The sequence below is a fragment of the Gymnoscopelus braueri genome (assembly GCF_963280865.1).
Source record: "Gymnoscopelus braueri genome assembly, chromosome: 2".
Classification (NCBI taxonomy): Eukaryota; Metazoa; Chordata; class Actinopteri; order Myctophiformes; family Myctophidae; genus Gymnoscopelus; species Gymnoscopelus braueri.
The window spans coordinates 16,730,817-16,802,905 of record NC_137604.1 but is presented as its reverse complement, the minus strand read 5'-3'; the positions used below and the strand labels follow the sequence as shown (position 1 = coordinate 16,802,905).

The 72,089-nt window shown below is 42.7% G+C and overlaps 2 protein-coding genes across 3 annotated transcripts in view; one reads left to right on the top strand and one right to left on the bottom strand.

The window, feature by feature from the left end:
- Positions 1 to 10,075, bottom strand: part of LOC308075594 (ribosomal protein S6 kinase beta-2-like) — a 16,342-nt gene extending 6,267 nt beyond the window's left edge. The window contains exons 1-10 of the mRNA XM_080415540.1: positions 9,940 to 10,075; positions 7,858 to 7,912; positions 6,515 to 6,552; positions 6,239 to 6,353; positions 5,803 to 5,871; positions 4,806 to 4,953; positions 3,719 to 3,776; positions 2,184 to 2,284; positions 1,366 to 1,456; positions 1,029 to 1,119 (exon numbers count right to left, since the gene is read on the bottom strand). Coding sequence (XP_080271666.1) covers positions 1,029 to 1,119; positions 1,366 to 1,456; positions 2,184 to 2,284; positions 3,719 to 3,776; positions 4,806 to 4,953; positions 5,803 to 5,871; positions 6,239 to 6,353; positions 6,515 to 6,552; positions 7,858 to 7,912; positions 9,940 to 9,941 — 768 coding nt within the window. The 5' untranslated portion in view covers positions 9,942 to 10,075. The remainder of the gene's footprint in view (positions 1 to 1,028; positions 1,120 to 1,365; positions 1,457 to 2,183; positions 2,285 to 3,718; positions 3,777 to 4,805; positions 4,954 to 5,802; positions 5,872 to 6,238; positions 6,354 to 6,514; positions 6,553 to 7,857; positions 7,913 to 9,939) is intronic.
- A 12,677-nt stretch (positions 10,076 to 22,752) lies between these two features.
- On the top strand, positions 22,753 to 70,233 carry LOC308074192 (E3 ubiquitin-protein ligase DTX4-like). 2 transcript variants are annotated; one of them, XM_080413530.1, is made up of 12 exons: positions 22,753 to 23,079; positions 25,280 to 25,512; positions 45,613 to 45,827; positions 46,593 to 47,494; positions 64,284 to 64,345; positions 64,942 to 65,103; positions 65,677 to 65,738; positions 65,916 to 66,082; positions 66,211 to 66,364; positions 66,851 to 66,940; positions 67,355 to 67,453; positions 68,103 to 70,233. In XM_080413530.1, the coding sequence occupies exons 2-12, from the start codon at positions 25,299 to 25,301 to the stop codon at positions 68,232 to 68,234; spliced, it is 2,259 nt and encodes a 752-aa protein (XP_080269656.1). In that variant the 5' UTR covers positions 22,753 to 23,079; positions 25,280 to 25,298; the 3' UTR covers positions 68,235 to 70,233. The 2 variants fall into 2 exon arrangements, with proteins under 2 accessions (XP_080269656.1, XP_080269655.1); XM_080413529.1 differs by lacking the exon at positions 22,753 to 23,079 and adding an exon at positions 24,233 to 24,601.
- Positions 70,234 to 72,089: the final 1,856 nt, after the last annotated feature.

The window sequence follows — 72,089 nt, the reverse complement described above, 5'->3', positions numbered from 1 at the left end:
TGTATATCAGGCCCCATAGCTCAGGGGTTAGAGCACTGGTCTTGTAAACCAGGGGTCGTGAGTTCAAATCTCACTGGGGCCTAATCAAAATCTTTATTTGTAAGAGTCGCCATAGCTAACTGGGTCGAGAGGCTTTGTGAATGTGAATGTGAAATCCTTACTCTCCTTCAACACCACTGTAAAAGAGCACTTACAGGTGGCTGCATTTTGGAACTGGCCCTTGTAAAAAAGTCAAAGCCTGAACTCCTGAAAAAGAACACTTTCTGAAATGTTCCTAGGCCCAGCAGAGTCACATGTGGTACTAGCTCCGACGGAACCTCTCCCTCCGCTGTATAGCTCCGAGATGAGGTTCCTCGTTGTTTCCTGCCGTTTGCGGTCGACATTGTCGCACATTTTCCACTTTACATGTTTCTTACCCCTTTCTGCACATCGTATCCAAAAAGCAAAGCATTTGCGCCACTCTCTCAGATGTTTTAAGTTCTAGCGGAACATAACAGCTTCCAACGAGTTGAAGAAAGTATTTAATTTGCCTCGGTTTTCATCCGGTTACATGTTTTTAAGACATTGCGCAAGAGTTGCGCCCGTAGAGATAACATTACTGATTACCCTACTGGTCAAATGTTGAATTGCATCTTCTAATGCAAAATATTATGGAACCGGATGAAAATCGAGGCAAATGAAATACTTTCTTCAACTCGTTGGAAGCTGTTATGTTCCGCTAAAACTTAAAACATCTGAGAGAGTGGCGCAAATGCTTTGCTTTTTGGATACGATGTGCAGAAAGGGGTAAGAAACATGTAAAGTGGAAAATGTGCGACAATGTCGACCGCAAACGGCAGGAAACAACGAGGAACCTCATCTCGGAGCTACATAGCGGAGGGAGAGGTTCCGTAGGGGCTAATGTGGTACCTACATCAATGTCTAGTCTTTAGCCCTGCCTCCAGTCACTGGGGCCTTTCTCCCCCCTGTTCAGTCCACTGTTCTCTCTACCCACCCATGCACCCTCCCTCCCCCTCTATGTCTCTCACCGATCCGGTCATCATATCGTACATCAGGGCTCCCAGGCTCCACCAGTCCACCGATCGGTTATGTCCCGACCTAGTCAGGATCTCTGGAGCCCTGAGATGGGGGGGGAGAAAGGAGAGTGAGGATGAGAGGGTAAGAATGAGGATGAAGTGATGGAGAAGAAGCGCGCGCGCGTGTGTGTGTGTGTGTGTGTGTGTGTGTGTGTGTGTGTGTGTGTGTGTGTGTGTGTGTGTGTGTGTGTGTGTGTGTGTGTGTGTGTGTGTGTGTGTGTGTGTGTGTGTGTGTGTGTGTGTGTGTGTGTGTGTGTGTGTGTGTGTGTGTGTGCTTGTGATCACTTACATGTATTCTATGGTGCCACAGAAGGTGTGTGTGACTGCTCCATCATGGATGGATTCTTTACACAGACCAAAGTCTGTCAGCTTGATGTGCCCTTTCAATACAAACAAAACAAAATGGATACAAATCTGTCAAATATACACATGTTGAAGAGAAGGTTGTCATTTCTTTCTTTAGGAACATCCGTGTGAAAAAGTCAAGAAAATAGACGCTAGGGTAAGAGTCATTTTCAATCTAAAGCAGCAACTTGAAGCTACAAACTGAAGCCAGACGTGATGGGCTACAAAAGAAACTTTGAGCAACTTTTTTCAGCAGCCCAGTGATGCGGTAGCCTGAGGCTACGAGCTCAATCCATGGTCTTGAAGGGCGGACCCAAACACAGCCGCCTGGATTTGTGCGTGGCTTCCTATTGCTTCACCAATCTATGTCCCCGCCTCCCCTCCCCTCCCCCCTCGGCCTGTGCACGGAGCACGCTGACGTCACCAAATTTAGAGCGACGCCCCTCTGCACTCTGATTGGTTAGGAGATAACAAGGTCCAAGACCATCGTTCGTGCATCGCTCCCCCAGGCTTTTTTTCTTTTGTAACAAAAAAAAAAGCCTGGGTTTCCGAGGCTAGTGATGCGGTGACACACACACACACACACACACACACACACACACACACACACACACACACACACACACACACACACACACACACACACACACACACACACACACACACACACACACACACACACACACACACACACACACACACACACACACACACACACACACACACACACACACACACACACACACACACACACAGCCTTACCTGTGTGGTCGAGCATGATGTTTTCAGGTTTGAGGTCTCTGTAGATAATACCATTGAAATGGAGGTGACCCAGAGCTAACGTGAGCTCTCCTAAATAGAAACTAGACAAACACACACAAACATTAAAAACTGCGAATACAAACATAACAAAACTATCTGATCGGACCAAGTAGATCGAGATTGCTCACGAGAGGCATAAATGTTTGTCAGTGTCAACACTGACAAAGTTTCATGGCAACCCACACATTGTAATATCAAACTCTCCAAAGGCATTTTCATCCATTAAAAATGGAAAAGGGGGAAATATAAAACTATCAAATACATTTCATGGGCAAAGGTCAAATATGTGAAGATAGACTGGCATCAGGTGACATGGTTCTAAATTCTAAATGACACATTCTGCTGACCTTTAGCATCGGCAATCCTCTGACTTTCAGAATCAGAATGTGTTACTTGGCCAAATATATTTGCACATATATGTTACTACAACTCACACTGTATAAATCAGGCTCCCTAGCTCAGGGATTAGGAGATCTGAGGTGCATCAGGCAACACACTATTGATATGTATATCAGGCTCCATAGCTCAGGGGTTAGAGCACTGGTTTCGTAAACCAGGGGTCGTGAGTTCAAATCTCACTGGGGCCTAAACAAAATCTTTATTTGTAAGAGTCGCCATAGCTAACTGGGTTGAGAGGCTTTCTGAGAATCGTAATTTATCTGATTTGCTCAGTCTTGAAGTGTCCCTGAGCAAGACACCAATGTACTTAGTTAACTGGAATCCCCCAGGGGTCTATACATAGTCCCCTCCTTTTCCCCCTCTACACCATATCTCTTTGCATGAGCTAGGTGCATAAAAAGGCAGATTGGCAGCAACAAACATTTTAATATTTACACACTAATAACTAATAACTGTAATGTACCCAATACGAATATTTTCTACAGCAGTATTCTTCTTACTTTCCATTGTGTCTAGGGATGCCACAATCTGACCTTGAGCCAATTCGAATATTCGACAGCCCTGGCGAATATTATTCGATTATTCGAATTCGAATTCGGTCCTTCCGACGGCCAATCCGGCCCTGAGTGTGTGGCTGCAGCAGCACTCTGAGTCTGCACAGACAGTGACACAGACAGCGCAGCTGGCTTCCTCCACTTTACAGTAAAACAAACTGTGGCCATTTACAATTATTAAGACTATAATATTACTATTATTAGTATTAGCATATATTTTGATTGAAACTAAGGCATAAAGAACTTAAAAAAATAAAATAAAAAAAAAAGAATAAAAAAGAAATTAATTTTTTTTTTTTATTAAAATCGAATTTTTAAAATCATATTCGATTATGGAGACTGTAACGAATATTCGAAAATTCGAATAATCGGTGGCATCCCTAATTGTGTCAACAATCTAAGATATCAAAACTCGATAACATATAGTATACTGTAGATAAATAGTAGTAAATGTCCTGCTTTTACAGTATGTAATCAAACAGTGATTTGTTATCTCAAAGGGAGAGTCCGGGGCAGGCTTACCAGGCCGTGTCCTCCATGAAGATACCCTCCTTCTCCAACTGCATGAACAACTCCCCTCCTGACAAAAAAACATAACAAATGGATTAGTAGCAGAAATATTTTGGCACTTTTCTACCTACAAGGTATGCACTGTAGATTCAGAGGAGCAGAGAAATGTATGCACAATGAACAAAGTCTCTTCAAGAGACAATCTTGGATAATAACGTAACCACATAAACCCTAATCTCTCCCGACAGATTTAGAGAGCTCCGCGGCTGACCAAATTCAAAGGAAAAACTTTTTTCCACTTTTTTTTGGCGATCTGGTTCCCAGATTGCATGATCCCTAGTGTCCCTGTTGTGGGGTGAAGATTTGGCAAAAATAGCAAATTTATAAGCTCACAATGTGACACGTTGTGAGCTCGTAGATCGGCTACATTCTGCAAAGATTTTTGGACTAGAATGAAAAAAGAAGGGGGCTTACTATAGACCCCTGGGGGACTCCGGTCAACTAAGTATGTAGGGTTTAGGTGGTTATGTTCCACAACAAACAAGACAAGACTCCCATCTCTTTGAATGGGGAGACTTCTATATCTAAAGCTCTGACATTATTGGCATTGCATTTTATGACTTATTTAGATTATTTAGAGTGCATAGTGACAGGAAACCTAGGGCATAGAGAGGATATGCGAGACATGACAGGAGTCAGATTCAGACCCAGGTCCTCGTGACCCACAAGGACCATGTCGACAGTGCACTAACTTTACATTGCATCTTTAGGAATACTGGTGAATTGTATACAAAATGGAGTATTAAACTGCATGCAAACACAGATGCTTGTTCATAATGTACGTGTAATGTATGTGTTAACGACATTCAATATAAGGCTAGGATTAGCAGATTTACTTAATGACAAGTCATGTCAGTTGGCCAGTTTTGCTGACAGCTTTGTCTTATATCTGAATTTTTGCTATTCGTCATACGGCCAAATATATGTCACTGAAATCCCCCTGACGACCATTTAAAAGTTCAAAAAGCATCAATAAACAGCGTTTGTGCTGTTCCAGAGCCCGGCCTCCGTTTACAACCACCCTGCCTGTCTGTCTTACCTATCAGACACTCCAAAATGAGGTATAGTTTTCCGCCGGTCTGGAATGCGTACAGCAGGTCCACGATGAACGGATGCCTCACCGTCTCCAGAATCTCCCGCTCCGAGCGCGTATGGGCTGTATCCTTGGCGTTACGCACGATCATGGCCTGCAGGAGGCAGAGGGAAGAGATGAGGGAGGGAGGCAGGTGGGACAGAGATGAAGAGATTTAAGGGTGGTTAGATAACAAATAAATGGGGAGGGGTGAGTAGGTGGGGAGAGAAAAGTGTCAGATGAGGTGAGAGTGAGAAGATGAAGTGAAGGTAGGGAGGAAGGGAAATTTAGAAAGGAAGGGAAATGAGAAAACATGGGTTAAATGGAGGTGTTGGATGCACAGGGGTAAGGTGTAAGGTTAATATAGATAACTAAAAGTAATGACAATGAAAACTAGATTAAACATTTTAATTGAACAGACAAAAAGTGTCATTAAAATTACAAAACTGAAACTGTGTTGTGTGTTGTTTACAAAACAAACTGAGACAAACTAAAGAAAATGTCCTTCGTTTGTGTCTGTCAATATATATGTCATATACGGTACATAAGCCTAGTATTTTGGTGGATATGAAATCTGTCTTGTAATTGCTTTTTAGCGTTGCCTGTTTTAACAGTGAATACGTGTTTTTAATGGTATGATGTTTTGTTGGGTTTTTATAACGCAATACTTCTTCTGACCTTTTTGAATCTCACCCCTGAAAAATATCCCATGTTACAAAAATAACTAAAACTGACACAAAAACAAATTAAGACCAGATTGAATAAACAGTCAGATCCATAGTGTTAAATTAACCAGAGAGTGTACAAATGGGAACAAATGGACCCTTTGGTTCCATTTGCACATTCTCCGAGTTAAATTAACACTGAGGACGTTACTGTATATAGTGTGGGTAAGAGAACTAATAGTTTTGAAGCCATCTGTCGTGGTTCTGAAGGAGCAACCTGGAGGCTGTGTGTGTTGTACCTTCTTGAGGACTTTCATGGCAAATATTTTCCCCGTTTGGGCGCCCTGAACTTTCCGCACCTGGAACACCTGCAGGAACAAACCCAAACACGTCAACAGGTTTTATTTGAAATTGCCTTAACATTATTATAAACAATGGTAGTGGTGTCTAGTAAGAACATCATAGATCATACTATAAACCTTCCAAGTGAGCATAATAAAGTTGGATACGCTAAACATTTTAACCACTTGAACCCCAGCATGCCTATTCTGGGGGAACATTCGCCAAAAATAGCAGATATACTACAACAGCAGTACAGTTGTAATTCAAGTCTGTTTTATATGGGGTTTAAGTGGTTAAATATTCACATAATGAACTGGCAGCTTAAAATGTGTAAATACATGCAAACCCCCCACACACACACACACACGCACACACACACACACACACACCTACCTTTCCATATCCCCCTGTCCCCAGCACTGTGAGCAGCTCGAAGCAGTCAGGTCCCACTCTCTCACTGTCTCTGTTCACGATATCACTGGTTAACTCCACCTCCTCCACTGCAACACTGCAAGGAGGATGAGATGATAAGAGAAAACCATAACAACAAACCAAACGATACCATAACATGGTAAATCAGAGCTAAAAAATAAGTAAAGGCAAAGGTGTAAACATTTAGAATGTGTACACGTGTAAAGTAAATGTTCTAATCTTCTAAATGTCACTTACTTTTCTGTCTCTGTCTCAATGAAGTCACAGATGTCGTCCTACAGATTAGGGCAGGAGAAATGAACCAATGTTAGAATAGGTTTGCACCACACCTTTTCACTCAAAAGGTGTGGTTTTACACCTTTTTACTACAACTCACTCTGTATAAACCAGGCTCCCTAGGGATTAGGAGATCTGAGGTGATTGATGCAAATCACACTCTTGATATGTATATCAGGCTCCATAGCTCAGGGGTTAGAGCACTGGTCTTGTAAACCAGGGGTCGTGAGTTCAAATCTCACTGGGGCCTAGACAACATCTTTATTTGTAAGAGTAGCCATAACTAACTGGGTTGAGAGGCTTTCTGAGAATCGTAATGGCCTTGATGTGCTCAGTCCTGAAGTGTCCCGGAGCAAGCCACCCACTTAAACATGTTTAGTTGACCGGAAATCCCCCAGGGGTCTATACATGGTCCCCTCCTTTTCCCCCTCTACACCATATCTCTTTGCAAAAAAATAGCCGATCTACATGTCTTGTAGATCAGTTAAATGTTTTCCCCAGAATAGGGAAGCAAGGGTTCATGTGGTTAACCTATAACTGCTCCTCAGGTGATGTATTAAAGCTCCGCTATAACTTTCCTCTTCTACCGTGGATTTGAACCCGGTTTCCTGCGCGAGTCCTGACATTTTTACCATTGAGCTAATACAGCCAGCCTGCTTGGGGATGAATAGAATCTTGACCATCAGGTCAAAATTCATGTCAGATCCTGTGTCTAGGTGAGACATGACCTTTGACACGATCTAGTCTCAATAGAAGAGCAGGTTGACAGAAAACAACCACCCCAATTGTATAAGTTATATTGTATTAACATACTCTACCATACAGATTGGACAAAATTACATTCTATTCGTTAAATTAAACAATTAAGTTACATAGTGTAGCTTTAAGTTAACTGCTCCTAATAGTTTATTTGCAATTTTTGGGAAGCATACTGTAGAGATTGCTTAAATCTGCTTTAGTTCCCACAGCACACCACACACCAGTAAAAGAAAATGCTTCTCAAAACATGCATGCTTCAGCCCATACAGCCCATATATGCCAGGCAGGCCTATGAGCCTGCCTGGCGTAGATGGGCTGTAAACCTCTGTGTCAACAGGAACTAGGGAGTTCAGAAGTGGGCCATGGACACTGGCACAGGCCACTTTAGAGCTTTAAATGCACACATATGTTTAAGATATTAGATGTTAATAACCTAGGAGTAAAAACCTTAAGTAAGCTATAACAGGCTTGAATTTCTCCCTCCCTAATTTCTCTCATGTACAACTAGTACATAACATCTGTGCAGTGATGTGGGTGATACAAACCTCTGTATCACTGATATCTTCAGTCTCCAAGTCAATGTCGAACACTCCTGCCATCCTGAAACACAGTCAACTTGTCAGCTTTCATTTAACCAGAGACCCAAAGAAGCATTGTCGGCCCTGTCGGGCAGTAGCTTAACTACATTTCCCACTTCCCAGTAGCTTGTGGGTAGCTTCATTTTTAGGCCTACTTTCAGAATGATGTAGCTAAGCTATTATTTTTTCCTTCACCATGTAGCTGGATCCATCACTACATGTTCAGACAGAAGAACATCGATATAAAATAGCACAACAGATGAGTTTTGAGCGCAGTTTGTCCATCACATCAGAGACAATTCTCCATCCATGTGTAGCTTTTACACAGCCCACCTTGTGTTTTACATGAATCTAATAATATGCCCTTATAGCCACATTACCAACCACCACATTAGCTACAAAGTAGCTTCAGTGTAACAACTTTCACTAAGTAATTAAGTGCAGCTGGCTACTTATTTTTAAAGAGATTTTAGTGTAGCTCAATTAGTTTTTTTTAATGAAGAGCATCTATAGCTAGTTAGGTACATTTTATAGTAGCTTGAAGCTTAATGCACAACACTGCAAATGAGTAAAGCCTGAGACACATGCTGGTCTCATGGTGATAAATACATAATGCCATGACATCACATAAACATTACTGTACCTACTAGATCAGTGGTTTTCAACCTTTTTCATGCCAAGGACCCCTAAATTGATATACATTTGGCCGCGGACCCCCATCTGAAAATGTTTTGTGCCAGGGACCCCCAGAAGCAAAGATTTGAATGAAAAATGTGCTTTAGAAATATATATATACTCAAATATTTGCACACATTTTCACGATTTTTCTAAAATAGCAGATCTGCAGGCTCATAGCACGGCACTCGGTGCCGTGCTATGAGCTTGTAGATCTGCTATTTTTGAATGGCCAAAGCTAAGTGGTTCAAATGATTCTGACCCTATGTTAATTCATTTAGCTGGGGACCCCCTGGTACCACCCCAAGGACCACTGGTGGTCCCCAGACCACTGGTTGAGAACCACTGTACTAGATACCAGTGGTGTAAAGTAAGTTTAAAAGTACATTTACTCAAGTACTGTCCTTATAAGTACAATTGTGAGGTATTTTTTACTTTACTGGAGTATTTCCAATTTTCAGTACTTTTACTTCTACTCCACTACATCTCAGAGGCAAGTATTATAGGCCTACTTTGTTTTACTCCACTACAATTATTCGAAAACTTTAGTAAGTTACATTCTAGATTTTGATTATTATTACAAAAAAATACATTAACCACTTCAGCCCCTATATACATTTCAGCCATTTGAAAATAGCAGAAAATAGCAGAAATAGCAGATCTACAAGCTCACAATTGTGAGCTTGTAGATCTGCTATTTTCAAAAGATTTTTATACATTTGAAAACTTCAAAATTCTGCACGATGAGTAATTTTACTTTTGGTACATTTTGGTACCAATACTTTTGTACTTTTACTCAAGTACATTTTTAATTCTTGACTTTTACTTGTAACAGAGTATTTCTACATAGCAGTATTGATACTTGTACTTAAGTAAAAGATGCGAGTACTTTTGCTGTGTCAACTACACATGCTACACGTGTTAGCAATAGCATGATCCGGAGTCACGTGGTGTCCCAAACAACAACAACGTGGGGATTCATTTCACGTTTTTATATTGTACAACTAAAACTAATCACTCACTCACTGACTGTCAGTTATGTCACGTTCAATGTCTCATCTTTTCCGTATATAAACTTTTATGATCATAGATGTATTTGATCGAGTCTTGACTTTTACTATCGTATATCGTGGATATATAAATGTAAAAATCGATCAAATACATCTATGATCGTCTTGATCCAAGGCTAGAACTTTGTAAAAGCATCAGGCTAGTAAGGCTACCCATCAGCTCATTCAGTCTGACTGACAGCTGCTTTGACAGCTACTGTAGCAGGCTAATGCTAATGCTAAATGTTATGGTTGTAATTCATGTAGTATTCTGTCTGATCGATCACAGTCCGATCAGCGACGATCGATGATCATCAATACTTACATCTAAGGAAATGCCGTTGTTCTCCTTAACATTTTAGCTGAAATACTCCACAGCACAGGATTGAGTGTGTCAATGAATGCCAGTTATGCCCCACACACACACATACACACACAGCTTGTAGGAACTTTAACCTTTAACGTCATCACTTTAAGTTGCATGTGTTGTCTAAGTGAGGTCCGGGGACCCCCAGCGGTCCCTGAGGGGTTTCCAGGCGGTCCCCAGCAACAAGGGTGTTTGACATTTGACTATTCAAATTTTTTGTTTAATTAGCACCACCATTAATCTTTTATACAATTATGACATATATACAATTGAATTCAAATAGGGCAGAATCATTTGAAATGGGTCCATAGAAGTAATTATTTATTTAGGACTCTATTCTACACAATATTAAAACTGATTTAAATATTTAGATATGGAACTTCAGCCCACAACACCTCACTTATACCTATGATTCTAACAGCACATTCAATACTAGGATTAGTCAGACTAATGAGACTATAACCCCAATACTTTTTATATAGCAAGTGGGACACTAACCCAATCATGGGATTAAAGGAATAAAGTAGAGAAATAAAATACATTCTTAAAAGACACAACATTAAAGTATTTAAACATCTTTAAACATGTTTGGTAGTTAAAGTAAACTGAGGACAGGACACTGATTGGCCTTTCCTGTAATATCAGTCCACAATGATATGATAGTCATTTCATTAGCTATATTTTTCTAATTAACTATGAACATTTGAAATGTGATCCATCACATAATGCAACAAAGTGAAACCCTGCATGTCAAAACAGTGCACGCACCTGTCCACCACAACAGAATGTGTAAGGTAATGAAGGTATGACTTCACAGGAAACAGTGGTTTGACAGTAAAGAGAGAACAATACAATACAATACAACTACCAGACCAGGCTACTAGTACACACTACTCTGCAACATAGAGGGACAAAGAAGAGGAGTGAGAGGAGAGGACATGACACATGGCAGTGAAACAAAGCTAGACCCTGCCACACTAAAAGACCATATTTAAATTTGTGTTGTTGTTTTGTTTTGCTATCTTGTGGTATTTTGGTCATGTACATCATATCGGCAAACATATCTAAGCTACGTGTCATATCATGACTCCTGTGAACTCAGATTATCTGAAATGTTTACTTTGAGGTAACCTACATACTGTAGTCCTAATATGTCAGGAGTCCAGTCTGTTCCTATTTGTCCATTGGCACAGGTTAAATACACAGGCACTTCATACTCACACATTTTAACCAACCTTCAACATGCAATCATATAAGACAGAGTTGATAAGGCCAATGCAGGCTTGAACCAATAACTAATCAAACTTCCCCACATCCTCTTCTAGATATCGAAGTTGTTTTATGGAGTAGCACTGACTTCAGTTCAGTTGATTTGTACTCAAGTTGCATTCAATTGTAAATTGAAAAATGTCAGTGCCCCTAGAACAAAACTCTGTGTTTAACTTGTGTCCACCGGCATCACACAGTTCATACTTGAATTGTACTGTCAACATGTCATTGAGGACAAGTACATAACTTGGAGGCAACAGAACCAGCTGCATCTTATGTTGTCATTTCAGTTGGAATTTCCCACCTTATCAAACTGATGCCGTGTCTGGAAAAAGGGACATCTGTGAAAGCAACACAGACTTAAATGTCACTTTGTTTTGAGTCACTAGGATGGATCCTGTATATTTCAAATTGTGTTCTGAGTTTGATAACCCCTCAGGACCTGTGTCTTGTAATGTCCATCTGTAGTGTCCATCTCTGGTTGGGAGGGGTGCCCTGATCAGGGCAGATCAGCATAAATACTAGGTTGTACCACTAAGCAGTGCTAACAGACTAAGGGCCCGACGTAACAAAATTAATAGAGAATGAGAGCCTTTCTAATTGTACCAGTGTTTCTGTTTAGCTGTATCAGACACAGCAGTAGAAACATCCTAAATAACAGTGAGATGAGATAGAGAGAAGAGTTAAGAACAAGGCAGAGAAGAATGGAATGAGTGAAGTGAACACAGCAGAGACAGACAGGAACAGTCTCCAATGAAGATTGGAGCCATGGAAGCCAGGCTGAAGACTACAGAGCAGCAGGTGGCCATTCTACAGACAGAGAATGGAGGTTGATTGATTGATTGATTGATGTACTTTATTTAGTAAGACATGTGAACAGTACAGTACATAACAGTACATGGAAGTACAAATTCACAATACAAGGTCTACTAAACTGGAAATCTCATTAAGCACTAAGCTTGTTTAAGATGAGAACCCCATGCACACAAATCATGATGAAAGGTAAAGTCAAGTGGCCATGCTTTGTGAACATGCAACATATACTTCAGAAACCATTACAAAAAACTCTTCTGGTGGCAGTGGGGAACCAACTTTAGCCATGCAATGTGTTGTATATGTGGCTGTATGCATGACAATGTAACTAACACAGAAACAAACCTGCTTGAAGAAAGCTCTTAGAGGAGTGGTCTGAGACATTGACACAGAGGTAGCTGGTCTGTCCTTCCAAATGTCGTGAAACTTGTTAAGTGCATTCATGCTCTCTGGAGGATGAACCCTATCATCTTTCCTCTAGCTACAGTAGCACTACTCTCAGGCCAAAATGTCAACTTTAGCTTATTAGTCCGTGTCCATCCGTCCGTCTGCTAATCTCCTGCACCGTTCGCCCGAATGACGTGAAACTGTGCACAAATTTGGAGTTGGAGGAAGGAGATGAGGTCTATGTCAACTTAACGCCACATGCTTTATTATTTGACAATCATGATAATTTCATTAACTTTAATGGCATTCTGTTGTTCACACTGTGATAGTATATAGACTGTTTCAGAAACGCAGCTGGTCCTATATAAAGATGTTATTTAATAACTCTCAGGCAAGCTTTTGATCTGCATTTATTTACACATGGCATTCACATGCATCCCTGTGTCTAGTGTCTGAGTTTTAGTGCATGAGTGTATGTACCACAACATCCTGGGTTTTGGATCCCACTCAAGATGCTTTTGCTTACATCTCTGTCACCTTGTCCTGTATTACGTTTTACTTCCTGTCTGAACTGTATTGTGATGTTTACTGTGTCCTGTCCAATACATAAATGCAGAAAATTGTAATAATCTTTTAAAATGTGTTGTATGTTGTATACATGATTCAGTGGCCATGTGGTTTGGCATACATTGGTAAAACATCTGGTCAGCTCAAACAGAGAATAATGAACACAAGAGTTATATTCGTGGAAATGACCATAACTATCCTGTTGCTGTTCACTTCAATGGTTTAAAACATGACATCTCCACTTTCCGTTTTATTTGGTATAGAACAAGTCCGCCTACCCAGAAGAGGTGGTAACCACGGCCTCCTGTTAAATCAACGGGAAGCATACTGGATAGATACATTACAAACTCTTCACCCCAATGGGCTTAATGATGAATTACTACTGAATGAAATTCTTGAATTTTCAAAATACTCATTGTGTGTCAGTGAGGGTTTCGAGTTCTTAGACTAACAGAATACAGATAAAGTACCAAAATGTGGCACTAGCTTTTCAACATGCAATAATATAAGACAAGATTACAAGGCCAATGCAGTCTTGAACAAATAATTAAACACACTTCCCCACAACCTCTTCTAGATATCTAGCTGTTTTATTGAGATCTTTACTCTTTACAAAATGTCAGTGTTCCTGGAACAAAACCCTGCATCTAACCTATGTCCACAAACATATAGGCATCAGACTTATACCATCAGCATGTTGTTAAGGACAAGTACATAACTGGCCCATGATTGTTGTGTTCAGTGTAACTTCTCACCTTATCAAACTATTTCTGTGTCTGTGCCGGGAAAAAGTGACACCTGTTAGTGTGAAATGATAAGAATTAACACAAACTGTGTATCATCATCATCTGTTTTTACTTCTGGAGACTGCCGTCCAGGACAGGCTTCAGACGTGCCTCCTGCAGGAGATTTGGCTCAGATCTGAACCCATTTGATTTGGCGTAAGGAACCCGTTGCGACGGCGTGCCCTTGCGGACGACGACTCCAAGTGAGGTTCGAACCCACAACCTTCCGCATGAAAGGCGTATGCTAACCGCTATGTCACTGGAATGAATCTTGTATAGGTCCATTTCAAAGTCAGCAAAAGCTAAATATGAATATTTAAGTGAAACCCAATGTAGACCACAAGGCGTGGGTGATTTGGCTGTTTGCCTAATTAATTGCAGTATAACTAATTCCACTGTAAGTTACAATGCCTAAACATTAGTCATAGCAGTCTAAGATGAGGCCTCGGTAGAATTTTGTGGTAGTTTGTTGTTCAACACAGTGCTGTGTGCTGTGCATGACAGCTCCGAACCCTGGCATTGACAGAGAGGAGAGGAGAGGAATAGTGGAACTATTATAGGCATGGCATATGATATGAGTTTCGCTACAAATGTACATCTTTCATAACCTGATTCCGCCAGATGGGTCGGTAATCGGTATTGAGTTCACAAGTAGGCTGTGAAACAAGTGTGAAGCAAGCTTCTTCCATCTAGCGGAGTCAGGTCACATCTTTCAGTCTATCTTGTCACCTTATGCCACTGTGCACATCATTGAGCATCAATCCAGGTGTTTAGTGTTTGTGTGTTTATGTGCACGTCATTGAGCATCAATCCAGGTGTTCAATGTTTGGGAAGTCCAGTCACCCATCACCCTGGGCCTCAGCCCTGCTGGTGTTGAACATGTGTCCTCACTGACATACTGTAGGCATCAGATTTGAATCGTACCGCTATAGCAGCACGGGCGCCGGCCAACACGTGCGCCATGCAAGTTGGGATAGATGCAATACATGCCAAGTTGCCCACATTTGTGCAATACGTAGTAGTAGTCGTACTTGTTGTCTGACATCTTGGAGTCTCAGGCTTATCTCACATTTTCTCACACGCTGCCATTCATATTGGCGAAGTGGTACAAACGTGTTGCAGATCTCAGCCAATCAGGGAAGCTGTTGCCCACACCAGCTTCCCTGAAATGTCAGGGACGCTTTGCGTCACGTTTGTGGCGGGTCACATGGCCAATCAGTTAAGCCAACGGGTCGGGTTGGCCAATCAGGGAAGCCCGTGCCCACATCCCTCCAAAAAACAGTCTCCTCTGCAGCATCGATGTGTCCTCTGCAGTCTCGAGTCGGGGACAGTCAGATACAGACATTTGTGTTTTTTTTTTGGTTCTCGGAATTGGTCCGATCGAATTGTCACTCTGCACTGGTCATATGGGACACACAGCAAATTAGATTTTTGGTCATGCATGGTGTAGTCTCACGAAGCCAGACAACTATTCCACAATCTCCAAAATGCATTGAAATTTGTGGGAGGCAACAAGCTGGCTTGCAAGACATTGCATGGGGTGTCACTCCAGGACAGGCTGGGAGAGAATAATCCCAGTGTATCCTCAGCAAAAAAGGAGAAAAAATGACTACACTACTGATTAATTAAACTGATACAGACCAGTAGCCTCTATACAGCAGCTTTAACGTCAATAAATTGGACTAACATGTTTACTTTATTATTATTTGAAATATAAAATTTTCAAATAAATGTAACTTAATTATTTAACTTTAATGAACTGCTAGAAGGACTATATTTTTTGTTTATGATTTCTATTTATTTAAACCTCCAAGTATTCAGAAACAAAAACGAATGGAAATGGAGGACCTATTACCAAAATGACACAACAAAGCCTATTATTATTATTTTTTGAAAAATTGAAATGAATGATTTATTGTTTTAACATGTTTGGACTCTATAAAGTATATAAAAATAAATGTTCAATAACCATTGCTTAATTTGCAGACATGTATGCAAGTTCTGTGACAAATATTATTAAAGCATGCAATATTGTAAAACAAGAAAATGAAAATAAAATAAAAGTTTCTAGCCATGTTTTGCCAGAGAAAGCCCATATGCGCATGTGCAGCAGTCAATCAGTGCTCATTGATTGCACTTGTGTAGGTAAACAGGCTACAGAAATAACTCGGTCTAAACTGGAAGAAGCTTTGGAAATTGGAACTATTTTCTCCACTGACACTCATTCTTCACAAACATAAAATTAAGCTAGTCCGTTCAATTTGGTTGTTTTTGAGCCCCTACTTTAAAGGAGTTTCGGTTGTTCAATCAGTCAGCTACTTTAACTGGAACACACTCGCACTGGGAAACAATTGTGCTTGAGATTAAATGGACGGTCGTTTGAGGATGAATGGTGTAAGTAACGATGTTGAAGTTAAATAACGTTTAGTAAAGTAAAGTGTTAATTACTGGAAAAGTGTGTCCTCTCTCTTTTCCATGGTTGTCAGAGCATTTGGAGAGACCATAGCAGGTTGCTTGCTTCTGTTGTAAACTCTTAATCCTCTAGTTTTGTGGTGTAACTAATGTCCTTAAACTGAATTAAGTATTACCTAAGAAATTGTGGTTAACACCTATGCTATGTGGGGAGTTGCATTGAAATGGCCTGCTGTAAGGAATCTGAAAGTATGGTCTGTGTAGCGAACATTTTTGTTTTGCTGCGTCTTTTCCCTCTTTATCAAGTGCTAAACATCTAAAAATCGTCAACATGGCCTGCACAAATGCTGGGGTGGTGTCTACATTTTTTGAGTTTGACTTGCAAATAAGTATGAACTGATGAACTCATGAACGTGGATGGAGTATGCCTAGTGATAATGATGTTCACTTGGACATCATTGATAATGATACTCAAAACAATGTTGTGCTGCCTATCATGTATAATGTAAACAGAACTTTTATTTGTTGATGACATGTGTTATTGTTTATGCTATGTTGATGAATTGAATACATAGAACCACATTAGAAACAAGTCCTCAGGACTTTTTAATGTTATCCTTTTAGCCTTAATGTCTTACTGTACCACAGCTGTTACTAATAAATTATCCAATCAATCAATCAAACCTATTCTGCACCCTTGTGGTCATAGTGAACTATATACAGACTAATTTAATACTTCAACTTAAGTGTCTCCTTACAAGTAGCCTACTTTTGATTGCTTGCTGCCAATAAATCTATGTCTCTTTTATTAAAAAATAACCCATTTTACAATAGAGCGGACGTATAAAAGATTGTGACTTGTGGTATCAAGAATTAATACAAGAACGGTTGGCACCAAAACCTACCCGGCCCTTGTAAAATCCGGCGACCTTGGAACGGTCGGCACCATGTATTTCTGGCCACCAGAACCTACTAGGCCCTGGGAATACAACGCATTCTCACTCCCAAGACGGAAAGCGATTGATGTCCCGGGGGTACAGAGACTAGGTGGCTTACGATTTTGTCCGTATAGAGCGTCGCAGTTCCCGCCCACTTCCTGTTTTTTTTGGTGCCGGAAGAAAAAACTCAATGCATTTTTCCATTGACATTTCCAAAAATATTTATATCTATTAATTTAAGCCTCGAATCAAGCCATCATGACATGACATGAATCATGACCATAAACGTTTGATTCTGTGATTTTTTTTGTGTTGAAAACGGCAAAACAAAGGGTATTTATTAAATATAGTATATCATATAATTAAATATAAAATTAAAAAAAATCACAGAAAAAAACGTTTTATGGTCATGATTCATGTCATCTCGTGATGGCTTGATTCGAGGCTTAAATTAATAGATATAAATATTTTTGGAAATGTCAATGGAAAAATGCATTGAGTTTTTTCTTCCGGCACCAAAAAAAACAGGAAGTGGGCGGGAACTGCGACGCTCTATTGGGATGGAACCTTTGGCACAGCGACTCGCTCGCCTAACGGCTCACTCGGCGGTGCCTCTCGTGGCTCAAGTCCGCTACAGATGGTATACCTCCGTCGTTTTGATCGTTTTTTGCCTAACTAGTTCCTAGCTTAATATAAGGGGCTCACCACGCGGGCCGAGTGTTCCGCCTCGCTGGTGCCGACTGTTCTCACCAAGTTCTCACCCAGCAGGCCGAGTACGTGGTCCGCCTCGCTGGTGCCGATTGTTCTCACCAAGCGGACCGATTATGTATTCGTTATTATTAGATTATTGGTTTACTTATGTATTACTTTATTATTATGTAAATCGCTCTGGATTAAGAGCGTCTGCTAAATGCCTTCTGTAAACTGTAAATCGAGTAGGTATTGGTGCCGACCGTTCTGGTTACCGCAAGAAGGAACGACCTCACAACTGCTCTTCTCCCCCCGTCCAGGTGGCGCCATCTTGTGAGGCTTGCAGCCATTCATTTAAGTGATTTGACGTCACGTTCTGTTACTATGACGTCTGAAGTTAGGGTAATACGATGCGTGCATTCTGTAAAATACATATAATGTACATATAATGTTTTAACATTGCCATGTGATATATCCCTGGTGGTCTAGTGGTTAGGATTCGGCGCTCTCACCGCCGCGGCCCGGGTTCGATTCCCGGTCAGGGAACACCTGTTTTGCTTTTTTAGTATACTTTTTGCCTGCAACAACCAAAACTTTGATGTTCAACCTCTGGATGTTTTGTCGTGTTGGGGTTTCGATAGATAATAAACAGAAAGCAAATTCTTGGTTTCATCATATTATATTCTCACCCAGTTTGGTTTGAGTTTAAATGCTTATGAACAGTTATGCTTTCATATCGTGTTTGGGTTGTTACTTTTATTTGCATCCCACGTCTTGTTTGTGTCTAATAACGATTCAGGATATAAAGTTAACATCTAATGGAGATCTACCACGGATAAGCAATTGGCTGAAAGTCATGTGACCAAACCCTACAAATATGCCTAATTTATACTTTGACGCACTATGGTTGGTGTTGTGCCCGCAAATAGCAGATCTACAAGCCGACATCACGCTGTCAAACTTGTAGACTGGCTGGTTTGGGCGCTTGATGCGGTAATAAGACAAAGTATTACATTGGACTTGAAGCTACACGTCACTGTGGAGGGAAATTTAAAATAGGATGCAGTGAGTGTGAGTATATAGCCCGGCTAGCTCAGTCGGTAGAGCATGAGACTCTTAATCTCAGGGTCGTGGGTTCGAGCCCCACGTTGGGCGCTAATCTTTTCCAGATGGCACTTTCCAAATGGCACTCCTACGTGTGTGTGGTTTCCTTTGATGTATGAAACAGGATAATTATTAGATAAACTATTATAATTATAGTATCTGCCCCAAAACTTTGGCACGCTACTAGTTCTACATACTCATTCAAACGTTCAGCTTACTGAGGAGGACAAGTGTGCTTGTTAATGAATCTTTGAAATGTTTTATAGTTTTTGAAATATTTAACTCAATGGAAGTCGATGGAAGAATTTGGGACCTCACAACTCCTTCCTATTTTCACCTAGAAACTCCATTCACTATTTTTTAAAACCAGCTTACTGTGGACACGCATGCTTGAACCTTTTACTTTGAAATGTTTTGTAGTTTTTGAGATATTAAACATTTAAAACTTAAGTAGTAAAGCTTTGGCAACTCCCTATTGCTTCATACTTTCACCTAGAAACTCGATTCACAATTAAACAATTCCACCTTACTGTGGACATATATGCTTGAGATTTTTACTTTGATATAATTTGTAGTTTTTTAAATATTTAACTTTAAGCGCCCCATGCATTGTCAATGGCATTTTTAAGCTTTTTTCTTTTCGCCTGTTTGCAGTCATGTTACTTCAACATGCTTTAAAGGAGAATTTTGCCCGACATTTTTCTTACCTGTTTTATGATGTTACGATATCCTAGGACGAGTGGTACAGTAGGAAAATTAATTTAAGGGGGTCACCACGCGCCGCAGCTAAAAACCCGCGTCTATGGGACTTGCTCTAAATCGCGTATTTTAATATCTTTTTCTTTTTTTGCTGAGATCTGATGTTCATAGTGAGACAACACTATGCAACGTGATTGTCTTGAATGCGCTCCACCGGAAGTCTCATTTTAGTGATACTATCGGATCTCAAGCCACTAGTACATTTACTCAAGTACTGTACTTTAGTTACAATTTTTAAGTACCTTTACTTCCAGGCATTCCAATACATTAATAGTTTATTGGTCATCATGAAGCGTGCCGACGCAGTTTCTACAGGGACTGCTTTTTTCTAGTTAAATGTCAGTTTGCCAAATTTATTCTTACCCTCAGAGTATGGTTACATAATTTGATAATGACTGATAATAGCTTTGTTTCTGTAATTTATTCTTGTAGATTGGATATTTCTGTCATTTTTGTTGTATTTTTATTTTTTTATGACATGCCCAAAATAGGGACACCATGTTTGAAAGACGGGCATAAGTAAACATGGCAATAGATAGATTGATAGATTCAATAACATACAAGAAATATACAATAACATACAAGAAATAATCCCAACCTGAAAATGCATTTTCTGTCTTTACTAGTGCTGGAGAGACAGGGATCCCTGTTATTGAACAATCAGTCTATGACAATGATAACTATCAAAATATAGAGCTATTTAACACTTATTTTAAGAACGACAACAAAAAAATCATGGCTTATGGATAACCAGAGATAACGTTTACATGCAGATGTTTGTTAAAGAGTGATGCATTAGACAAAATAAGCAGCAGCATGTATGTTTACCTGTGGTGCCGGTGAAAAATGTACCGCCCGAACAGGGACTTGAACCCTGGACCCTCAGATTAAAAGTCTGATGCTCTACCGACTGAGCTATCCGGGCTCTGATGTCGCTTCACGTCCGCTGACTATATATCCTTATAAGGACGTCGCAGGATGTTGTATCGTGTAGCTACATTCGGACCGGGTCATAATAATGCCATAATAACGTTACCAGATGAAGCTAAATAAAGAAATGGTCTGCAAATCCACAAAGAGCATTTGTCAAGTGTGCTGTCGTATTGTTTTCCATAATGAACTAAATGTAACTGTCTCTTCTCCCCTGGTATCACCCACGTGTGCATTTCAGGCAGGCAGGTTTTATTTCAGTGCTTCCCACAAACGCGATCCACAAAAACGATTTGCAATGGGATGCTTAGGTACTAGGTTGGCTATTTTTTGGCACGAGACACAGTCATTCTCATAACTTAATTATCATAACTTAGGATGTAAAGCATCGTTTGTCTCGAATCCATTGCTAACGTTTATATTCGTGCGTGGTGGTGTGTTGCTTGATAGGTAGTATGCCTAAAAAAGATCTGATCTACAACTGTCTATAATATAACAACATGTCATGACCATAGACTGTAAAATATAGTGACCATAGGTTGTTACTTGTGACGCTTAGTAGATCTCTTCCTTTTGGTGATACAACAGAGTATAAACAATGAAGCTTAGTTAAGATAAATAAAGATTTAGCTTAGGCCCCAGCGAGATTTGAACTCGCGACCCCTGGTTTACAAGACCAGTGCTCTAACCCCTGAGCTATGGAGCCCGATGCTGATATTCACGTAGTATGTAAGTTTTTTCAATCTTTCAATGAAGTCTGTTGCATTTATTATTTGTTATGGAGCACCGTGGAGCTTCACTCATATGGTTTAAATAATAGGGTAGCCAGGTGAAGCCCGAGTTTCATTTAAACTAGATCGACACGAGACAAACATGCTTGCAGAATTCTGATTATTTTATATCCTCCGATCAGTGATATAATTGGATAATGGTACTTTTCCCATGAAAATTTGATTGTTGTTTATATTGAACAAGTGGAAACATCTCTACACATTGATTCACCCAGAGCCAGAGGATCATTTACCAAGTTACCGCTGCAGAAGCACATAGATGGCACTGTTGCCAGATTTTGTGAGAGAAATAAGCAGCCAGGTCTATGAAAACAAGCCCAAAAAAGTGACTAGGCTACATGAGCACTTCCTAAACCTATACAGTACATTCGCTATTTGAAAATAGCCGTTCTACAAGTAAATCTGCTATTTTCAAAAATATCTTGAAAAGAAAAAGTGAAATCATATTTGGAATATAAATGGGGGGGGGGGGGGGGGCGAATCTGATGGGGTCTACGGAGAAATACATGAATTCGGGGCGTCCTCAACATGCAAATGTTTGAGGACAATAATTAGAATCTAATATACAAAATAACTACACAGATGGGGGTCCGCAGACAAATACATAATTTGGGGGTCCTTGACATGAAAATGTTTGAGAACCACTGGTTTAAACAACAATTAGGAAACAAGCCCCAAATAAACTCCCCTTTTATTTCTTCTCTTGTACATATTTCTCACTCTTCCTGTAAGCTGATTGTATGACGTTCTGTATAGTAGTGTGTATATCTGTCGGTTGCTTGTCATCATGATTTGTGTGCATGAGGATCTCATCTTAAACAAGCTCAGTGCTTATTGAGTCTTGTTTAGTAGACCTTGTATTGTGAATTTGTACTTCCATGTACTGTTGTTCATTGTCTTACTTCATTGTCTTACTAAATAAAGGACATCAATCAATCAATCAAACAAACAAACAACTTACACTTTAGAAACAAGCCCCAAAAAACGCAACCCGCAACTACCAATATTTACAAACACATTTACACCCAAAGTCGCTTATAATAAGTGGACATGGCAGCCCTGGTAGATAGCATAAGCACCACGGTGAGTTTTACCAACAAAACACTCAATCTAGTCCAGTAGAGGGCACCATTTCATAGGTGATAAAACTCGCTGTCCTTCGGGGTTATAGGATATAGGTGTGATCCCATGGGTGGGGATAGCAGCGCACCAATTGTCCCTCCCCTGTCGGTTGCTAGGGGAGATCGGGGCGTGGCGATCTGCCTCCCTGACTGTGACCCTCTATGTTCACAAACTCCTCATAATAAACTAGTGCCTGGACCTGGACCATTGGAACGGGGGTGAAGATGGAAACGAAATGATACGTCGATGGGACATTCTTGATGGCTTTTTCTGGGATACTCGGGTCCCAATATGGACCCCAGTCTACAACCAGATGTGTATTCACGATGACATGACATGAGAACACCTTTTCCTCCAGGTTGGATTATTATGTGTGAGGAATTAAAGAGAGACATTCCAGATTGTAACAGAGAGCCATGGTGGAGCATACAGGACGGACAGATAACGATCATAGTGTTTCATCATCAGGGTCGTGTTCTCTACCGGTTTAAAAGCCGACATCTGAGGACCCAGTGGATCCCAAACAAAAAGGTGCGTGTTCGTGTTGTTAGGTATATTATTATGAAATCAACAGTAAAACATCCACATTGTTGTTACTCTGGGAGTGTACAATGTAACAAGAGAAGGGCCAATTTGGTTCCATTTGTAGCTCTCAACTCAAGAGTTACAAATTGATAAATGAACACTGAGATTTTAACTGTGTTTTGATTAATGTAGAAATTTAAACGAGACCAATGGCTTCATTCATTTGTATACTTAGTTTATGTTACTTTAATTCGACTAATTTAGCTTTGTCACTCAGCCATCTTTGTACAATAGATCAATACAAGTTTAGGCTGGTTCTTTGTAATCATTTCTAAGTGAAACACACGACCTACAGTTTAAAGTTTTTGTTTCACGACCCAGATGTTATTTCAGGACAAAATACCTCAAACCAAGCACTAATCATCAGTCCAGTGAGTCACACACACCATTAGCCTCGGGAACCCATGCATTTTTTTTTGTTTACACACACATTGAAGTAGGTATCGGCGGCGCTCGCCGAAAATAACTGATCTACAAGCTTGTATGTATGTCTGGCCCTCTCGGCAAGCGACACCATTGTAGGCTACTACGAAGCAGAATCATTCTTTTGTTGTTGTTGATGTTTTTCCGGGGATCCTCCAGACTAGTTGAACCTGTTCCACAGGAATTGCGAAAGCGCGTGCGTGTGCCAGTGCGTGGTGTTGGATTTTTTTTCTTCTACCAGTGGTGGAAAAAGTACTCACATTTAGTACTCACATTTATTACTTAAGTAAACGTACAAAAGTATTGACATCAACATGTATTTAAAGTATAAAGTACTCATTATGCAGAATGTCCCATTGCACATGTTTGTATAAAATGTGCCAACATCTTTAGAAAATAGCTACAGACTACGAAAGTCTTCAAATAACTGTAGTAATAAAGTACATTATTTGCCTCTGAGATGTAGTGGCGTAGAAGTATAAGTAGGCCTACTGAAAATTGGACATACTCAAGTAAAGTAAAAAAAAAAATCCCTCCAAATTGTACTTAGGTACAGTACCTGAGTACATATACTTAGTTACTTTACACCACTGGCTGCTGCTACGCCCTGAACTAACCCACGGCGCGTCACTACGTCGAGTCTGTTGTTGTGATCTGAACTGAGGTTGGACATCATTCATCTACCAGCAGCTTTGATACAGGATTAATTCACATTTAACTCTCGTTTTGTCGGCGTCGATTTTTAGCGTGCCATAAAAACCAGAAGAAATCAGACCATCGTTGGGAATGAACGAGTAGCAGAGGAGAATAATAATACCGTTTGTAAATGCTATAACCACAACAACACCGAGGACGTCTGTCTGCGCGTCTTTATTCCTCCTACAGCCGTTTTCATTGCGTGTGCATTGATTTTTATGTAATCATTGCATCTACATTGTAGATCGGCTACATTGTGTATTTTAATAACAACCACCGCTATGCGAGAGACTCGGGTCTTCATGGATGCCTCCTCCCGGCGTTAGCGCCACCTCCTCCTCGGCTAAATGTAAGACCACCAACACCTTCTTTGTATTATGAGACGCATTCATTTACGTTGCTTATGTTTTATCATAACAGGGAAATTCTCACAGGGAAGATCCTAGTTTTAAAATCCGTATTATTGCCATTTCAAAGGGAGGAGAGGAGAGCCATTGTGTCAGTGTTGCCATGGTGTGTGAAAGAAATAAGCAACCATGTCTACCAAAATAAGCCCAAAAGAAGCGACTATAGGCCACATGAGCAGTTTAAACCTACTTGCATTGGCTATTTTCAAAAACTCTTGCAATAACATGTGGAATATTTTTGAAACATTGAAACAACAACACAAATGCTCCCTGGGCACAACATTTATGGAAATATTTGGGAACCACTGGTTTAAAAAACATAATGGAATGTAAGTTTAAAAAATGTGGAAGCAAGCCTAAATAAGCAACTACTCTTTAGAAACCAGGCCAAAAAACCCGCAACCCGCTACTAACCAATATATACAAGCAACTTTACAGGAAAACAAGCCCAAAGTCGCTTATATTAAGCCGACATGGCAACCCTGCATTGTGTGCAAAAATAATGTCACCCATTTTCTGTGATCTGCAAAAAAAACAGGCATGCTTTAAAGCCTCCGATCTCTCATAAAAACAACCTAAATCTGTGTTTAAAAAGCTGTTATTTATCCCCCCCCCCACAGGGCCAACAGTAACAGCAGCATGCTCGTGGCCTCGGCCGTGGTGGTCTGGGAATGGCTGAACGAGCACGGCCGCTGGCGGCCCTACGGCCCCGCCGTGTCCCACCACGTCGAGGCGGCCGTCCGGGGGGGCAGCGACCCCCGCGGAGGGAGCGTGGTGCTCGGCCAGGTGGACAGCAGGCTCTCGCCCTACATCATAGACCTCCAGTCCATGCACCAGTTCAGACAGGACACAGGTAAGCAAAGCAGCGTTGCCAGCCTTTTTTGCGAGAGAAACAAGCAACCAGGTCTATGAAAAAAAACAAGCCCAAAAGAAGCGAGCCCTTCGCCCTTTAAACCAGTGGTTTTCAACCCTTTTCATACCAAGGTCCATTATTTATTCGGCATTTGAGCCACGGACCACCGTTTCATGAAATTTAGACTCTCGAATATTTTGTTATTGTTGGATAGGATTTTGTCCACAATTCCATGCTGTGTTGATGTTGGTACCATAGGAGAGATAACAGGCAAACGTTGATCAAATGAACAATTCTTCTACATTCTCTAATTGTGTAGGCTTCTTGTAAATTAAGTAATGCAGATGTTTAACAATGATTTAACTATTGAAAGCGTAAAATGAAACCATTCATTTTACACTCTCAAGAGTTAAAGACCCTTAGGGTCCATTTGGTTACCAACTCTCCATCATTTAGCAGGGGACCACCTGGAACCCCCTCAAGGACCACTGGTTGAGAACCACTGCTTTTAACACATGCATTGCTAGATCTAGATGCGTTGTGAGCTTGTAGATCGGCTATCTGCTTGTAGATCTGCTATTTTCGAATGCAGGTAAGACTGGGCAGGATGCGAGGGATCAATGAAGGAGAGGGCGTCAGTGGGACGGGAAAGGCTGCATTGAGCAGTGGCTGTGATTGTAGAAGTGTCAGGGTACAAACGGGGTCTACGCTGTGGACAATCTGGAGTGCTAATTTTAACTGTGCAAATGCTTCATCTGGATCCATAAACAGATATTAGCTATGATCTAGAGTCCATAACCAAAAAGTTGGGCCAGAGATTAAGAAAAACATCAATAGAGGAACGTTTGCCAGATACGCAGGATGCAATGTAACTATCCCGTTCGTTTTTAATCCCATATACTAGCATCTGTAGTCTACTGCATTTACTATTTTATAGTGTGAACGCACTACATACTAAATACACAGAATTAGAATACAGTATAGTATGGAATTGGGAAACAGTGTTTCTTAGTGAGACTAGATGTGTTATTGCAGTTATTAAGTGTTGACATTGTGTCACAGACGTGCTCGCATGCACACACTGGTATCGCAGAACCAGACCCTTCCTTCATCCACGATCAACACTGATTAAAACCATCCATCTTCACCTCAAAGCACACAGCATCTAAATACCTTCAAGTTGACCTCAGAAACTGGCTAATGGGTCAGATGATCTCGCTGCTCGTTGGCTGGTATATAGTGAAATTTAACATATTGAGTACTGAGTTTGTGGTCAGTTCTGTTCTAGTATGTTGGATGTGTGCATGTTCTTAATCTTGATTCTACCATGACACACATGAGGCAACAATGATGTAGGCCGACTTGTTGTTGGTAAGATGGCAGTGATAGTTGAGCTGTACGGTTTTGCATTTAAAAGCAAAACGGCATCTTTTGGACAGTGACCGTGGCGTGTTCCGTAGAATTATAACTTCAAATGTGTGCTATTGTATGTATCAAAATTAGAATCGGGACAAAATCCAGAATTGAAATCCTGCATGATTCTTGTGTGGGACACCAGTAGTACACCAGTTGCATGGAGCAACAGTCTGCATCTGTATTTTTCCAGATGTCTTTCCAATGGGTTTGACAAGAAACACGGTTTCCCTGATGACTACTCCAAGTCTGTTGTCAGACTGAGATGGAGGCCTGTGTGTGTGCGTCATGGGCGGGGATGGTTGAACCTAAGTGATGGTCTAGAACAGCTGTAAATGACCATCGTAGCAATAGTCAACCACATTCCTTCAGACCTTACCAGCCACACACACACACACACACACACACACACACACACACACACACACACACACACACACACACACACACACACACACACACACACACACACACACACACACACACACACACACACACACACACACACACACACACACACACACACACGCACACACACGCCAGTGAGCAGCTGCATGCATACTGCTTGTAACAGAAGAACAAGGGTCGGCGAAACTTTTAGGCACAGAGAACGCATGCAAGAGGGCATAAAAGATGCAACTGCTATTAGAGAGACAGGAAAAGCAAGAGTGAAAGAAAGTAAGTAAAAGGGGGGAGAGCTGTGTAGTGTTACGTAGAAACTAAATAAGAAAAAGAGGTTGCGCATCAACAATGGGTTTCTCAGTGGAGTGCTAGACCCAAAATCCAGTATACATATAAAAAGTAGGAATTGAAAAAATCTCCAAAAGGTAGCACATCCAAAATGTCAAATCAGTGGAGGACAAAGTACTCACATTTACACTTTTTTATTGGCACACACCAATAAATGAACGCTTGGGATTTGGAATTTTTTAAATTACTACTTTTTATATATTACGTAGAAACATAAGCGTAGAGATTTCTGGAGAGGGGCAGATAATGAGAGATTTCAAGGTCTAATGAGCAGAGAATTCCCTTTAGCTACACAGTAAAATCCTCTGTGTTCATCTAACTCAGGGAGTGTAAATGGAACCAAATGGACCCATTTGGTTCCATTTGTACACTCTCAGAGTGAAAAGAACACTAATGATTTTTACTGTGTGCTCCGTCCTTGTAAGCCCTCTCTCCCTCTCTCGGCCACACTCATTGTCTCTATCTTTATTTTATTTTATTTTAGCTCCCTCTATCTCGTGTCTCTCTCCATTTCGCTCTCTCTGTCCCAATCTGTCTGTCTCCCTCTGTCTTTCACTCTTTATCTCTCTGTCTCTAGGTCCTTGTTTCTCTCTCTCATTCCCTCCCTCCCTCGCTCTTGGCCCCCCTCCTCGGCCCGTTCTCTTGTGTGTTTAGTTTCGTCAATAGGCCGAGTCCCAAGGGGCCCGTCGGGTTTGGGCTTGGACGTGGGAGACTGGGGAATAAGGGGGGTGCAGGGGGTGTTGGAGAAATGGGGGTGTGGGATAATTGGGAAGTCTGTATTCTCTCTCTCTCTCTCTCTCTCTCTCTCCGTCTCTGTGTCTCTCTCGCATTTCGCACCATTGTTGAATTTTGGGGGAACAGATGTGAGCTGCTCCATTGTGGCTACGAGAGACGCACACACATTCATTCACAAACGCGCACCGACAGACCGACCGACACACATTCAAGCACCCACGCACGCATACATTTTGATACACGCACATTCATGCACACACTTGGCACACATACCCACACATATGCAAGTGGGTGGGAGAGGGGATTGCAGGCCAGCAGGGAGGGTGGGTGGGGGAGATGGTGGGGGTCTGGTTATTACAAGTTCAGCGAAGTGGAATATGGAGAGAACAGGATAGACAGAAGGGGATTGAACAAGCAGAGAATAGCAGGAAAAATGGCCGATCTACAAGCTCACAACGCGTGGCAATGTGACGCTTGTAGGTATGCTATTTTTGCTGTGTGACACATCATACAACGAAGTACAAAAAAGGTTTAAGTGTTTCAGATATGTATTAATTCATGAGTTTTTGGAGGAACAGCGGTACTCTAGTTGAATGTAAATTTACAGCCTTGATGTAAGGGGTTCCGTTTGCTACATAAACCTGGCTTTGGTCGTAAACAAGCCTCGGTTTCTGGGAGAGGCCCGGGTGATGACATTGGTGGATCGAAGGCCAGCTGGGAAGCTCGGAGCATGCGGTGAAAAATGCCAGACAGAGAACGTAAGTCAACTGTACGTTTTTAAAGCTGCAGTTCGCAAGTTTTATGTACTTTCCCAACGGAAAGAGGCGACTTCCACTCTCACCACTAACACCTGGTATTCAAACCCAGGTCTCTTGCATGGAAGACCAAATATCTACCGCTCATATACAAGAGGGAATCTCTGCTTGTCCAGGCGAGATATTGGGCTCATGTGCTTCAGGCAGGGCTACTTGTCATTGTCAGCCAGTAGGTGTCCTAACTGACACCAGGGTCTAAATGTCTCAATGGAAGAGTAGAGAATGTACAAGTGATATTGTATTAACATACTCTACAGACTGGTTGGTTAAATCAGTGGATCTCAACCTGTGAACATAATTATTATTAAAAAAAAATTGGGGGGGGGGTTATATTGTCAAATAATATAAGAAAGAGGCAAAACATTTGAAAATGTCTCCCAACGCGAGGCATTGTGAGCTTGTAGATCTACTATTTTCACAATATTTGTCTGTGTAACGGAGTCAAACTAAATGAGGGGTCCCACTTCAAATATGATTATTTGGGGGGGGGGGGGGGGGGGTCACGGGCTGAAAAGGTTGAGAACCACTGGGTTAAATAACGTTTATTCATTCAAATAAGTTCCGGATTGCAGCTTTAAAATGCAGAGGAAACTCATTGCAAAGTTGCTCAGTAAAGGATTTTGTGACTGGGTGGTGCCCGGGCTGCAGTCAGTTATGATTCTTGGTGACTCATTAGTGTAGTGTGTAAATCACAGTGTTATCTTTTATCTTGACGATATCAAAGGATACACTCTTTGAAGTGCCTGGAGCCATTGTTGACACAATTCAGGTGGTGAGGTGACGGTGCTTACAATGATAGTCCCCATGCTGTGTGCAGTAAGCAGCGAGACGCTCACAGGATGAGGGTCATTGGTTTTATGGTGTTGGTTTAAATGCCTGTGAAGCATTAACATAAATGTTAGCTTGCTCATGGCGACTTTCGGTTCCTCTGCTCTGTTTGAGCCCTACCGACAATCGATAACATCCAATAAAAGCTCATCATAGTATACACAATGCAGAGCTATTCATAATGTAACTATACTTGAACTCTGAGAGTGTACAAATGTCACATACTCTCATAGTTAGTAGATAAAGTCAGAGAGCAAGAACGGGGTCATAAGAGATAACTGCATGTGAAGACAGTGTGCACACAGATTTAAAAATTAATAAATTAGCACTGAGGATTTCTTTCCTTCTGTTCATACTATTCGATCACAGACATCTTGGGTGGCGAACAACAAGTAATTGTCGGTGATGACAAACATTGCCAATGAGCTGTGGCGTTGCGCCACACTGGAGGGCAAAACACATCATGAGATCACTAACAATAAATATGAATGTTCCCAACAAGCAGACACTCCCAGGCTGCGCTGACAGTTGCGGTCATAAGGGAACAGGTCTGTGCCTGGCTGTGGCCCTCCCTCCCTCCAGCTGAGCCATAGATAAAAGCCCTCCAGACTGTCGACAGCGCAGGCATTCACTTGACAACATACAGCCATTAGCAAATGCCTCAGGTCCGTAACGTACCCCGGCGTTTTATCTCGTTTTTGTGACGCACACCTCTTGTGATTACAAAGCTTTGGCTGTCTGTCATTCTCATTGGTGTGACAGTTGTTCTAAGAGCAGATCTGGAGGAATTTTGTGTGATTGTGTTGTTTAAAGCCAGACAGATATATCGAGTCGACACAGATATATGTATGCCGATGTGAAAACTTCAGAATATCTGCCGATATTTGAATTGATGTAATCCCCAATATTAAGTCCAATATCAGTTGGGCTGTAGTGTTGTTAACCTTTCCCGATAGTCTTTGTGTTTCCGACACATCAGGGATGCTGAGTGTTGTACCAGCGAGTGTAAGATGGGGATCTACTGCGGTTTCTATGATTTCATCACCCCCTCTCTCACTATGTCGTTCCTTCTGTGGAATGGACCGAGTCATAGCCTTATGACCTATCGGCATAGTCACAGCCTGCGCTCACTCCCACACACACGGCACGTGTGTGTGTGTGTGTGTGTGTGTGTGTGTGTGTGTGTTGTGTGCGAGCGCAAGGGAAGCGAGAGTGATGAGCGGCTTTCTTGATGAAGAGAAGGAGATTGAATTGTAACGACTGACTCATTTCCTTTTGTTTCCAGCTGCCTAGAGATCAGATATTTTGTCCCCGGTAACAAGAATGGAGCCGTTGCAAATCAATCTCATGTTCCATTCTCTTTTCAATTCAGACAATTTCAGCATGACAATACAAAACGTGTCATATCTAACCTGGCTGAGAAAAAAATCGTCTCGTCAAATACCAATTAAACTCTAGTGACAATTTCCATTTTTGAGTTGTTTGAATGGAAAGTCGATCAATCACTGTCGTGGTGGTAGCTTTATTTGATCCTAACAGCGGTCAGCCACTCCACCTGGCTGTGCAGTGCTCCAGCTGCTCCTGATGAAGGAGACTCTTTCCCAGACCCCCATGATGCCCTGGGGCGGGGGTCATGGGGTAGGCCGGGCTCCGTAGGATGAGGAGGAGGAACAAATATTGACACTCTACAAACACTTGTGGTGTCGGGTTAGGTTGTCTTCCTGGTGGTACCCTCTCTCTATATTTTAACGCCAGGCTCTCCCTTTCTCTATTGTCCCCCGTCTCTTTGTCTTTTTATCCTCCTCTCTCTTAAGTTAACATTCTCCCCCCAGTTGTTCCGTTAAAGTCTCGGTCTTTCCTGTAGCTCTATCATATTTCCTCTGTCGCGCTCTTCCTGTGCGGTCGCTCTCTTGTCTCAGGTGTGTGTGTGTGTAAAAGTCGACTCTGTGTCCCGGGCCCAGGGGACCATTTCAAAGCATCGGTTAAAAGCACCAGAGACAAAACGAGAGGGATGAAGGGAGCGGGGCTGTAGGATGAAAGAGAAAGGGGAGAGATGAAAGAGTGCGGCAGGACTGTCAGAAATATAAGCTCTGATGGAAGATAGCGCTGGAGGAAGAAGTGAGAGACCGTAGCCCCTTAACCAAAAGAGAGGGGAGATGAGCCTAGATGCACAGGAATGAATGAGGAGAGACTAAGAGAAAGCATTGGCGAGCCTGAAACCAGCCAGTGCGGTAAGCTATAGAAAGTCAGCCATAACCACACGAACCCTAGCGTCCCTATTCTCTGGGCATGTCATACTAGGCGAACATTCTGCAAAAATAGCAGATCTACAAGCACACAGTTGTAAGCTTGTCGATCGTCTATGTTCGGCAAAGAGATTTGATGTAGAGGGGAAAAAAGTAAGGGGCCAAGTATAGGCCCTGAGGGACCCCGATCAACAAAGTATGTATGGTTTAAAGTGGTTAATTAAGATATACTGTAGTGGTTAAGGCCTCTTGTACCCCAGCTTCCTCCTATGCCTGTCCTTGCTGTCTCCCTCAACATTCCTACTGTCAGCCTCCATAAAGAAACAAGGACACACAGTCCTATAAATGCAGAGCACATCGCACCCCTGGTGCTCTGCCAGTGTTCTTGTTCACAATATTCAACGAAAGCCCTTGCTTTGGTTTTGTAGTTGCACATTTGTCTTTATGGTGTCAGTCGACCGTTGTCACAGAAAGGCTTCCCGTTTCAACGGAGCTAAAGTTAGCTTGTGAGCATGGCTTGCATCTCCCTCAAAGTGATGCACCTTCAGAAAGGTCAACTCCTACTGCGAATTAAATGGAATGGGACAGAATATGAGGGGGAGGAGGCTAAAAGAGAATAGTGCAGGTGCAGAGAAAAACAATCCCTTATAATCTGAATAAAGAACAAAATCTCATCATTCAACTGCATATATTTGGGGGAACAAACCTTAGTGAAAGGCAGTGACAAACGGAACATTCTTCAACTTTGATTTAAAGGAACGAGGAGTTGTAGCAGACCTGCAGTTCACTGGGAGTTTGTTCCAGATTTGTGGTGCATAAAAACCGAGCGCTGCTTAAGGTGCAGTATGGCCTCTCTCCGCATTTTGACTCTTATTCTTGTTTTGTTTAGTTTTTTAGTCCGAGAGAAACGAGAGCTGTAAAAGAAACTGAGAGACAGAAACACAAGTTGACGGGGGTCAGAGGAGTCTTTCTGCTCACTTGAGCTGTTGTGAAACTCTGCGTGTCGGGTTACTGTTACTGTGGGGCCCCTGGCCTGAGACCCCCGGGGGGGGGGACCATCAGTCATTGCCTTATCCGCAGCACACTCACCCTCTCACAGACCAAATGGTCACGCATTGCACAGGCATGCACTGATCAGTGTGATAAATGTCTGTAGAACAGTCCAGGGATTAGCCCCAAGGCCCTACACACACACAAACGAACACACTGCACACAAACATGAACGGATAACACGGAGCAAAGACACACACATAAGCTTTATGAAGCGTGAAAGGCTATAACTAAAAAACCCAGACATACATACACACACGCGCGATAACGCACACGCAAACGTTAGTGCGCTTCAGAGACGGTCATGATCTCTGACTGATGACTCTCATGTGATGGGGTTCAAAGAGGCGCATGGGGGACACGGAGAGACGGCATACGGATGGATGGAGGGATGGAATGATAAAATAGAGCTTAAAAGAGAGAAAGAGATGGGAGGAGAAAGAGAGGTTTGATAGTTCTAGGCCACAGAAGGAGAAAACATAATTAACGGCTACGCGGGATGAGCGAGGTACAGAGACACTGGAAGTTCTACCTCTTCCAGGAAAATCCTGGAAGACAATTCACTGGCCCATACTTTTCAAGGGGCCCTCTTGGGGTCACGGGTTTGGGTTATAATTGAGACTAGGTTTAGGAAGGTGAAGGAAAGTGTTGGAGTTTGAATTAACCACTTTTAACATGGCGTCACTATTTTGGACATGGCATTATAGGCGAAATTGTAAAGATTTCCAAAATATTTTGAAAATGGTAACACATTGTGATCCTGCAGATGTGACACCGTCGTACGGCAAAGTATAGCATAGGGCTTAAGTGGTTTTAGCTGAACTATGCGATGCATGTAGCCCCGAACAATAAACAAGGAGAACTACGATAACGAGATGTTGCGTTTCAAAACAAGCTAGCTCCCCCCTTCACTGTGGCACCTCCCCCTGACTCCCCCACTCCTTGTCTGTCAAAAACCTTCACTCGCACCCCACCCAACCCACCACGGCAGTCAGAGCGAAACCCATCAGACCAGTTAGTAGCAGTGGTTTTGTTAGCATTTTGTCAGGTGAAGACAAGATGGGGGGACGAGGTGGGGGGGCGGGGTTGGTCTGACACCTGCACGTTTTGTCAGTAGAGTATTGTCTGAATGAAGCTTTCGAACAGTGCATTGCAGCTTGTGACTTGTGTACGCATTGTGACTTTAAAAATATGGCTTAAGGTAAGGGTTAAGGTTAGGGCTATGGGTTAGGTTTAGGGGTAGAGTTGGAATTAAGGCTGAGGTTAAAGAATGGTGGATGAAAGGAAATCAATGGTCCTTACAAACTATCTGTATGCGTGTCATGGAGAGGGATAGAAACCTGTGTGTGTGTGTGTGTGTGTGTGTGTGTGTGAGAGAGAGAGAGAGCTGGCAGGCAATCAGAGCGATGGTTTTTGTTTTTGGTGTCTCCACATCAACATGAACTTCCACTGAACTCTCTCCTCTTCTCTCTGGGTGTGACGTTACTGACTGCCCTGTAGTCATCTGTTGTCGTTCAGCAGCCCTCTATTTTCCTTCTTCTGTTCCCTCTCTCACTCTGCATTTTAGCTTTGCACTACACTTCTGCTGCTTCTCCATCTCTTTCACCTTACCTTCACCTCTCTCCATCTCTCCCTATCCTTTTTTTGTATCTATTTATCAGTCTTATGTGCCTGCTCTGGTCAAAGGACCAGACCAGTATAAGTAGAGGTTATTGTCTATTCTCAGTTTTGGCCATACAGTAGGTTAAATAGTTTTCCATACATTTTGCACACGTTTTTCGGCTAGACCTTTCAATTAACCTTGTGCTTTAAAACACATTAAAATGCAACGATAACGAAACAAAGAATAACGTTGGATTACCTATCTCTAAAAGCACATTTAACAGCGGTATGGAAAATGGTCAGTAGTAATAATGTAAAGTATACCTTGAATCGTAAAGAGGTTGAATAATACCAAACCACTGGTAATGTTCATCACCTCTTTCCCTCTTCTTAGCTGCTGGGCAGAAACCTTGTATATCCATATTTCATGTGCTTTGATGTCCTATTCTATATTTAATCGTATGACAGCAAAAGTAGTGAAAATGGCCTATCTACAAGCTCAGAACACGTCGCATGTTGTCGTGCTTGTAGATCTGCAGTTTTGGCTATTTTTGAAATAAAAGTTAAATGATCTGACCTGCCCAAAATAAGGATGCCAGGGTTAAAGGGGTTAAGTCTGTCTGTGGTCTTTATAAACATTTAACCAATGGAAAGTATGAAGAGCTTGTTGTGACTAAATAATAACTTCATTACATCCATTGGAAACCCAGGTGCTTTTTTCCACTTCCTGAAAAGTAACGTTTTTTCACATACAAGGTTTCCACCTGACAGTAGCATTGTGCATGTCCATTGTGCATGTCCATATCTCTGTCTGTCTTCTGGTCCTCCGCTGCTGTTCCAGTCCAGGGTTGTTTGAGGACAGTGCAGTGGAGGTAGAGAGGTAGAGCGTGAACCAGCTGGGACCCAGCTGGCTGGCCTCAATTCACGGCTTTACTCTTCTTTGCTCGGAGTGGACTGGACTGGAGTCAGCCCGTTGAGACATATTATCGAACACTTAATCATTAAGACGTTTGAAGGGAGTTTGGAGAGCGGCAGAGGGGGAGTGAAGATGCAGCGTTTGCAAGTTTGCAACCAACTCAAATTCCTTGTATGATTTAAACAAAACAGAAATGAAACGTCAACGAGGTTTTGAGCGAGAGAGAAACTCGCTGCTGGGTTGATGAGGAGGACAGAAGGACATAAAGTCGGAAAGGAATGGCACGCTAGAGTGTGTGTGTGTACGCGCGCGCCTGTCAGAGAAAGGGTGCTTACGCAGTCACAAAGGCATGTGAGGTCAGATGGCAAGAGAAAGGCAGAGAAAAAGCGAGAAACACTCTCTGACCCCAAGTTTCTGACCTCGAATTCTACAATGTCTTACTCAAGAGTGTTTTCAGTATAATCGGTAGCGTTAATGGTACTATGGTACTAGTCGCAGTAGTACTACGTTGTTATGGGGATTATACGTTGTTATGGGGATTATAATTAAGCGTTACTTAAAAGACTAATGCATATTTGTTGACCCGTTTTATTTTTTACTGGTAGGTGGTAGTGCTAATTTCTTGTGATTCACTCCGGTTAGGAATGTCAAGCTAAATAGCTAGCGTTTATGTTTACCCAGGCTTGTAGAATAGTTGTGGTTAACCACATTAACCCTGGCATACCTAGTATTTTGGGCATGTGACATGTCATTATAGGTGACAATGAACACAATTTTCTCAATATTTTTCTGAAATCTTGCAAATATATATATATATATATATTTTTTTACAAATGTGGGAATATTCGCTCATCTGCAAGCTCTCAACGTGTCATCCGACACATTGTGAGCTTATAGTGTGGCTATTTTTTAATAGCTGAAGTATACAGTACTGTACTAAAAAGATTTAAATGGTTAATCGTGAGTAGAAGAAAACACTCTAGGCAGAAACATAAGGCTATCAAATTCAGGGATTCAAGAAGAAAAAAAAACCCTCATGTAAGTAAGTTCCAGTAAATCTCTTACGCAAGCAGACAAATGCAAAATAGTTCTTTACATTGTCATGGACGACCACTTCGTTTGTGACGAGTTTCACAGGCCGGGAACAAGCTGTAACCAGCTGGGGGTGTTTATCTACACACTGCTGCCATTAACCTGATGGCTTGTAGTGAGGTGAATTTCTCTGTGAAAAGCCTTGGCTTGTGCTCAGTGGTAAAAAAAAAAAAGACAAGAAAACGCATTCCAGGGGTATAATATAATCCAGTAAACAAATTATGCAATCACAGTGTTATTATGTTGTAACACACACACACACACACACACACACACACACACACACACACACACACACACACACACACTTACTTTACCCAACTACTTTGCGCAACCTGGCGCCCTTATTTTGGGCATATCATTATACTCAAATTGTCATAAATAGTGAAAAAGCAGATCTACAAGCTATCAGCTATTGTCACTATTCATTGTACAATAAATTAATGGTTAATGTGGAGGTTTTTTTTGTGTCCTGCTGTAGACTAACACGGTGGCAGTTTGTTTAGAATACAAGCAGTTACTCCTGTCTGTCTGTATGGAAAGAGTTTTCCGTACATTATGTTTGCGTATTGTTTGCGTACGTTCTGCAGCTTTAAAAGCCCTCCTTGTAGTCTTGTGTGTACGGTATGAGTCTCCGTAGCCTCTCAGTAATGTTGTGCAATTTAGGCTTCAGTTAGCGGAATACTGACACAGATTTACACATACTACAATGCTGAGGGGAGCAGTTAATGACGTGTGTGTGTGTGTGAGTGTGAGAGAGAGAGAGTGTTCTAAAGATGGATAAGGGGGATTGAGAAAGAGAGAGGAGGAAAAGACAAGCAGAATGATGAATGTGTACGTGCCTGCTGGTCAGCATACGGACATGTATGGGCACGCTGTGTGTGTGTGTGTGTGTGTGTGTGTGTGTGTGTGTGTGTGTGTGTGTGTGCCTGCGTGCATACGGAGGGGTTAGGGGGAGAACAATGCAGAGCAGATGGGCAGTGTCTCTAAACTTGCCTCGGGCGTCTTTGTCCTCTCACTCTCCTCAGGACACACACACACACACACACACACACTGATACACGTCGTGTAGACATATTCTTGAACAAACACATACACACATATATGCAATGCATAGATAATGCCCACACAGACGCTCAACTTCATTACTGTCCCTGGAGTGTGTGTACACACACACACACACACACACACACACACACACACACACACACACACACACACACACACACACACACACACACACACACACACACACACACACACACACACTGCAAAGTGCAGGAATCCTGAGTCAAACACAGCCCCACATAATATGTTACTCTCCCGTGCATGAATGTGTTGCAACTGTGAGTGACATGTGAAAGTGGTAGCAGCCATCTGTTGGTTCAGCTGAGAGAGAGAGACAGACAGACACAGAGAGAGAGAGAGAGTTGGTGAATAAGTGGGGTGTTAGTATTAAGGCTTACTCTCTTTTTAATATTTGCTACTTTGCCCTGTGTTAGTCGACACACACACACACACACACACACACACACACACACACACACACACACACACACACACACACACACACACACACACACACACACACACACACACACACACACACACATTCATGACTGAGGGCAGGCACAAACATCACTGACACATTTCACCACTTGTCATTTTTCTTTGTTGTACAATGGTGTCACATGGTAAAAATAGTTGTAGATCTACAAGCTCACGAGTCACATCACAATGTGCTGCTGTGAACTTGCAGCTCTGCTACTTTTGCTGCTATTTTTGCCGCTATACACACTATGTTTGACCTACAATGACACAATGCCCAAAATAGGCACGCTTGGTTGAAAGTTGTTAAATGGCGCACACGCCGCACACACACCACATTCAGACAGACACACACCTGCAGCTGTAGCTGTCAGAGTGGAAAGCAGCTCCATTCATCTAATTCATTAATAGCATTGGTGCAGTGAGCCTTGGCCTTAGCACCTACACACACACACACACACACGCACACACACACACACACACACACACACACACACACACACACACACACACACACACACACACACACACACACACACACACACACACACACTCTCTCAACTTGCGTTTGGTATCAGGCTGGGCAATATGACTTCAAATCAGTATCATGATTATTTCAAATGGTTAATCAATACTTTCCATTGGTTAACCCAGGAATAGTATTATTGAGGATATAGTCAATCCTGGGAAAAGCTGTCTCCGGTACTCATCCATACTTTCTTAAACATCTTGTCTTATCTGTATGCAATATGGACCCCCTGTGTGTCTGGAATAAAGTTTGAATTGAATTGATTAATCAGACTAATCAATTTAGTCATCTTTTAGAATCTTTTCGTGTCGATTTGTTGATACATAAGAAATTGTGAAAGTGGAAAATGATCTGCTTCTCAATTATTTGATAACCCTACATGAACCTACAACATTTTGGTTGTAAATGTCGGTTTCGATATATTTTTGGTTCATTGCCCATGCAGCCCTAGTACTAAGGGATGCCTATTTTTCTGCTACAGATTGTACTCCCTCTATGTAGCTTATCAAGTTATCATCATAGTTATCATCATAGCAACGTCCAACCCTCTGCATAGCTGACTGCTAAAGAACAATGGGGACTTGTCTGGAAACGATCTATTTCACCTGTGCGGTCCAAACAAAACGGTTCCTGATAACATTTGATTTGAGAAATGGGCCATGATGCAGTTGCTCAATGTTGAATCACTCATTTCACATTCACAACAGCTCACTGTCTTAGTCAATGGATGAAAAGGAGAATCGCTGCAGGGAACTAACACTTAGAACAGCAGTGCAGCAAAAGGTGAACCCAACCTAGTCTCGGTAAAACTGGAAATATGAGCCTAGCTATATTACAGTACAACAGCTTGACTATTTTGCAAGAGGAAAATGGCACTGATGGATATAAAAACAGCAACAGTAGTGCCAACATTTGACTTATTTACAACCTAATTAAATTGGCATGATCTAAGTCTCTTATAAATCTATACTGCTCCAAGCCAGCAACATTTGTGCAATTTTATCAGTAGGCGTAACTTTATCCAGATCAATATTTTCAGTTACGTTTCTCTGGGTACAGAGGAGAGGAACAGTGAGAGGAGCTCCTTGCTCATAGCACAGGTTCTGTTAGGCCTCATGGATTAAAGTTCTCAGTCGCTAAGCGACGTGTTGTAAGCTTGTAGATGGCCTATTTTCGGTTATTCGTTATTTTAAGATTAAAGAGTATTTGAAGTGGGCAAACTAGCAATAGAATACATGCAAAATGTTCCAGAAACCCGTAATGATCTCAGATATGTCATAAAAGCAAAGGTTGACCCTCTGGCATTTTGTTTTAAAATACAAAGTGACTATTCTTTTTTTGTCAAGGCTGGTATGGCCGACTTTAGCATCAATCTGAAAATTCACAGGTTGGCTGTATAATGGCTACCAAAACATTATAATTCTACATATTGTGCTAACTGTTTATGAAACACAGCTCTAGCGTGTGGGTGTTCCGTTCACGCTGTTTCACAAATCGCAGATTAGGACTTGGCCCAACAACATTCTTTCAGTCGTGAGATTTTGTTTTGCTTTAATCCATGAGGCCTGCTGTCTCTCCTATATGAAGTTCAAGTTGTCTGTGGTGGCGGTTTGTGTTTGTATGCGTGCCCGGATTCCAAATATGGACATGCCCGATGTCAGCGCAAATCGGCATCGTTACAGGATCAGTTTCTGTAACGTGTGACGTCAGACCAGAGCTCGATCAGACAGAGAGGGAGAAAAATGGAGCCTATTTCACCCACGCAGTAACCTAGAAATCCTGTGTCCCAAAACCTGTAGTAAGTTTTTATAGTCTGCTGAAAGAATTTTCAGCCTGCCATTATTATGACAATTTAAAGTCATGTTATTTCACAAACAAACTAGATTAGGGTTTTCATTGTGGCTGGAATAAGTTCTGCTTGTCTTGTGGCGTTTTTTGAATACCTGTCGCTCCTTAACGGTCATGAACACACACACTGACAAGTCACAATGCCATGATGATTCAGCATGTTTGTGACACTGTCTAACACACAAAAGACAACTGATTTACTGAAGGATAGAGGACGCACGCACACACACACACGCACACACACACACACACAAACACACAGTCATGCACACGTACACAGACACACTCTCTTCCTGTGAGCTCTTCACTCTGTGCCACACCAACTCCCCTGTGGTTTTACCTCATGTTGAAGGGAAGTAGAATTGTATTACACATGTTCCATACATCCTGTATTTGGAGTGGGGAATTTCTTTTAGGTGCGCACAGCACTATATACATAAATATACGATATAGAAATGGGTTTATTGTCTCTGCCAGGCCGAAGGCGTGGCCGAGACTATGTTTTCGCCCCTGTCCGGCCGTCCGGCCGCCCTTGTGTGTGTGTGTTCGTCCGTCTGTAGACAGATTGGAGTGAAACTTTACTACACTCCCTGGAGGCCAGAGAAGAACCTCTGCCCTAAATGTTTCACATCGGCCTGTTAGCGTCACCAGGAGGCAGATCATTTGGATATTACTCCTACACATTTTGTTCAAACATCACGCAAATCGGTACACATTATCTCTATAGTCATTGATCAAGATGGATCTGTCATATTCCATCCTGATTGGCTAAGATTGGCTTCCGAAGTTTGCAGGAGTGGTCCGTTTGGAACAAAATGCCTCAAATAATGAATGCAGCATCAAATTGCCGTGAAACTTTGCACGCACATGTCCACTAAGCAATGGAAGAAATGCCCACCTTTTTCACATTGTCCTGTTATAGTGCCACCAGGAGGCACAATTTTGCACGCAGATTTATGGTCATGTCATCAAGACCGATTTTTTTTTTCCATCCCGATCGGCTAAGATTGACTACCTGGCCTGGCGGAGACCTGTGCTCCTCTCTAGTATATTTATATGTAACTTGTCGGTATGTGTTTTTCTTTTTCCTCTCATCTCTCATACACACACACATGCACACACACATGCACTGAGTCCCCTGTAGTCACTAGCTAAAAGAAAGGAGGAGACACAAGGGAACAGGAGGGAAGTCCCCAGGCAATTATTCACTGTTGTATCACAGATGAAAGACCCCCGAGGGACCGGTACCACAACACACACACACACACACACACACACACACACACACACACACACACACACACACAGCCTGATCCTCAGTTTTGATGCCGTGTACAGATACAAAAGACAGCGAGGCTTTATAGAGGCCAGCCCCCATGATTAGACCAGGATACAATGGCGGTCTGTAGATGGACCACCGCAGGACATGGATACGCTTTGATCTCCACATAGGAGACCGTCAGTGTTTGTTCTGGCCACCTCCCATTCTTTACTAATGGAGATTCCTGTTGTGTCAACCCCACTGTTTTATACTGTATGTGACTCCTCCTTTTTATGTTCATCGCCAGTATCCACTATATACTTTGTTGTACGGCGAATCGTTGTGATCTTGTACATCTGCTACTTTTGCTATTTATTTATTTTTCAAAATGAGCTTTTCTTCAAAATGAGCTTTTCTCTTAACTCAAAGGAACGGTGCGTTGACTGAGTGTAGGCTGTTGGACGACACCTTTATTGATGCGGTCCACTTCTCCTGCAGGGTTGAATAACTGAACGAAGAGACGGTAAAGCCTGTCCTCTGTCAGCAGAGCTGTCAGTCAATTGTCCCATTGTCTCCCCTACGTTAGAGGCAAGTGAGTTACATTTGCAGGAACTGCAGTGTTTACCCACAACAATGTTTTACCCTTCGCTGTGTTTGGGGAAACGCTATGCATTAGAGGAAAGCTGTGTTCCGCAGCACGAACGCACGCACACACACACGCACAGCAGCCCTGCATCATGCCTGGCCTGAGTGTGTGGGGTTAGTTCTACAGTGAATGGGTCCATTTGCTTTAGGGATTTGGGATTTAGATGAAAATAATGTTTCATATGGTAATGAGCAGGTCAAGAGCTCCTGCTGTGTTGGATTCCATCAGTTTGATTGTAAGAGCTCTCTCTCTCTCTCTGACTGTTTGTTTCTGTTTGAGGTCAAACCAGCTTAAAAATACATAATACGAATAAGTAAAGATAAATGAATATAAAGACGTTAAAAGTAGGAGTCATTTAAAGGTATCTGCTCTGCTTGTATAAAGTAATTCTATGTACCGAAATCAGCACGCTGCAGAAATCAGCACGGTGCAGATAGTGCAGGAATACACATACTGTAAGATTGACAGGCTTGGTTGTGGTTGTATTCCACTAGATGTCCCTTTTCTTGTCACAACAGCTCACAAATCTTGCTGCTGTTTGCAGTTTGCACATTGTTGTACTTCCACCCAGCAGGTATGGGAGATATTTTGTCATTAGTCATGGTTTCTGGTGTTTGCAATCTGTGGGAAGTGTGTGTGTCTCTGATGTCTTCTTGGTACGGTTGGCAGGAAGTTGCAGCTCAGTTTCCACGTTCCACCTCATCTTGTGTGTGTGCAGTGGGAGCACGCCGTCTGTCTTCTGTTGGGAGCCAGGTCTGCCTGTGGGGCGGCGTCTCTCGATCGCGCGGCTGTGCCCACTGAATCTGTACATGGCACATAGTATATCCTTTTGGATCAGTCGCAGTGCTCAGGTATTCTGCCATTGTACTGTCTCCCCTACGTTAGAGGCAAGTGAGTTACATTTGGAGGAACTGCAGTGTGTTTACCCACAACAATGTTTTACCCTTCGCTGTGTTTGGGGAAACGCTATGCATTAGAGGAAAGCTGTGTACCGCAGCGTGTGGTGGGAAAAGTACTCAAATGTTTTACTAAAGTAAAAGTATCAATACTGCAATGTAGAACTCTGTTACAAGTTAAAGTCAGAAATAAAAAAAATACTTGAGTAAAGTATTGGTATGAAAATGTACTTAATGTACCAAAAGTTAAAGTACTAAAATGTTTGAAAATAGCAGATCTACAAGCTCACAACGCGTCGCGATGCGTTGTGAGCTTGTAGATAGGCTATTTTCAAATAGCCTATGTATAAAATAAGGCTAAAGTGGTTAATGTGTGTTTTATAACCTAATCATTTATATCTGCAACGTAACTAGTAACTTAAGTTTAAGTAAAAGTACAATATTTGCCTCTGAGATGCAGTGGAGTAGAAGTAAAAGTACCTCAAAGTTGTACTTAGGTACAGTACTTGAGTAAATGTACGTGTTACTTTACACCACTGCTACTTTACACCACTGCTGTAGTACTCTCTGTTTTGGGCCAAATAGCATTCCAGGTTACTCTGGTTTTTGGTTGGATCTTTCCAATATGGCAGGTAGTTGTATTTTAGTTTCCATTTTGTTTACTCCATTGGGGTCTCGCTCTCGCTATTGCTCTCTCTCTCTCTCGCTCGCTCGCATCCTTTCTCTCTGTGCTTATAGCCACACTCTTACGAACTGATTTCCCATTCATTTGTCCTGGTGTTTCACATGCACAACACACACACACACACACACTTAAAGTCTCTCCCCTTGAGGCTCTTGGCCAAGCATGCGTTCTCTGAGTGTCTACTATACAGTTTTAAATAAATGCAGTTCCAATGCATCCAAGGAGTCCCCTTTGATGTGCCCATGCTAGACGCGCCAACAACACTGCTTCTTTGTACCGATCTCTCTCTCTCTCTCTCTCTCTCTCTCTCTCTCTCTCTCTCTCTCTCTCTCTCTACGCTCGCATCTCTCTCTGACCCTGTTTCTGTCTCTCTCGTGTACACACACACACACACACACACACACACACACACACACACACACACACACACACACACACACACACACACACACACACACACACACACACACCTCCTCGTTCTGGCATTGACTGAATAGGCTGTTACCCCTGGAGAGACAGAGGTAGTTTCTGGTTGGTTGGTTCAGGGACACTCCTCCTGTCCCTGTGTCCCCCTGAGAGACAGACAGAGAGACAGACACGGAGAGAGAGAGAGAGAGAGAGAGGACCAGAGTCCCAGAGAGAGGGGCCGAGCCAATAGAAGACAGATATACTGCAATAGGATCTGCCGTATAACTGTAGTCCCGGGTTTCCAGAAGGTGGCATATATCCGTTTCCTGGAAACGCATATAAAGGTGTCTGGTTCAAATCTGCAGGGTGCAGATTTGTAGCATGTCATAATAGGTGAACATTCGTCGGAAATAGCAGATCTACAGGCTCACAATGCGTTATGTAGCGACACGTGAGATTGTTTTGGCGAAGAGATTTGGTGTAGAGGGAAAAAATCGTGTTAATACTAATACTTTCAACCTGACCTCCCTATTTTTGTCGTGTCATTATAGGTGAAAACAGGCCTCTTTTTTTTAAAAGGGCTAATATAGCAGATCTACAAGCTCGCAATCCGCCACATAGATCAGCTCTTTTCACTCATCACTATCGTGTTGAAGTATAAAATAGCAGGGGGGTAAAAAACATAAAAAGATGAAATGTGGAGATATGTTGAACTCCATCCAACCTCTTCTCACTCTCCTGTTGTGCCTCTGACTTTGACAAAATTGCAGAAAAAAAAACGTAACTTCAGAGAGATTAATATTTCCCTCCTTTTTGGCTTGCGTCCCTGCAGGGACCATCCGTCCGGTTCGGAGGAGTTTCTATGACCCCGTGACGGCCCCGGGACAAGGCTGGCAGTGGGAGTGGGAGAACGACGCCGGCTCCTGGACCCCTTACGACATGGAGGTGGCCATCGCCATCCAGAGCGCACACGAACGCCAGCAGCCGTGTCTGGACCTGGCGCCGCTAGGCTTCTGTTACCTCATCGACTTCCAGAGCATGACACAGGTGTGTGTGTGTGTGCGTGTGTGTGGACCAGTGGTTTTCAAACTTTTGTCAGTGGTGGAAAGTAACTAAGTACATGTACTTAAGTACTGTACTTAAGTACAATTTTGAGGTATCTGTACTTTACTTGAGTATTTTCAATTTCCAATACTTCTACTTCTACTCCACTACATCTCAGAGGCAAATATTGTACTTTTACTCCACTACAATTATTTGAAAACTTTAGTTACTAGTTACTTTTCAGATATAAATTATTATATTATGAAACATACTTTAACCACTTTAGGCCTATTTTATACCTAAGCTATTTGAAAATAGCCGATCTACAAGCTCACAACGCGTCGCATCGCGACGCGTTGTGAGCTTGTAGATCTGCTATTTTCAAATATGTTTGTACTTTTACTTTTGGTACTTTAAGTACATTTTGATGCCAATACTTTTGTACTTTTACTCAAGTAAATTTTGAATTCTGGACTCTTACTTGTAACGGAGTATTTCTATATTGCAGTATTGGTACTTTTACTTAAGTAAAGAATTTGAGTACTTTTTACACCACTGCACACCACATATTTCATAGCTTGTTGTATATATTTGAAAATGTGTGTTTGTCACAAAATCACAAGGCACGCCTGGACTTGCTTGGCAATCACTGTTTGAACGATCAGATCTGTCTCTCCATCCATTCTTCCATCTATTTGTCTCTCTGTCGGTAGCAGAAATGCCTTCATATAATGTGTGTGCGTGTGTGTGTGTGCGTCATTCCCGCAGGTGAACCGTCAGAGCCAGCGGTGCCGGAGAATCCAGAGGCGCGCCGACATGGCGTACCCGCTGGTGTCCGGACCCCTTCCGTTTCCCAAAGGAGGCGGTGGCGGGGGTCTGACGGGAGCCCTGCTGGGCGTCGGGGTGTCGGGGGCTAGCATGAGCAACGGGAACCCGGTCTACCCCAACGGAGGGGGGCTCCCCCCCGCCACTCTGCTGGGCCAGCCCTGCGCCTGCCAGCAATGCATGCTGGTCCTGAGCGTGAAGTCGGGAACGGCAGGGGGCATGCAGGGCATACAGACTCTAGGCAGACGTTCGCTGACCATGCAGCGGCCCAAGAACTCGGCGGCGGTCGGCGCCAAAGCCCTGAGTCCGTCCCGCTCGGCCACGCTGGGCCGCGGGCTGCAGCTGAACTCCAACTCCAACTCCAACTACTCCCTGACGCTCCCGCACGGCCTGGCCATCTCCAGGAACAACGCCTCGCCGCGGAGGAACGCCCAGCTGTTCGCCCAGTCGCTGGCCGCCCTCGCCTCGGGCACCGCCTCCCTCGGCCTGGCGGGAGGAGCCTCTTCTAATAGGCCGCCGCCCCCGTCCCTCCCGCCCCCGCAGCCGCCGTCGTTGTCGTCGTCGTCCACTCAGAACCCGCACCCGTCCGCGTCGTCGCTGCCCCCTCTGCCGGGCGACGTGGTGCCCACGGCCACGCTGGTGACCCCGGCGGCCGGCGTGACCACTCCCCCCTCCCCCGTGCCCTCGCCGTCTCCCATGGTGATGAAGCCGCACCGCACGCCGTCGTCGTCGGCCTCCACGCTGTGCCACGCCCCGTTGCCGCAGCGGTCCAGTTTGGCGGGGCTGAGCAGGCCGGCGCTGCAGAGGATCGCCATGGCCCAGTCCAGAGCACTCATTGCATCAGGGTGAGTCTCTCTCTCACACACACACACACACACACACACACACCCCCACACACACACACACACACACACACACACACACAGACACACAGACACACACACACTCTCTGACCAGAGTGACAGAGAATGGCTAGCAATATTTCTGCATTTTTTAACCCATTAAGACCTGAGGCCGCTTCTAAACATTTTCTAAATCCTAACAGTTTTTCGGGAAAAAATGTAAAAAAATAATTTTCACGATTTTTCAAAAATAGCAGATCTACAAGCTCGTAGCGCGGCACTCGGTGCCGCGCTATGAGCTTGTATATCTGCTATTTTTGAATAGCCTAAAGAAATCTAAAAGTGACACAGATGCGTTCCAGGTATTAATGGGTTCATATATTTCTACCACCCCAGCCCCCTGTTGGAATATATTTTGTCTGCATCGCGTTTTGAGCTTATTGATCTGCAGAAAGGTAATGCTAGGTTTCAAGTGATTTAGGATACTTAAAGAGGGAACCCAAAAGGTCAGCTAAACGACCTTGTGGAATTCCAGTACTAGCTGTCATTTAACTTGGACACGGTCTGTGTGTTTGTGGTGTATGGATGGAGGGATTGCATCATAATACCATATCGCTGCTGCCGGGCAGAAACCTCATGTCTCCATATTTCTTTCACAGACTAATGCCCTACTTCGTTGTACCAGAGTGTCACACAAAAGGAGTGAAAGTAGCTGTAGATCTGCTTTTTTTTGTTTTTTTGGTCAAGGTTTCCACCCGACAGCAACGATATTCTACTGGCTTATGGTGATGGATTCGATAGATCCATCAGCCAGTAGAATATGACCAAACCACATAGTACATGACTGTAATGAATCGTTTTGTGTCAGTATCAGTTCCTCACACACAGATGGAGGAACAGCCACCAGTATTGCAGGGATCCTGCCATCTGAGTGAGGGGGTGTGTGAAAAAGCGTGCATATGTTAATGTGCGTTACTGCGTTCACATTTGCACGTGTTACTGCATGTGTGTATTTGTATGTGAATGCCCTTATCACGCTGGGCTGTGTCACCGTGTGTGTGTGTGTGAGAGTGAGAAAGTGTTTACCATAGTGCTCAACCTGTGTCGTCAGAAGACAGCTCTGTCCCTTTGACTGTCCTGCGTCTGTAGAGGACAGAACAGAGAGAGAGAGACAATAGAGAGAGCAAGTGTCTGGCAGCCGGAGGGGGTGAGGACATGAGGGTCCGCAGGTCAACAATGACACCCTCCCCCCCACACACTGTCCTCTATCTCTCCTTCACTCTCTCTCTCTCTCTCTCTCTCTTTCTTTTTATTTGTTTCGAACACCATACAAGAAAAAAGTCACTCTAAAAGTAAAAATACAAAATATATTAAAAACAATCCAACTATCTCAACAAACAATAAATCATACATGTGTTAAGAAAAAGGAGCAAGAGGAAGCTAATGTTTGTAATATCCTACCCCTTCATAACAGTTTTTTTATTAACACAAAATCTTATGAGAAAAAATATATTAAAAAGAAAACAAATATAAGAACCAAATTTACACATACATTACTACTTCAACACAACTTCACATTGCAGTACCCTACAAACCTTTCCATCAGCATCAAGAATTTCCATTTCCCTCCTCATTGCTGTACTTCTTCAAAGTGCTTTTCTTATATTAATGTTTAAAACGTGGTGTACTATTGCTTTGTTTTATCTCTTCGTGAAGTAAATCTTCCTTACTGGTCACACCGTCCTTCTCTATCCTTAAATTATTTTTTTACGGCCCCGTAAATAATTCCTTCCTTTAAAAACCATCTGCACAGATTTAAATTTGACAAGATCCATGAATTTTGTAATCTGTGACTGTAAAAACAATGCATTCGTGTGCTCAAGATACCCAACATTGTGAACTATCCTTATTGCTCTTTTTTTGTAGTGTGCATTAGTGCTGCACGATTAATCGAAAAAAGATCGTGATCTCGATTCAGACACCTATGCGATCTCGATTTTCACTTTTTTCGATTTTCGATTTTCACTTTTTTCAATTAATTTTTTTTTTTTTTTTTTTTTTGCTTAATATTTTTATATTTACAAAAGAATTGTGTGAGAATCGTGATCTCAATTCTTATGGAGGAAAATCGTGATTCTCATTTTAGCAAGAATCGTGCAGCCCTAGTGTGCATACTGCATAGCCTTTTTAGGGAGCTCTTACATGTGTTACCCCATACTTCCACCTTTCTCTCATCTCTGTGACTCCATCGTTCTTTCCAACCTCCCTGCTTGTCTGCTTCTCTCTTGTTCTCTCTCTTTCACATCCTCTCCCTTCCCCCTCCATCTTCTAGTCACTTTTTTCTGAATAACCTCACAGTGTCATTATGTTTTCAACACCGCCGCCCGCAGTTTGTCTTTCTTCAACAGATCGTCACCAGAATAGTTTTATTTTTCGTTTAAAAAAAATCTATAAATCATCGTTTCAACAATGTGAAATTATCATCACAAATTGGTTTCAAACTTTTCTTCTTTCTCTCTTTTAGTAAATACATGAAATAGCCTACTACAGACCAGGGTAAATACTAGTGTACAAGTACAATTTAATAACTTGCTAAAAGAAGCCATTATTTTGTCCTCTCTCTCTCTCTCTCTGTCTCTGTCTCTCTCTCTGTCCCTCTCTCTCTCTGTCCCTCTCTCTCTCTCTGTCCCTCTCTCTCTATGTCCCTCTCTCTCTCTGTCCCTCTCTCTCTCTCTCTCTCTCTCCTACCTCCTTCCTTCTCTCCTTTCCAGTCTCGTCTCAGTGGTCTGGGGGCCCCTTCCGAGGCCCCCATTGTTGGTCTCCACGGTAACCTTTGTCAGATCACTGAAGCCTGGTCTGCATTAGCAACACAATGCTCCGCCTCCTCTCCTCCTCCTCTCCTCTTCCTCTTCCTCTCCCTCTCCTCTTCTCTTCTCTCCTCTCTTTTGAAAAGGTTCTCATTATTCTTCCTCTGATCGTTTCCCTCTGGGATTCCAGCACATCACTTAAAGTCGGATAGAAAACTTAACTTATGTTATAAGTTAAATAGTTCTCAAATGGAAACTTTAATCAAATTAGAACATTTTGCAAGTTATCGGTCAAAACATTGTTAATCGGTGGTCTAGGACAACTGGTTCTCAATGTCAGGTTGGGGGACCAACTGGGGGTCCAAATGGACCCTTATGGGTCTGTAACTCTTAGGAGTTGGCAGTATAGATTGGGGGTCCCAGATTTAAAAATGGGGGTCCGTCCGTGGCACAATGCATTACAAACAGGGGGGGTCCTTGAAATTAAAAAGTTTGAGAATCACTGGCCCTAGGACTCTTCAAAAAATGGGGATGGGCATTGGACGCAGAAATCTGGCATGGGTCGTGCTCTAGTTCAGGTTAGGGCAGGGCGAGGTCGGGGGTGGGGTGGGGTGGGGGGGCGATTAAGGGGTGGGGGTAGATGGGAGACAATAGCAAAGAGAGGGCCCAGTCAGCATTGTTGATGCCTCCTGGGTTGTTGCTCTCACAGGAGCTTTCAGAGGACGACTGGCGTGGTCTTGGGGAGAGAGAGGGTGGGTGTGTGTGTGTGTGTGGGGGGGGGGGGTTATAGTTTGTGCTTGTGTGCACAGACAGCTTCCTAGACTCAGTGACTAGACGAGACGGCCAGAACAGGGGGAGGGAGGGTGTGGTTGGATGTAGGGACACACAGAGGAGGGATGGAAGGAAAGGATAGACGCACACAAAGAAACAAGTCAAAGATTGATCGCACCGTGGTGCGAGAAACGAGGCCAGCGAGAGAGAGAGAGAGTGTGTACACACACACACACACACACACACACACACACACACACACACACACACACACACACACACACACACACACTCTGCTTTGGTGTTTCAGTGTCACCACTTAAGTCAACTAAGTATATTATAGTTAGTTCACCGCAGTCCCCCAGGGTTCTGTATTAAGCTCCCTCTGTTTTCCCTATACACTAAAGATTACACGTCGGCAGATGGCAGAGCTACGTTGCAAAGCTCGTAGATGTGCTAGGATTCATGCGGTTAAAACATAAACATAGAAATACAACAGTTACACAGTAAAGTCCGGAGTGTGATGAAATAACCGTGGGTCCTTTTTTTCCAGTACCATCTCTCACATTGATCTTACAGAGACCTGGTTCCTAGTAGGAGCAGTCAACAGGGAAACACAAACACACGGAGAAAGTAAATATTGACTATGCTAACTGGGACTGCAGGAAAGAATGTGCTCTCTCTCTCTCTCTCTCTCTCTCTCTGGGGGAGTGTGAGAACTAGATGGCAGATAGCATGAAGGAAGGGAAGTGGCAAACGGAGTGGTGGTTTCACACCGCCGCCGAGCCAGAGGCATGAGAACACAAAAGGACCTGTGTCGTGGAGCGTGAGGGGCCGCCAGAATCTGGTGAACCAGATGTAGCAAGCGAGGGATGAAGAGAGAGAAAGAGAGAGAGGAGAAAAACACATGTGTTGGCATGCATCCAGTGGCACACAACAGGTTTCCAGATCACAGCTCTTATCCCATAGAGGTTGCTCTAAACACTGATAGGCAAATGTGTAAGGCAAGCTTATTTGTACATACCACATTTATTTTTAGGTTTTTGGGTCATTTTTAAGCCTTTAGTTGACAGCGATAGGGGAGAGTGAGACAGGAAATGCAGGCTAAGTGTAGGGAAATACATTCAGCAAATGCTCTGGTTGGCCAGGAATCGAACGGAGACTCGCTGATGAGAGCATTGCGCCCATGTGGTATGCGTGCACCATAACCACTGGGCTAGAAGGATGCCCCCATTTGTAATTACGGAGTTACTCCGTTTTGAATCTCATTCAAGATGATGTCCAGACGGTGTATTACTCATTTTAAACTTAATCGGCACACCAAAAGATGTATCTGAAAACATCATCGGTTAGAAATAAGCACGGTAGACACAAACATGCTTCACACTGTCCGTCTCTCTTGGGCAGCGTGAGCCGGCAGGCTACAAATACGAGCCCTTCTGCGGCACACAGCTGCAGTGAGTGAGATTCCGCTGTTCCATAGCCTGAAAGGATGGGACCTTCTGATTGGTTGCGAGGCCGTTTCAGACTGAAACTTCAAAATAAAATGACCGAAAATGTAATTTCCCTGCCACTTTAACCACTTAAAGGTAGGGTAAGTGATATTTTTTGGTATTTTTCTTTTTTTTGTTAAAAAGGTTAAAGTACTATATTCTGATAGTAATCATTGCTACAGAGCGTTTGTTTGGTCACAGGGGTCTCTCCAGCTCTTTAGTAAACAGAATATAGTACATTTTCAGGTAGGTGACACATTTTAAGCCAATCAGGAGAGAGCACTGAAAATGCATTTTCTGTTTAATAAAGAGCTGGAGAGATATTGGAGACTCCTTATATGGACAGGACACTCTATAGTAACGAGCACGATCAGAACATAGACCCATTTTGCAATTATTTGAATAATTGCAAATCACTTACCCTACCTTTAAGCCTCTATATATCTCGCTGTATGACAAATAGTGAAAATAGCCTATCTACAACCTCACAATGCATCACAATCATGCAACGAGTTGTGAGATTGTAGATTTTATATGACTGACTGGGAAACAAGACCGATCAACAAACGCTCATTAGGAGAGATTACAAACGAGATACAGCTGGGGCAGACAGGAGAACTAGACCAACACAATACTCATGAGATGACATAACCTAGACCAGTTGTTCTCTGGGGACCTTCAGGGTTCCTTGAGGGGGTTCCAAATGAACCCTTACAGGTCTGTAACTCTTGAGTGTACGAATGGAACCAAAAGGACCCTTGTGGGTCCATTTGGTTCAGTTTTGAAGAGTCTCAGAGTTATGGGAGTCTTTTAAATTTAAAGCGTTTGAGAACCACTGACCTAGACAAGACAATGAATGAGGCACAAAGTGGCGCAGAGTCCCAACCCTGACACGTCACTGTCTCTACTGTCTGGGGCACTTACTTTGTCTCAGGCTGCCAGTGCCTGGCTGGTCGGCCGGCTGGCCCGTATGATGAATCTTAATCTTATGCGCATTATCAATGACATCCTGTTGAGTAGCCTGGCATCTCATGAATAAGATGTAATGAGTATGTCATCACACAAGTAAATGAACAGGTTCCATGATTAGTTCTAGATGCTCAAGGACAAGATGGAGCTTAAGATAAGACGCTCACCTTAGTTTTACACTCCTTCCTGAAAATCAGTTCTTGTCGGCAAGCAACGCTGTAATATACTGGGTAGTATCCATGTATACATCTATCTATAAATGCGTGCCGTGAAATCTCTGCTTGCGTGCGTGTGAGTGAATCTGTTCTGAATCTTACGTCTGCCGTCATATACTGTATATGCCCAAATATGGAGATTAAGATGTATTTTTAGATGTTCTACATGATTTCGAAAATAGCTGATCTACAAGCTTACGACGCAACGTGACACGTTGAGAGCTCATAGATCTTCTATTCTTGAAAACTTTTACATATATATTTGCGTTTTTTTTTGAAAATTGTTTGATATGGGAGTTGGAACTACAATGTGTGTGTGTGTGTGTGTGTGTGTGTGTGTGTGTGTGTGTGTGTGTGTGTGTTGCATTGGAAGCTCCACTATGCAAGCTTCTAAATTTATATCCGTAATCAAGTGTGAAGGTGAGGTAATGAAAGTTGATCACAAGAACTTGTCTTAGTGGATTTTTAATGGTTGAAACAGGAGAAATGTTAGCAGGTCAAGTGTCTCGCAGCTCTTTCTGAGAGGGAGGTTTCCGTTGGTCTTAAGGGCTTATTACAGAAAGCCTCAAGCGAGGTGCCAAACAACATGAGATATGACAGACAGTACAGTATCCTGTTCTGCAGGAGTTGGAGCAGACATGCGATAACAGAGTTCCATAGACAATAAGTCCTCTTGCGGCTGTGTAACCTTGACAGATGGAATGTCATCACAAAACAACCTGTCCACAATTAGACAAAGAAGGTTTGTCTGGTTTAGACTAGTGGTTCTCTTTTTTACATGTTATTTCAAGGACCCCCGTAACTCTGAGAGTGTACAAACGGAACCAAATGGACCCGTAAGGGTCCATTTGGTTCCATTTGTACACTCTCAGAGTTACAGACCTGCAAGAGTCCATTTAGAACCCCCTCAAGGAACGCTGAGGGTCCGTGGACCACACTTTGAGAACCACTGGTTTAGACCTTTTATAATAATTTTCCCTTAACAGTCAAAGTTATAACTTCCATAACAGCGTGCACCTGCGTGAGTGTATAATTCGTGTGGGAGTGTGTGTGGGAACGCAGCAACGCACGGTTCACGTTCAGCCCTTAATCAAGCCAGCTGATGACCATCTGGGCCCCAGGGACGAGCGGAGGAGCGGCGCGGAGGGAGGGAGGAGAGGACAAAGGAAGGGGAGTGTCTGATAGGGTGGGAGTACTGAGGTCATGAAAGGTCGAGAGACTAGTGTGTCTTTCGAAACCTCTCCAGGGAGAAGCTATTTTATCCATTGAATAAATTATTCTCGATATCGAACTATAGTTTTAATGGAGGTTCCTGGTGTCACTATACTTTACTCCAGTATTTTCAGTTGTTCTTATTTTTATTTAAGTTTTTCTAATGGGAGGAAGGTATCCAGTCACATCTCTTGTCTCTTTTTGACCACGGATTTGGTTAACCCATAACCTTCCAGAACCTGTGAAGTTCTGTATGTATTTGTGTTTGTTTCCATTATCACCAGAAACGCCCACTGGAGAGGGAGGTACGTCATAAAACGTATACAAAAAAGCGATCTCCGAAAAACAATGTGAAAGTATACCGGACGTTTTCAGTTCTGCGTTCCCAGAACTCAGGGTTCGTACCACCTGAGCAGGGCCCTAAATAGGTTCTGAGAAACCTCATCTGAAACCGAGCCGTAGCATATGGAAACAAATCCAGAACAACCTGTGAAATAATTTGTTGCGCGGCACGGCCCGACACATTTGTTGTAGTCGGAAAGATATTGAAGCCCCCACGCTGTCTGTGTACTAGTTATAGCGGTCCATACCAGATAACGACAGCTTGTTGACGGGATGAGATGTTCCATAGACGGATGGATAGAGGGACAGATAAGCTAGCATGAGAAGGACATCCAAGAAAATAGATCAGAAAAATCTTCACACCAAGTAGCTCCCGTTAACACCTTTACCGCCGGGCCCGTAGTTCTACGGGCCGTTAAATCCAACGGTTAAGCGCCGAGCCCGTAGTCCTACGGGCTGCGGTCTTTTCGCGCATGCGCGGTCCGGGTGCACTTTCGGAATTTTTTTGATCCACTTCCGTTTCCGGTTTGATGACAGGAAATAGAATTATTTGGGATCCGGTTTCGACGATCACGCCCGCTCCCATTCTACAGACGAAACTGAAACTCAATTCTCTTCCTGTAGTTTTTTCTCCTCGCATTTCACTGTTTAACGTAATCCGCTCTAACTACAGTCATGGAAGTCCGTTTGACATGCGGTCTTCACTGGGAGATACAGGGAGATCTCGCGGATGTAAACAGACCGTTCACGGCTCAATCTTAAGGATTTTAACAAGATCTATGGCGACATGAAAAAAACAAAAAAACAACAAAAACACCTTGGCACTGGTGAGTACATTATGAGATTAACCTCTGGCGGTGGATGTGTTAAGATTGGTCCCCTCCCCCCCTTCCCCTCTACACCAGATCTCTTCCCTGAAAATGGCCGATCTACAAGCTCATGACGCAACGCTTCATGAGCTTGTAGATCTGCCGAATGTTTGCCTATTATGACTTGCCCAGAGAAGGGAAGCTAGGGGTTAATGTGATTTTAAGCTGCAAAAAAGTGACATTTCAAGCAACACAGTCTCTTCATCAGACTTCATCTGATCGTCTGACAGAAGTCTGAGGAAGAGCCTGTATTGCTTGACACGTCACTTGTTTTGCAGATTAAAATCCTTTTTAACAGGAGCTACATTCAGGAAGGAGATTGTTCCGTTTCATGTTCACCAGATATTTTTTGGATGCAGCACCCTTCCGATTTGTTTTCAAGATGTGCATGTCTTTTGTTATCCTTTTAAAAGACGTTCAAGAAGCCATCAGACTCGACTTTGCTTCATGCATGTTGTCACTCGGCATTCATCATATTTATTCAAATGTGTGTGCGCAATGCTCCTACATCTGTTATACATCACCGATGTGACAGTTTGGGCTTCTGGAAAGTGTGTTAATGAGCTGCAGGAAGCTTATCCAGCATCAGTCGTGACTTCTCGTCCTCTTTCCTACCTCACAACTCCACGCCTGCTAACACAGTGATTCTCAACCAATTTTCTTTTGACTGAATTACATTGTTACTTTATAGCACCTTTACATTTATGTCATCTTATGGTACGTAAATATGTAAATCTTTCCACCTAAGATACACTATGTCACGAGAGAAACATGAGAGAATATCCAGTTTCCATTAGGACAGCTTGAAAATAACTTTGTACTTGACGTTTAACCACTTGAACCCCAGCATCCCTATTCTGGGGGGGAACATTCGTCAAAAATAGCAGCGAGTGACAAAGCTTGTAGATCTGCTTTTTTTTTTTACGAAGACATTTGGTGTAGATCAAAAAAGAAGGTGCAGCACAGTGCAATGGTCCATATTACTAAGTGTAGAGGGTCTAACTGGTTAAACTGAAGTGATAATTTCCAGATATTAGGATTCTGCGGAAGCCCTGGTCTTGCGTCACGGCACCCACTTTGAGAAACGCTGTGCTAACACAGCAGCCTCTTTACACTGTAACAAGAGCCCAGGAGACTGTCAACAAGTGATTTGTGCGTGTGCATGTTTGTAGTCACCGCTCACTGACCGGACGCAATGGAGACGTCTCAGAGTCTGTCATTACCATGGAAAGTATTTATAATGCCGCATAAGGCAGGCCTCTATGAATGTTAGCCTGTCTTAAACAGCTCTCCATGAGTACCAGCAGAGCTAAACCACTACATGCATTATTAACACATCGTCGCTGTCTGAAGCCTTCTATGCCCTCAACCGTGACTTTTCAGGAAATGGGCAAACAGGAACCTGTGTTCCACTCGATCCAATGTATTATTTTGTTATTATTTAGTCACACAAGTAAGTAGCCTTGTGAACCAATAGTTCCAGAGCCATGGGCCACATATTTACTCACAAGCTCTTGTGGGCCACATGGCTCGGCAAGGCTTACTTCTTGTTAAGTCACAAGCTCTTGTGAGTACTTTTCATTTGTTAAATATTTATAAAAAGCACAGAAAGACTCTATTTTGGGCATGTCTTTATAGGTGAACATCTTATCATATCTTTAAAAAATTGCTAAAATAGCAGATCTATAAGCTCACAACACATCACAGTGCGACGTGTTGTGAGGCTGTAGAGCGGCTACACTGTTGGCTAAAATTAAATATAGACCTGTACGGCAGGCGTAGCGGTCCAGGCACCTATAGGCTCAATGTAGCCTGACAGCGCGTCGCGGGTTCAAGTCCCGAGCCCGACGGCCTTTGTTGCGCGTCACTCCCCATGTCCTGTCAGCCTACTGTCCTATCAATAAAGGCATTAAAAGAACCCCCCCCCCCCCCCCCCCAAAAAAAAAGCATCAATATGGAGATACAAGTTTTCTGCCCGACAGCGACGATATGAAACAATCAGATCGCACTTGGATGGAAGTAATGCATGCAAAAAGTGGAGGTAGTTGACCTTTTTTACAGGTCACGTGGCTGGAAAGTCCCAATGCTCATGGCACGTTCATGAGCATTGGGACTTCCAGACTACTCTATTGGTTAGAAAACAATTCCCCTTATTCCAACAACAAGACCACAAAACTGCTGTGTGATGCTTCTCTAATCCCTCATCTGTTATATCGAGACTCAGTTAGTGCTACTTGTTCTTTTTTTTTTCTTGATCTGCCAGCTGTTCGCTTTTTAGCCTGCCAAATTATTTTTAGCACTCCGTGTGCTGTTAAGAGACTGTCGTACTAGAGTAAAGAAGAGAGAAAGTCTTAACAAAAGCATGTTAACCACTTAAACCCCAGCATCCGAATTCTGTTCAGAAAATAGCAGATCGTCAAGTATCAAGCTTGTCGATCGGCTATTTTCAGCGAAGATATTTAATCCATTAAGACCAGGAACGCATCTGTGTCATTTTAAGATTTCTTTGGCTGAAAATGTTTTGAATATATATACCGGTACATGTTTTGAAGCTAACATTTTTAATCTGTGCTTCTGGGGGTCCCTGAAACAACATATTTTGAGATGGGGGTCCGCGGCCAAGTACATATCATTTTGGGGGTCCTTGACATGGAAAAGTTGGAGCACCACTGATATAGCAACATACCGTCAGGATTTAGAAAACATTTTTAGATACGTATTTGGCCGCGGACCCCCATCTCAAAATGTTTTGTTCCATGGACCCCCCAGAAATTTCGCTTTAGAAAAATATATATTCAAAGATTTGCACACATTTTCATGATTTTTCTAAAATAGCAGATCCGAGCTATGAGCTTGTTTATCTGCTATTTTTGAATAGCAAAATAAATCTGAAATGGCACAGATGCGTTCCCGGATCGAATGGGTTAATGTAGAGCGAAAACAGAAAATTCACTAGCATAGATCCCTATGGGACTCCGCGCAACAACGCATGGGGTTTTATGTGGTTAAGCATTCATGTCTCCCCGCAGGACAGGTACAGCGAGAGGGGCATTTACGCACGCAGTATGTAATGGAAACAGCAGGTTGTGTCCTAGTCCTACAAATTAGGATTGGTGTCGTGCCAAAGCTCCCAGGTGACAAATGTATTTGCCACAGCGAAAGTTTAATAATATAGTCCACACTCCTATGTGGTATTTGTCACTGTATATTTGCATATACAGTGAAATTAGGAATCCGCATTTAACCCATCCTAACAGGAGCAGTGGGCGCTATGGGAGCAGCGCCTGCCTCGGGGAGCAGTTGGGGGGGTTAAATGACACATTGCTGAGGTCTGGATTCGAACCGGGGACCTTCGGTTTCCCAGGCGGGCTAGTAACCAATTTTCGAAACTGAATTTGGATTTAACGGATTTAACATTATGTACATGGGCATTCCAGTGGCATTTTGATGTCACATGATTTAATGCTCTCTCTCTCACTCACTCACTCACTCACACACACACACACACTCACTCACTCACTCACTGACTCACACTCACACTCACACTCACACTCACTCTCTCTCACACACTCTTACGGTCATAGTGTGATCAGGGTTAATTTAAAGCAGCTTAGTTCCCTGACAAACAAAAATCCTATTAAAACCAGACTTACAAAACACTCATGCCATATGTGTGTACATTGCATACATTGTTTTGTCTGTGCGTGTGCCTTTTCTTAACACAGGCTGCACGTGCTGAACAGATTGAAGTCTGCACAATATTGTTTAGTTTCCTCTGCCATCGGTGTGTGAATGGGTGTATGTAATGCACATTGTAAAGCTTTGGATAAACGGTGCGATATAAATGCACCGTTTACCTTTTTACAGTATTTGGCCATTTTACGAGGGGACCGACCTTAAGCCTGATCAATTATACTTGGTTGTACGACATGTCGCTCGCCAAAAATAGCCAAACTGCAAGTTCGAAACCTGTCGCATCGTGATGTGTTGTGAGCGAGATCAGCTATTTTCTTAGTTATGGTGTTATATTTTTACTGGGAACTTGCACATTGAAGGCTTAGGTTTGTACCTACACTTGGGCCGACTCGGGTTCAAGTGAAGCGTGTGAGAGTCAAGGGTAGGGCCAGGGTTTAGTAAACAAGTGCAAGTCAATGAAATGCCCTCGCGACTATAGAATGTCAACGTACGACGAGTGTGAGTTCCAACACCCAAACATCCCCTCAACTAGTAGTTTTATGACCAGAGGACAATAGGCAGTCCTCAGCCCTGGTGACGCACTCTAATGGCCTAAACCTTATACACACAGGCTCTCTCCACCACACGTGGGTGTGTTTCCTACAGCAGTAGTAGCCTCCAGGTCTATAACTAGAGTTTGTAATGGGCTGGCCGCTCACTGACCCCTGTTGAAACAGCTGTGTTGGCACATACAGCTGTCACCCACAGTACTTTATGACTGTTTGCACAACACGGTTTTAAGTCGGCATAAAACCCTTAACGCAAAGACGCAAAGCCGTGTACTAAAGTCTAAATCGCTCACAATCCCGTGCTCAGTTTTGAGACTGCCGCCACCACTTGTTACTACAAAGATTAAATGTGTCGCCGTCACTGTAAGTGGTTGAATAGTATTCAGTGAAGGGAATTAACACTGTCGCAGGAAGTGCTTACTTTGCCTGATTTTCTGTACGCACTACTTCATTTAATTTAAACGGAGCAATGATTAAATGTCACAGGTGGACAGATGGACATTGTTATGCACAAATAAATACTGACATATTGTTTAACTGGACTTGGAAGGTGAAATGTGTCCCTTCACAGAAGTGCAGAACTAGCTGAATAGAAACTAGCCATTTCCATACCTTTTTTTAAGGCCCTGTGGTTGACACAGTTTTCGTTTTTCGTTTTTCCCCCTCAGCTGAATACATAAGGCTCTCAATGCTCAGCCAAATTTGAAAATATCCCAACTCTCTGTGACCAGATAGAAAACGGCAGATGTGAATGCATGGATTAAAGTTCTCAGTCACCATGACTGATTTGAGTCATTTGGATTCCATAGAAGTCAGCATGTCTTCTATGGAAGCATGTCATGCACCGAAAATAGGCTATCTACGACTCGTAGATAGCCTATTTTCGGTTATTCGTTATTTTAACATTAAAGAGTAGTTGAAGTGGTCAAACTAGAAATAGACTACATGTTCAATCTTCCAGAAAATCCTAATGATATCACATATTTCATAGAAGCAAAGGTTAAAGCCTCAATCTGCAATTTCCTCAACTGGTTGGCTACACCAAAACGTCATAATTCTACATATTGTGCTAATCGTTTATGAAACACGGCGCTAGTGTGTGCGTGGGCTCCTTTCACGCTGTTTCACAAATTGCAGATCACGACTTGGCCTGACAACATTTTTCAGTCGTGAGACTGTATTTTTGTTTTAATCCATGTGAACGGTCCAGTGCAGAGTAGACACTCAGCCCCTTGTCACGCTGCGGGTGTTTCCAGCATAGCGTAAAATACGTGGCGCTCCCATTGAAAATAATTCAAAACATACACGCTCTGGGAAAAAAACTCCTTGGTGGACACAGACCCCAAGTGTGTGCCCCCCCCGCTGATCAGATTTGCTTCATTTGTCAAATACAGTAGGTAAATGTGTCCTGGTGTTATGAGTATGGTATGTGTCTGTGTGCATGTGTGTGTGCTCGTGTGCAGTACATGTGTTGCTCCTTATGCTGGAAAATAGAGATTTGAATAGCGACTTGGAATCGGAAGGTTCCCGGTTCGACCCCCTGGCCCCGGTCTATGTGTCAAAGTGTCCCTGGGCAAGACACTTAACTCCTAACTGCTGTATTAATAGCACTCACTGCTAATAGTTAGGATGGAGGACAAATGTCACGTATGTGCAAATGTACTGTGAAAATAGCCGATCTACAAGCTCACAACGCCTCGCACTGCGACGCATTGTGAGCTTGTAGTTCGGCTATTTTCACAATATTTATCTGTGGAACCGAGTCAAACTAAATGTAATGCCTACAAAAGAAGTTTAGGAACCCTTCCTATAGATGGTTTTCTATTTTACTGGTGTCCTACAGTAGGTCTGATCAACTAGAATAGGGCTGCAACTAATGATTATTTTTGTAGTGATTATTCTATCGATTACTTTTTTGATTCATCGAATAATTGAGAATGGTGTTTTTTTCGAATCAATTAACCATTTTAAGCTGTATTTTATACACAACTGTGTCGTGCAATCATAGTGAAAATAGGCGATCCACAAGCTCACAAGGCACAAGACGTTGTGAGCTTGTAGATCGGCTATTTTCACTAGTTTTGACATTTCTTGACTTTTTAAACCTTTCACATGCCCACATGCCCAAAATGGGGATTGATTATTTTATTAAATAATCCTTGATTGATATATATATATATTTTTTAAATCAATTGCATCAATTAGTTTGATTATATGTTGCACCCTTAAACCCGTGTGGCAGTGTGGAATCCCAGGTCCTGAGGGGTGGGGTGGGGGGGGGGGGGGTGGAGATGGTGGTGTTGTTGGTGTTGGTTTTTACATGCATTGGTCAGAGATGACGGTGCACTCACTGACGGTGCAGGTAATCCCCAACACGCTGGTGTGGGGGATCTGCTCAGACACCCTCCTGTCTGAGCAGAGGGAAACTCCATGAATTAACACACACACACACACACACACACACACACACACACACACACACACACACACACACACACACACACACACACACACACTGATAAACATACACAGAGATTCACACGCTCCAGGCGTCAAACAGAGAGACAGATCAGTCGCAGGGAGCAGATAAATGACCGAGACGACACAAAGAGAGAGAGGGAAGATAACCGACTGAAAGGAACTGAGGAAACGCAAGCAGAGAGAAAGATGGAGTGAAGCACTGCATTAGATTTATATTAGAGCCGCTGCATTGATCCTCCATGCAGGGTGAATTATTGTCCCTTGTGCTTTTGAACCAGTCAAGTGTTTTAGGAGATTTTTTGTTTGCTATGGTCCGGTTTGACTGTGACGATAAAATGATTTCTGATCACACAGACAGAACATCAGTCAACAGGACTGTTGTTAGCAACTTGTCCTTAATGCCTTTTGCAGCTTTTGCTGGTGTGAGAGTTGACTGATTTAGAACTCAGGTTAATACAACGACGGTCATCAATTTGTTAATGTGAGTATTCGTCTGGGCCAGTGGTTCTCAAAGTGGGGAAGGACCGTATGTAGAGAGTACGAACTTGCATGGTCTGTTTGATTGATTTTTTGAATACTTAATTAACACGAATATTAACAGTACAGGTTGTACTGTCAAAGGTTATGCTGAAAGGATAACGCAACAAGCCCCAGGGGCTCCATTGTGGTCCATTGCTAATATCGCCATTATGTACCACAAGGCCAGAAGACGTGTTCATTGAACTGTCACAGTTGTACACAGTAACGTCTTCAGTGATAATGCATCCATTGTGTAACACAGAGAGCATAAAAATGTAAGCGACTGGTCCCGTAAGGGTCCATTTGGTTACATGTGTATACTCTCTGAGTTAAAATAACACTGAGGATGTTGCTGTGTTTTGTGTAGGAGACATTGCGGGTCCCCTGATGCTAGGTTAGTGCAGACAAAGCAACAGGATACAAGTAATTTTCAAGCAAGCGACATGAAGCTACAAACTGATGTGCTACAAAAAATATTCTTGAGCTGGCGTCAACTTGTGAAGCATTAACAAATAATATACATATTTGTTTCACCATTTCCACTTCCCTCTTCTCTCCCCACATCTCTCCTCACAATTCCTGCTAAATTAACTAAGTATTGCCATGATTAGCCAGTTCCCTTTGCTATTCAACCCTACCCTTTTCATAAACACAACTGGAGCAACACTTCATCTGCAACAATGTTGGTGGCCACGCTTGGTCGTTTTGTACCTTTTTTTGCCGCTTTTGGGAACGCAACGTCGTCGTTGAAGACGGTATCTGATAATCACTTATCACTAACCAATTACTTGAAAAAGACAGCAAGGTCCGGTGTCGGTCAGCGAGGGTTGTGGACCTGTGAGTAACCAGTGTGTGTGCTTTGTGTTGCAGAGTGCCCACTGTCCCTGTCAAGAACCTTAATGGATCCAGTCCTGTCCACCCTGCACTCGCAGGTGAGAACGCACGCACGCACGCACGCACGCACGCACGCACGCACGCACGCACGCACGCACGCACGCACACACACACACACACACACACACACACACACACACACACACACACACACACATTGCTATACTTGTGAGTGAAGACATCAACATTTTAAGATTCTATTAATTAGTTTTATTATTATGTTTTGACATTTTTAACCCTAAAGCTGGAAACACGTCACGTCGTCACATTGTGAGCTTGTAGATCTGCTATTTTTTAAGCATGACACCGTTGCTTAGTATAAATAGGGCATAACTCTAACATTTACCCCTAAACATAACCTCTAAATGTCTAATCTTAACCCTAACCTGAATATTTTCCTAATTGTAAGCTTAACTCTAGAAACATTTTTTAACCATAAATCAACCATTTCACTTGTGAGGAGTGAGGACCAGTCTATTTTGTAAATTCTACTATACTTGTGGGGACATTTGGCCCTCACAAGTATAGTCTCTCACACACACACACACACACACACACACACACACACACACACACACACACACACACACAGTATCAAACCTGATACTAATATCTGTCTGTCTCGTCCCTGCAGGGATAACGGGCATTCTGATGAGTGCTGCGGCGCTGCCCGTGTGTCTGACCAGACCGCCCAAGCTGGTCCTCCACCCTCCTCCCGTCAGCAAGAGTGACATCAAGCCCATCCCCGGCCTGGGCCACTGCTGCCGCAAGACCACCAAGAAGCAGACGCGCAAGGGTGAGTGCAGTGCCCGCACATGTGCCCGGAAAGGTTGCCTACCAGCTAGCACTGAAGTCATCTCCATATTTGGGCCTCACCATGACAAAAGAAGTGACTGTTTGGTTGTCAGACTCAGACCTCTTACTGTGTCTTCATAATGTGCCTTTTTTTTATGGTGTAGCACCGAAGGGGTCAGCCGTTTAGAACAGTGTTTGTATGTATGTATGTATGTGCCCCAACATTTTGCCCTAATATGGAGTTCCACGTGTCATCAAACAATTGCCCAAATATGGAGTTCTACACAGCTCCAGAATGGCCTCCAAACTGCACACCTACTAACTTGCTTGTACAGACAGGGAAGCCACGCTGTTTTTAGAACCCGTCTTGTTTCTTTTTACCATCTGAGAGTAGACATAGGCATAGATCATGTTCATCCCTGTGGGTTTGTTGTGCATTTAAGGTAGCACCTCTGTTATTTGATTGTGAACTGTTTCCTTCAATACTAATGATCGGAAGGACTCGTGCATTCTCCTCCTCTTTCTCCCATCTTCACTCCTCTGCTTTCTTGTCCTTCTTGTCTCGTCTCTCCAGGCAAGACTCCAGAGGAGGTGGTAAAGAAGTATCTACAGAAAGTCAAAAGTCCACCAGAGGAGGTATGATTCATAATTCTCTCTGTAATCAAAAGGTATTGAAGCATTGAGTTGAAGTTCCCCTTTGTTCTGTTGACTCTGAGATCTCCGAGATGATTCAGAGATTAAAAGAGCAGCATATAGCCTCCTCCTCCTCCACTCTAATGCCCCATCCTTCCGCTTCCTCCTCCTGTCTGCTAGGACTGTACCATCTGTATGGAGCCGTTAGGGGGTCCTTCGGGCTACAAAGGCCCAGGGGTAGGGCCCGTCTCCAGGGCAGAGTCGGTGGGGAGACTGGCCCAGTGCGGACACCAGTACCACCTCCACTGTCTGGTGGCCATGTACAACAACGGCAACAAGGACGGCAGGTTAGGAGTCCTCATAGGAGCACACCCGCTTACTCACAAATACACTGTTTTATCATCACTGCAACAAGACTGGTGGAGGTTTCAAGTTTAGGTGGTAAACTTTAAACTCCTCTCCTCTCCTCCTGCAGCCTGCAGTGTCCAACCTGTAAGACCATCTACGGTGTGAAGACAGGCAACCAGCCGGCAGGGAAGATGGAGTACCACGTCATCCCCCACTCTTTACCAGGACACCCCGACTGCAAAACCATACGCATCATCTACAACATCCCTCCAGGAATTCAGGTACGACACAGACCCATGCGTGTGATTCCCCTCGATGCTTTGACTGATCCGCATCCGCATGGCTTAAGCTTTAGACTTTTTCTTTGGTATGAAACGGTGTCAAGGATACTTCCCCTAGACAACCTTACATACACCCTATATGATTCTTAAAGACGTGGCAGCCATTCATAAATGTAGTAGTTCCAGGTTGGATACTCAATGTGAGGAAATGTGATGGATCCTGTACCTTTTAGTGTTATGTATTCTGTTTTCTTTTGTCTTCTAATTGTGTGTGTGTGTGTGTGTGTGTGTGTGTGTGTGTGTGTGTGTGTGGTTAAGTGTGTTATTGAATGTTGGTTTGTTCACAAAACCACAAAAATTAGATTCTGTCTGAGCAGAGATGATCTTGGTGTATGACTCTGTGTACTGTGGCCTGAACCAAATAAAAAGCTTTAGACTTTGATGATGATAAATTAATTGATGTGACCCCTCTCTCTCCCTGACCAGGGACCTGAGCACCCGAACCCAGGCAAGCCCTACACAGCCAGAGGCTTTCCTCGACACTGCTACCTCCCCGACAGCGAGAAAGGCCGCAAGGTACCCACTATTCACCATCCAAACGCACCAACTAGGACTGTTCGAGTCAGCGTCCAGAATTGTATTTTGTGATTTTAGTTTAGTCTGCAATTAAATAATGTTGTTCCATAAACTGGCAATGTTTGTAACTAATAATGTAAATGTTCTACTACCTACAGTATAAACCACAGTATGTTCCTTTAGCACACACAACAAGATCACTTTCAATCCGTCCTCTAAACAGATGGCCAAAATAACCCGGAAAACCCGGAAACGTTAATAACATAATATCCGAGTCATATAAACCATGGGAAGTTGACTAAAACTATGATGAAATAAATGCTTTTGGTTTATGTCCTCAAGCTGACTGGTCTGTCTCTCATAAATCACCTTAAAGTAAGGGTTCTTAATTATAAATGTGTTTTCCTTCAACAGGTTTTGAGATTGCTTCTGGTGGCGTGGGACCGCAGGCTGATCTTCTCAGTAGGAACCTCCAGCACCACGGGGGAGTCTGACACCGTCATCTGGAACGAGGTACAAACACCCAGAAAATAGAATGTGATTCTGCATTTTGTTCCTTTTTTTAAAAGGTGGCTCTACAGGAGGCTAGCCGTTTGCTTGAGTGTGCCACGGTGTCGGGGGAGAGGGGGGGGTCAACACATATATGGAGTCAGATGCAAATATAGCCCCTGTCAACTGCACATATGGGAAGATCAACATGGCACTGATGTCAGACACATCAGAAACCGTGTCAAATGCACATACAGTATATGGAGATTTCCAACATGCACTGATGTCAGACACAACAGAAGCCATTCAACATGAACTAATGCTGCAAGTCCGGCTGCTGAGACCTATCGGTTGGATCGGCGGTGCGACATGGGTGTCTCTCGAACTCTAGATATCAACCCAAACCTCTAGTTGACTTAATTTTTATAATGGCAGTCGGTGGGGCTTGAATCAGGTTGAAACATTGCCCAAATTTGGAGTCATACTTCATCAATGACTGATGTCATAGATGGCTGCATTAAGTCTGAGCTCGACGTTGCAGCCATGCCGTTCCAATGTGGGTCCCGACTTCTACATGATGACATTTTTATAGAGGCATATATACTGCAGTGTTTGTGGTCAAAATGAGGTTGTTCCATCTGGAAGTAAAATGCTCTGTCTCTTCCGATCACAGGTCCACCACAAGACAGAATTTGGCTCTAACCTGACGGGACACGGCTTCCCCGACCCTGGACACTTAGACAACGTCCTGGAAGAGCTCCGGGCTCAGGGCATCACAGAGGACGACGGAGTCACCGACAAATGAACATGCGGAGGGAGAGAGAAGATGGAGGAGACAGTGGGGAAGGGGATGGACAGAGGACAACCGTCTGAAGAGAGACGAGGAGAAGAGGTGCAGAGGGAAAGGAGGAGAGGTGGTCCACATGATGAGCAGCAGAAGAGAAGTGACGGTGGTCAAATAGGGATAATAGACATTGACTATCTGCCAGCACTTAAAGACGGACGATTTTTGGGTACAGAATAAAACTTTTTTTTTGCAGGGGTCATTACTTTCATAGCTATTAACTGGTTCATCTGTCAAATATGGGACTGGTCAACTTCACACAAGCACATGTGTTGTGCTGGGGCGGCGTTGTTTGAGAATTGGAAAGCACTGGAACAGACAAAGCATAAAAGCTTAATTAAACACTGAAGCCCTATTTTATACTTTCGGCTATTGGAATAAAAGGGTTGATGTGGTTAATATTCCATCACACGACGGTACAACAACTATAAATTATGCTAATGTCAGACAAAGAGAGAGGGCGCTCTGAGCTTCTTTTTTTAGTTCAACCACTGGTACTAAATAGCTCGGTACTAAATGCTGAATGTGTGAGAAAGAGTCAGTACTAATAACTAATAATAATAAAATAAAAAAACCTACAAAAAACCTATAATGCAAAATTACAACAAAAAGACAAGTTTACACTACTGAGAGAGAGTTAACCAGAGAGAGGGTGAAATGCTAGAGTGTTGCATGACAGAAAGGAACAAAGACGGAGAGGTTTGAGGCAGAGGGGGAGGGGAATTGAGGACGGTGAAGAATAGAGCGTATAGCGGAGAGAGAGAGAGAGGGCATGAAGAATGTAGTTTAGGATAGGAGTAGGGTAAAACTAACTTGTAAGAAAACCGGTACTTTAGCCAGAGCGTCCGATGTGGTAAACTGCACTGAAAAAACCCTGACTTAATTTAACTCGGCGAGTACTCTCCGAGTTACGAACGGATAAATGAACACTGAGGATTTTACTGTGTGGGGGAGTCATGAATTCCGTGAGGAAGAAAGAACCAGGCTTTTGCTTTTGTTCAAAACCACCTGCTTTCCAGTTGACATCACATTAGCTCATGGCAGTTTGGGATGCTGTGTGTGTGTTATGTGTGCTCCTACCGCCCCCTTGTGGATTTGGTCCTCTACTACTACCATACCTCTGATTTACTGATGGTACAAAACAAAGCAGTTTTACTGAGTAATAATCCGCCACCTACATTATTTATCATTTATTGTATACACGTGTTTAATGTCATTCCATATACTTTACCTCTTATTCTGGCTTTGATGTCCTTGTTTTCGAATGTATCTGAATGAGATGTAAGCCCTGAACACGTATGGGTTTTGTGTGCGACTGTGACAAGAGACCAAAAGGCCTGAAGTTCTTTGAGCCATCTTTGGAGTCTTACTATTGAGCCACCGAGGTACCGGTAACCTATAGATACACAGGTACCAATATGTTACCATGTATATTTTTAATCTCTTCCCCGCTTAATTTGATAATTTACATATTTTAATCACTTAAATTGGTGAGGTCAGGGATGGGAATATTAAGATGGGTGCTGCTTGCTTTTATAAAGGAGATGAGCATTTGAGCGTTCCCTGGAAAACGAAGGCTGAATTCGCTGTTGAAGGCTGTGCTTTTCTGGCCTGTCGTTTCTAAAGGCTGTATGAGTAGCCTTTATACTACCAGGTTGAGCTCACCGGTAGACATGGGCTTGCCCCATAGACAGACAGACCTTGTGATCATAGACGTTTACACGTAGATACCGCATTGGCCACTGCTGTTCATTGGAGCGATGCGTCAACACAGCTGCCATATTGGCAGAGGCAAGGCCTTCCGCCTAATGCATGCATGACCTATGTAGGCTACGTATGTCTATTGAAGCAGCTGGTCTCTCCACTATTAAAATCATCTTGCTGATTTACTACAAGCAGTTTGGTTTGTCACAAATGTTAGACATGTAGTTGTGATATAGGATACTATATCACAACATTTTTTAAAAAAGTGGGTTTTCATATCAAAATGCCTTATCTTACGTTGATAGTAACAGTAATGGTTGTAAAACAGAAAAACGTAATCTCAGATGCGTATATACGACTTGTTATGGCAAGTTGCCCCTGCCGATTATGGCAGTGATGTTGACGTTTCATCCAGTGGCCACTGTGGCGTCTACGTATGTCTGTGTGTGTGATTGGGTTTAGTGTTGCTTGGTGGGGTGGACAAGGGACACACAGGCTGGAGCTAGAACAGAGTCAAGGGTATGAGACAACCCTCCTATTTTTGCTATTTTGGATTATGTTGAAACATTTTTTTGAATGTTTAGACTATAATGACGTCCAAAATAGAGATGCCAGGGTTAAAGTGGTTAAAAAATATATTTCATCACTCACGGATTGGTCTGAAAATAATAGACTGTAACTATATTTGAAGGGTCAAGTTTAGCTCTGGCACACCTGTCTCTGGCCACCCTTACTAAACTGCCCAGTCTGTGAGTTGGGTCTGTAAATGACCCCTTTATGTGTGTGTGTGTGTGTGTGTGTGTGTGTGTGTGTGTGTGTTTTCTCAGTCCACAGACATGGTCCATGGTACAGTATTGTTGTAGTAGCCAAAAGGACTCAGGTTGTCCTTCTATGATGATGATGATGATACTCTTTATTTGAACTTGTTTACTATTTTTATTTTTTTTAAATATCTAATGTAGCGACATATTTGTTTTTGTAATGATTTGCTTCATCACACTATAGAATAAAGCTCTTTCTTTTTCATTTTGTACATTTAAGTTGTAATAATGATGTCTGTTTATTTGTTGTTTTTTTGTCAAATCCTTTGGTATAAGACAGTGTTGTTAAAGACTATTTTTTTTTCTCTTGTTTTGTACAGTGGTTCAGCTGTATTGTTTCATATTTTCTTTGGGGAAAAGGAATTTGATTATAGACATATCTGAGTGTGAGGTACAGTATAATGAATTTTGATAACAAGCCAATTACTGACATCCAATAACATGTCACATCCATTGTATTACAGGGCATTAATTAGGCATTACATTTAGTTACTACTAAACACCCCTCTGTTGTCCCCTGTTGAGAACAATTTTACTGGGCTGGGATCACTACAGCAGTGGCCCCTAATGTAATGTTTCATAGTGGTGTGGCAAGACTTTGCCTTCAGTTCAATGACCATACTGTTTTAATGTTAGATATCATTCTAGTGCAAGTTGCATTATTAAAACCTTATAGTTTTCTTTAACATGACAAACGCAGTCATTTTAAACATTAGCAAGGAGATATGGGTATCGCTAGTAACCTTATTCTAATTCAAAATTTAGATTTTTCTTTCCCAATGCAGGTTCCTACTTAAATATCCAAGAATTAATGCCTTCTCATGAGTAAATTAAGTTCTCAGATCTGTTAGTGGTGATTGGCATTGTATCAAGTGTCTTTAGAGGTACATTTGTTCATCTAAATGCCACAGTACACAGTAGACAATTTATGCAATGGTGCCATTGTCATAAACAGTAACTTATCATTACAAATATCCCCTGTGCCAAATACCTATGTTGTCATTAATTTTGCCCTGTGCCATATACCTACAGTATGTGGTAATTCATCGTTGATGCCTCATGTTTGGCATGCATACAGACCCTATTGTCCAAATGATATCCTTTTTATCGGGGGAGGTTATTATGGGAACAGAAGTGCTGGCATGTGAGTGAATCCAAAACAAGCCAATATATGAATGAGAAATGTGTAAATAGCGCAAAACCAATTGCTGGAGTATGAAAGGTTAATACGTGAAAAAAACCAATAAAACATGTTAATTAAAGTTTGATCTGTGGTGTTGTTTAACTTGTA

What these genes read in the sequence shown, in the direction of transcription:
- LOC308074192 (XM_080413529.1), top strand. An exon ending in AGAGCACTCATTGCATCAGG is followed by an intron (nt 47,495 to 64,283) that starts GTGAGTCTCTCT and finishes TTTGTGTTGCAG; the next exon opens with AGTGCCCACTGTCCCTGTCA. An exon ending in AACGGCAACAAGGACGGCAG is followed by an intron (nt 66,083 to 66,210) that starts GTTAGGAGTCCT and finishes CTCCTCCTGCAG; the next exon opens with CCTGCAGTGTCCAACCTGTA.